General features: G+C 26.5%; 3 protein-coding genes across 9 annotated transcripts; 2 read left to right on the top strand and 1 right to left on the bottom strand.

The window, feature by feature from the left end:
• Positions 1-21,135: 21,135 nt before the first annotated feature.
• LOC129975775 (oxysterol-binding protein-related protein 11-like) lies at positions 21,136-35,392 on the top strand. 2 transcript variants are annotated; one of them, XM_056088990.1, is made up of 11 exons: positions 21,136-21,458; positions 21,665-21,696; positions 21,877-21,982; positions 23,660-23,707; positions 26,465-26,546; positions 27,219-27,298; positions 28,315-28,572; positions 29,748-29,789; positions 30,962-31,045; positions 32,218-32,294; positions 35,266-35,392. In XM_056088990.1, exons 1-11 carry the CDS (start codon positions 21,324-21,326, stop codon positions 35,288-35,290), a joined length of 969 nt encoding a protein of 322 aa, XP_055944965.1. In that variant the 5' UTR covers positions 21,136-21,323; the 3' UTR covers positions 35,291-35,392. The 2 variants fall into 2 exon arrangements, with proteins under 2 accessions (XP_055944965.1, XP_055944964.1); XM_056088989.1 differs by having other exon boundaries at positions 21,137-21,458; positions 33,857-35,392.
• Positions 35,393-38,409: 3,017 nt separating this feature from the next.
• Positions 38,410-52,395, bottom strand: LOC129975141 (DNA-directed RNA polymerases I, II, and III subunit RPABC1-like). Of its 6 annotated transcripts, none has more exons than XM_056088097.1 (9): positions 52,260-52,307; positions 50,262-50,319; positions 47,784-47,916; positions 47,176-47,264; positions 45,044-45,105; positions 42,656-42,792; positions 42,493-42,573; positions 41,229-41,287; positions 38,411-39,124 (listed from the first exon to the last, which is right to left on the bottom strand). In XM_056088097.1, the coding sequence occupies exons 4-9, from the start codon at positions 47,262-47,264 to the stop codon at positions 38,908-38,910; spliced, it is 645 nt and encodes a 214-aa protein (XP_055944072.1). In that variant the 5' UTR covers positions 47,784-47,916; positions 50,262-50,319; positions 52,260-52,307; the 3' UTR covers positions 38,411-38,907. The 6 variants fall into 6 exon arrangements, with proteins under 6 accessions (XP_055944074.1, XP_055944072.1, XP_055944069.1 ...); XM_056088098.1 differs by lacking the exons at positions 47,784-47,916; positions 52,260-52,307 and adding an exon at positions 51,985-52,113 and having other exon boundaries at positions 38,413-38,973; positions 39,046-39,124; XM_056088094.1 differs by lacking the exons at positions 47,784-47,916; positions 52,260-52,307 and adding an exon at positions 51,985-52,113 and having other exon boundaries at positions 38,412-39,124.
• Positions 52,396-52,529: 134 nt separating this feature from the next.
• On the top strand, positions 52,530-68,544 carry LOC129975143 (MOB kinase activator-like 3). Its single transcript, XM_056088100.1, has 7 exons — positions 52,530-52,668; positions 57,844-57,994; positions 62,013-62,106; positions 62,192-62,325; positions 64,118-64,233; positions 65,984-66,070; positions 66,173-68,544. Exons 1-7 carry the CDS (start codon positions 52,633-52,635, stop codon positions 66,221-66,223), a joined length of 669 nt encoding a protein of 222 aa, XP_055944075.1. The 5' UTR covers positions 52,530-52,632; the 3' UTR covers positions 66,224-68,544.
• The last annotated feature ends 3,545 nt before the right edge of the window (positions 68,545-72,089 follow it).

The following is a 72,089-nucleotide window of genomic DNA, read 5'->3' as shown; positions in this document are numbered from 1 at the left end:
GAAAATTAGCATAAATAGCATAACTTACCGTTATTACTTCTGCACCAAATTGAAAAAATTATTTTCTGGCCATCCTGATAACTGCTATCTTTACTATTTGTCAACAACTGAAAGGCAGTCACTCTACTGATGGGGAACGACATTGTACCGTTGTTTCAGAAAACAAATGTCAACTTTGAACTGCTCTAATAACTGCAATGGAGTTTGCTTTGATGATTTCTGTGACCTTGCATTTCATTTAAATGAGTGAAAAAGCTAATAAATTCAAGAAGAACTCTTCTGTTAGTGAAACAATTTAAAATTTCGACCTGTAATAATACTGTTATTTTTACACAAAGATTTGCCAAATTCATATTCCTTCTTTTCAGGTGTAGAAAATAGCACAGGAAAACAATCGCCATGACTCCTTACTCTGTCGTATTAGACTGTACCACGTACAATCCATATAGTTGTGGCACTCTCGTCGTTTAGATGTCACATGCATGGAATATTCAGAGATTATTAATGTTTCTTCCGCATTCACGCTAGGCATCAAATGCGTAGATTTTATTTCATCTTAGAAACTTTCAAGTGGGTTAAAAATACTTCAAAGAACAACTAATTTTTAGGGATAACCGTTTTTTAGATGGATGTGGTATTATTCTGGCGCACGATCCTTTTCTAAGATAAACTGCTCCGATATGTGGGGTTCAGAACATAATTGTTATTCTATTCAGAAAGTAAAGAATTCCATTTTTAAAATTTTCGAAGGTAAAGAACGACATACATAAGACAATATCGTGCTTTTTCTGTTGAAATAAGCAAATAGAACGAGAATCTTTGTCTTGAAGCAGCATTTCATACTTTTTTTTGAAGCTTTATGAAAAGAGCAATTTACTTATATTTCTATGTATAGGGAAGTGCTATGAGATTTGTCTAAATAAATTCATAATAGCTTCAATTTGAGACGTCGCTCCCCCCCCCTTTTTTTTTTAACTCTAATGCCTTATAAATCAATGCAATTACCTAAGCTTTTCCTGTCCCTTTTCTAGCCAATTACTGCCTTTCATTGGATTAAAAGGTAATTAAAATCCCTCCTTATTCGATATATGAAGTTATTCAAACTTCCTTTTAAATGTGATATGGAACAAACTAAGTTATTTCTAAATTCTGGAAGTAGAGAGTTTGAAATAGGCTTAGCTACATTATTCAGTTGAAATTGATTGCCTTCCACCTTGAAAATATATCATTACTTCAGAACTGACCGATATGCAAGATAGAATCAAGCACAGGTTCTTTCCGAGGGATTCCGATCTGTTACATCAACTAGAGGAGTAGTTAATATATAGAATATTGAAAAGACCGAGGCACACAAGATTTTCATATCATAAGATAGGGATTTTAATTCTTAGATCGAGAAAGAAAGGCGGTTCGAAAACCGAAATACTTCATAATTGAATATTATGGAAATGGAACCATCCCAGTTCAAAATGACGAGATCTGCACATCGAAATTTTAACCGATTGTTGAAAAGCAACTTTTAACTGAAGTTGTAGAAATTTTAAAATTAATCTAGGATTAATTCCAGCTAAGCGGTCATTGGCTTCAATGTCCTCCTAAGTGAGAATAAGTGAATATTATTCATATAAATTACTGACATTCTAAAAAAGGGTTCATTAAAAATATTTTAATTAAATTTAATAACGAATATTAGCACTTTTATCATACACCGTTACGGATAAGCTTTCGATTTCAAGGACACCTGTCAGCCAATTCTTGATTTAAATAAAATATGAATTGAATCGATTCTGCTCTTCAGAAAATGTACATAAAATGCTATGTACCGTCGTTTCACACAATTAATAGCTTACTTCAGTTATTGCTTACAGTCATAATGAATTAAAATTTTTGATTTGAGCTGAGAGTTCTCCTTACGAGAGCGATTCTGAAATAATGCAACGAAACAAATTATATTAATTCAGTAGATTTATCTATTAAGTTATTGTTCAGTCCTTTTACTGATTTGAGAATCTTACGCAGTCTGACAACTCGGTACAACTATTCAGTCACGAGTCCACCAGGAGAAAAAAAATATAGTTGTTGGTTCAATGGAATTCAAATACATTTTTTTAAAAAAATAATCAAAACCCATCATAAATGCTTAATTCAATTCATTTCTGAATTGCCTAAGCACTTGGTAGGGATTTTTTCTATTATTTCTCTACTTTCCTTTCAAACTCTTCGGTTATTAAAACCCTACTTTCATTCGAAACATAGTCCACGATGTGAAGCTGAACTACGCTGAATGGCAAGAGGTACCTTATTCTTGGATAGTATGCAATTGTAGCACCATTTCTTCATTTAACATTTTCTAAATCCTAATACACATGCACAATAATACATTTTATAAATGCCATTCTTCAAACACACATTACCCACGCCATCTGCACCACCCTCGTAATCACAATCCACACACACATTACCCGCGCCATCTACACCACCCTCGTAATCACAATCCACACACACATTACCCGCGCCATCTACACCACCCTCGTAATCACAATCCACACACACATTACCCGCGCCATCTACACCACCCTCGTAATCACAATCCACACACACACATTACCCGCGCCATCTACACCACCCTCGTAATCAAAATTCATACATATATTACCCTCGCCACAACATTCGAAATCATAATTGCCCACTTCACCACCGTCATCACTAATATGAAGCCGTAATTCGTTCATTACCCACGCCCCCCGAGATCTCAATTCATTACACACACCGACGCCGCAGTCAACATTCATCCTCACGAAAACAATTCATTCATTACCCACACCGCCGCCCTCAACATCTAGCCCCACGGGACCACAATTCATTCATTACCCACACCACCACTAATCCGAACCCACCATTCCTACATACATTCATTACCCACACCACCACAAATCCGAAACCACCATTCATACATTCATTACCCACACCACCACAAATCCGAAACCACCATTCATTCATTACCCACACCACCACAAATCCGAAACCGCCATTCATACATTCATTACCCACACCACCACAAATCCGAAACCGCCATTCATACATTCACTACCCACACCACCACAAATCCGAAACCGCCATTCATACATTCACTACCCACACCACCACAAATCCGAAACCGCCATTCATACATTCACTACCCACACCACCACAAATCCGAAACCGCCATTCATACATTCACTACCCACACCACCACAAATCCGAAACCACCATTCATACATTCACTACCCACACCACCACAAATCCGAAACCACCATTCATACATTCACTACCCACACCACCACAAATCCGAAACCACCATTCATAAATTCACTACCCACACCACCACAAATCCGAAACCACCATTCATACATTCACTACCCACACCACCACAAATCCGAAACCACCATTCATACATTCACTACCCACACCACCACAAATCCGAAACCACCATTCATACATTCACTACCCACACCACCACAAATCCGAAACCACCATTCATACATTCATTACCCACACCACCACAAATCCGAAACCACCATTCATACATTCATTACCCACACCACCACTAATCCAAAACCACCGTTCATACACGCATTACCCACGCCGCCACTACCACTAATCCAAAACCATCATTCATACACGCATTACCCACGCCGCCACTACCACTAATCCAAAACCATCATTCATACACGCATTACCCACGCCGCCACTACCACTAATCCGAAACCACCATTCATACATGCATTATTCACGTCACCACCAACACCACCCTCAAAAATCACAATTCACACAAACATGACCCCTGCCGCTGCCAAAACCCTACTCGAAACAATCCACTCGTACAACTACGCCGTCGCTATCACTACTACTCAGACGCTAGAATTCACACATTATCCAAGTCAACACCTATACCTCCAGTCCATGATTCTCCCAAACTATCACGCGCACTTCTAACACCAAACCCAGCCCGTAATTCTCATACTCGTCCGTACATTATTACTCATTCCGTTAATTCCATAAACTCACAATTCCCCACTTTATATAAATATCTGATAATTAGACGAGTTGATCATTACTATTCCATAACCCATGCAAAATAACTTAGCACACTTACATATCACCCATTGACCATTTCTACTATGCTTTCACCACATAATGCGCCTTTGTACAGATTAGGCTTCGCACAATACCCAAATAAAGTACATTAATTTTCTTCCGTACATTATATCTATACGTAACATGACAAGTGAAAAATTTACATCATTGGACAATTTTCTCATTCGCATTATGCATTTCAAACCGAGAATAAAATGCATTTCAGTACACCCATTGGGTTAAGAATACCAAATATTTTGCACTAAATGAAACAAAAAACCGGAATTAAAAAAATATTGAAGCCGATGATTTTTATGCTGGTTTTGATGAACGATACACTGAGTTAATGCAGGGAAATAGTACGTAAAACCAGATATGCGATTTGTTTGAAGGCATTAACTTTCGAAGTTCTACAAGAATATTCCCTATATTCTTTAACTGCTTTCTTTGATAATTCATGGATTTTAATATTAGATTTCTTTCAAAGTACAATACAAGATTGTCCAAATATGATTTGTAGCAATTCCCGAATGCTGGACAATTTCATTAATTGCAATGAAAATACATTATGAATAAATCAAATTTCAGCTGAGGCGCTGTTTGTATAGTAGAAATATTTTCTTTGGCGTTTCTAAAAGTTACTGTTTCAAAAAAAGTGATCTCAAAACGTTTCAAATATTGTAGCACACATGGATACAAGACTAGATGCATTTCTTAAAATTTCAGCTAATAACATTTTGAATTTTAGCATTAATTTAAAAAAGTTAGTTTCAAAAGGAAAACGATTAAAATACACCTCCGCTGAAATATTATACGAACAAATTTTATGTAATAACATGTACGAGAATACAGGATTTGAGTGAATAAAGAGAAATGCTAAGAAATGAAAATGGATAGTAGTAATTAAATAGAACTAAGTAAAGTGTTCAAAAATTCAAAACTAAATTGTGAATTCGATTTTTTTCCATTAATATAGGCCTAGACGAATGATTTCAAAATAAGGAAACCTCTACTACTGATAACAAGGAAATTATTTTTTTTTTTAATTTGAAACAGGAGTGTGCCATTAATGAAAATTTAAAAAGAAACAAAGAACTAGTTTAGACAGGAAGAAAATGTTTAAAGTAACGACCGTCAATTTCAAGATGCACTATGAATTCCACATACAAATTAGAGAGGCATTTCAATCTTGGCTCTAGTTACAAAATAATTCCATTTAATACCCTGAGAAATGCAAATGAAATTAGTTAGAACTTCAATAATTCTTAAATTCTGCTTCCCCTATTTGTAATAGAAATTGAAAATCGACTTTTCACTCATAAGAAGTTAATCATTTCTAAAAAAATCGGCAACACGTTTCCCAAAGTTTAAAAAAAAATCTTTTCAAACTTTCTTTTACAATTTGTTTTCATCCTGCATGTTTTAACCTCGATCTCATTAAACGTTCTTAAGCACTTAATACTAAATCATTTCTCTAAATATAAAAAATTGAAATTGTTCAGTTCTATGGTGCAGGAAATTAATAGCCTTAATGCCTGTATTTTTAAAATCTGAACTGACATTTTATTCCTCTTATTACAAAATAGTTCTTGCATTTGCTAAAAATTCTTCATTGATCCTAACAAAGTATCGACTATAAAATTAATTTTTTTAGACGTAACAACACTCAAATTCACATTTTGATTAAGGATTCAAACTTATTTTGACAATTAACTTCTCCAGTGGAAAAATTTAATTTCTACTACTCAATCCGCGATTTTCCATACCACAATTCATAAGCAAAAGTTTGGATAACAGCATATAATCAGCATAACTAGATTACATTATAATATGTTGCCTGAAATAAGTAAAAGCGGTATTAAGAAGAAACTCCAGAAATTGCATACATGTCCGATAAAATTTTCGGTATTCATTAGAAACCTACCGACGTGAAACTATACCAGGATTAAAATGAAAGCCCTTTATGAAGAATCCATATTTAGTGGATACTTGATCCCCAAATAAATAAATAGTGAAAATTATTGCAATAAATCTGAAAAGCATTTTGTATGATTCTGGAAAATTCTCTTCAATTTTAACAATTATTGTATCAGAAAAATATTCAATTTTTGTTTTTAACTCCAAAATATTGTAATTCCTGCCAAGTGACTTTAAGCTTTGGAGTTCATTCCTTTACAAAAGTGAATTCGATTGCTTCGTATTAAAATTTGTCTTTCGTGTTCCTATAAAATAATTTCGCATGGTATTAAATATGTTCGATTTGTAAATTTTCGGAAATCATCAATCTCCAATATTTTCAAAAAATGGGGGAAAACATTTAAAATTTCTGAACATTCGATGCATGTAATATCTAAGCGGCTAAGAGGCCACAATTATATCGAAATACCTGGTTAGTCTAATGTGACAGAGTAGTAAATCCAAAAGAAAATATCTTCCTCTTTCATTCCGGCATGGTCCGGTGTGATACGATTCAGTTGACGATTCTTCTTAAAATCAACCTTGAATCTGTACTGCTTCAATATATGTAATAGATCACATACGGAGTGTCGAGTATAATGATGAAGGTATCGCTTCCGCATCATAGTTTCAATTACTTTTTAGTGGAATGATCAGCTGGAAGAGAAATTGATATTAATATATATGGGCAAATTATAAATAAATAACATTAAGAATTATATATTTTTTCATTCACTTTTTTAGAATTTTAATTTATTTCCATCTTTTGTATACATTTATTTGGAAAAAAAATTGTATTGCGAATTATACTCGTCAAAACGAGAATGGATTGTATATCATTGATCTATGAAACAAAACTGCTGTAAATGGAGGGTTACAACAATAAAAATACTAACCTTGAGTCACTTTATTTAGCTTTACAATAGCATAGAAAACGTAAAAGAATGAATAATTTATGACCGAAGGGCTGGAGCTGATTAATTTGCACCAAATGATATAGTATCTACGTTAAAAACATACCATAATATTATAATATATGAACTCATGGTCTTGTCCTAACCGTCACGATGTATAATAGCTCTATACTTTTATAACAATTCCCTTAAGATGAAGAAAGTGTAATTAAATTAGCTTTTGTTGACATTCCAAGAGAAAATATTCGTACAAATAACATTTCAAATTTTTCCTTCTAAGAAGGCTGAAAGCAGTGATGGTTTTACAAAGTTTTCCCGAGGTACCGCAATGAGGTTTTTTTTTTTTTTGCGATAAATGTGCTGATTTGTTGAAATATTATCTACAACACATAAGTATAGAATCGTGTTTGGCTTTGGACGTGTTTACAAAATGTTTTGGTAATGAAATTGAGATTTCCATTTTTTCAAATCTAAACTTTTTTAAAAAGCTACTACAAGAAACTGGAACTGTACAACTGTTTTGCAAAATGTACTACAAAAAAACTCAAAGCAAAAGGAAAGTCCAAATGCAAAAAATTGTGAGCCTATATTTTAAGTATAAATAAAACTTCTTTTATATGCTTTCTACATTAATTTTTTGCACACCCTAGTAATAACGATAGTAATAAATTAATAAATATTGAAGTTTGTTCAAATTATGCATTTCTAGAAATTTTGGCTCCCCAGTGGCGTAATAACCAAGTCGAGCATCTATCAGCTGTATCCTTCACGGCATTCAACGTGGTTATTAGTTCCGAGATATTACAATCATGGACTGCCGGAAATTACATCTACGTTGTTCTAGTAAGAAATTTTCCAATTTAGCTAGAAAAATTTCCGTAATTTGCGAGGTTTAAAAACGCTTATCACGAACAGAATATTACGCTCTTCTGGCAGACATTTTGACCAAAAGATATCAAATTTTCGAATAATGATTTCTTGAGAAATGGCATTCACAGAGAAAGATTAATTTACCCCGAAAATGTTTAATTAAGAATTAAATTCATTCTAAAATTTATTTCTAGTAAGAAAATTTTTTTCATCTATTCTGGAATATAACATATGGCAAAAAACCATTTTTTATACGAATTCAAAGATCTTTTCTGCGATACTAAATTTTTTTCCTTGTATTTATTTTTTTAATTTAATTTTTAAAAAATAGTAACAATGATTAGATTCCATAATTAATTTCATGGTTTTTTTTTAATTTAGTTATGTATTTCAATCACGTGTTTAAGTCAATGGTAAAGCTTTAATGAAAGCAAATTTATGAATTCTGAAGTGCAACTTTCATTTCTAACAATAAAGATTTAGACATTTTAGACAATTATTTTTTCATGTAAATCAGATTATTGTAAAACTGCTTCGTATCGAACACATTAAACAAAGTAAATAAAATAAATGAAGTTGATTTAAACATAAAATACCATGCAGCTAAGAAATAGAAATTCGAAATTAAACGAGGATATTTTTTTCTAAATTTAATGATGGTAGTGGTAAATAAAAAGGTTTAGTCGCTTTTAAACTATTGAATTTCGAAAATTATAACCTATATTGTAAATTTCAGTTAAAAGACAAGAACATTTCCAATGCAAATAGAAAAAGCATTAAAATAATGCTGTAAATATTTGAAAACAATATACATTCGAATATAACATTAAATTGTGAAATCTAAATAGAATTTTTAAACAATAAAAGACTAATATAATGAAAATAAATTTCGCGATGCAAATATGGGTTCCACATTTAGAATTTCCATGAATTATTACATTTTACTTTCTAACAATAATGAATCGATAGTATGAGATGCCCAAGTGGGAAAATTTGTGAAGTTATTTATATAGCAATTACTTTGAGTATGATAAATAAAGCACTCAAGAAATGTGTTTATGCTCATTCACTGCACATTGCATATTGTTTTGAATATTAGATGCGTTCAAATCTGATGACTAATTTTATTTGAACAAATTTTAGTTTGGTCTGTAAATGTAATACCAAAGAACATTTCTGAAGTTTCTTAAATTATAATTTTAAAGCATTTGGTACGATTTTTTTTGTTTCCGTGTGAACGAGAGTATTTGAAAAACAAATCCAATTTAGAAGTACAGAAATCTTACACAAACACCTAAAAGACGAAAAAGTGCGATTAAAAATCATTTTATAATTACTGAAAACATTCAGTGTAACCGTTTCCCATCTTCCAACAGCTTCAAAAATTTGTAGTTTAAATTAAGAAGCAACCTTAACCATTGCAGTAAATGATAAATTATACAAAAACTAAATCTTTAACTGTTCAATATAAAGGCTTAAATATTTCTCAACAATATATACTTATATCCATATTAATTTTAATAACAATACTGATTAATTATTTCAGACCTTTTATTTCAGTTTGCCTTCCGATACATGCCCCAATTAAATTTTTTCCACAAAACATTCAACACGATTTTCATAATTGGGTATACTGTTATAGTTAAGCCCAGTTTCTTTAAATAATAGCCGCCTTTGGTGATCAGTTAATTCACCGGTAATATTGGTTTTATTTACTTCAAATTTGTTACAAATAACTTAATGTGCTCGAATCCTACAAGAAAATATTTCTAGCCATCAAATTGTGACAGATATTACAGCCGTGTTATTTTAATAATCTGAAATCTATTTGGTCATTATAATCTATATAGCATCTTAATAGGTTCGAAATGCCCGGATAATCTCCTGACTTTTGATGTAACTGTAACTTCAAATTTATTCGTTGTAATTAACTATCTATATATTAAACGAGAATCCTTTAGTTCTCAACAATGGAAGAAATTAACATGATTAAGTATTTTATAAAGCAATGAGAGCGGTTCGAAATCCTTCGCTGCAATGTAATATACTGTTGGATAGTAAAGCAAATATTTAAAAATTAGAAAAACTTCGGGGAAATCCTGTTGATTAATAAAGTAGTATCCGAAGAATTTTTTTTTTTTTAAATTTTGGAACGGTATAATAAGTTTTTATGCAATAGTAATTTGAAAAGTCCCCGAATTCTGCTTAATAAAGTTTCTAATTAAAATTCCGAAAAATCATTCTGAGATGCGCATTCCTACCCTGTAAAGTATATATGTGTCGAATTAGATAGCTGTAGATCAAATGAACCATTCTGTGGAGTGCCAATACACACAGAAATTATCAGTAGAAATGCAGATAACCGTCTCCTAAAATATATTCAAACAAGGGAAACGTTACCTTGCTAATTTCTTATTTTGATTCTAGGCTGCCACAAGCAAATTCATTTGGATGTTGGTGGTTATCAAATCCCTCATACAAGAACCCATCATTAGTGCTGGTTTTATTATGCGGAAGACATAATTCGTTTTTATTTTGCTCAAAAAACGGATGTATTCGAAGCTCGAAAGACTTAAAATGCGCTTTACCGAAATTCCAGAGGATTTGACAATGATCTGTTTTACACTTAAATTGAAAGAGGAATAGGTGCATGCATACAAATGATTAGGTAAAGCAAATAAATTTATAAGAGAAATCAAATTATCGCTATATATGACACTACAGTTTTTTTCCCCTTTTAATTTTTAAATGAATTAGAAATATTCACAAATTAAGTAAGTAGTGCAGTTACCAGGACCTTATTGAAATGAACAGAACTAAGCACATTTCCGATCTAGATAGTTTTCGAAGTCATGAAAATGAATCATTTTTTAAAAGAAAACAGGCATTTGGAAAAAATTAGAGATAATAATTTTAATAGAAATTATATACATGACTCGAATATATTTTTATATTTTATTTACTTTCCACAAGAATTCTTCATTTTTATGAAAACTAAGAATTCAGATTTTTTTATAGAAAGAAAGTTCTAAATATTTCTATTCTATTTAGCTTAATTAAGTTCATTCATAAAATGTATCGAAAACATTCATTTTTGGAGTCATTTTGAATGAAATATTGCTTAGAAGAATTAAAACAACAGACTGATTTTACCATAGCAGAATAGTAGTGTCGAATTTTCAGTTGACATTCCCGCTTCCAGAAATTAATTTTACAAAATTTAAATTATATAATATTAATAGTATGTTTTATAACAAGCGATTTCAAAAGTCTGGTGAAAAACTTTCACATTTCAAATTCGTTAATTCATTCGTCTAGTAAAAGACAGTGACATTTATATAATAATGGCTTGCTCAATAACTGAATAAGTTGTGCTGTACATTCGACTTTTTAAGAGAATCTCGATTAAAAACATTAACATTTATAAACTTTCCTGAACATAAAAATTTATTGTAACGGATATATTAGTGATAAAAGTCTCCTAATCTTCGGTAGATAATGAAAAATAACTACTCATAATTCATTACTATATTTATTTGAACTCGGAAAAGCAAAGTAACTTACCCAATATTACTCAGTTCATTATCAATGGTGAGCAGTTTTTGAAAACGCGATATGGTTCCTCTACTTGAATATAAACAGTGTGGGATATAGACCACGAAGACTGTTATCCCCTGGCTGATGAGAGGTTACAGTTAGATCATATTTGAGGACTTGAACAACAATGATTTAATGATGTTTGTTTGCGAAAGCTTCAGACAAAAGAAAGGCAAATGAGATGTCCGATTCTCCAATTTTAAGTTTTTTTGCAAAGCTCAAGCGATATGGCACTAAGGCTTTATAGAAAACTAAAATATTCAGACTTTTCTGCAGTTTATTAAAGAAATCTTCCACGTTATACAAAGAGCAACAAAATGAAAATCAATAAATCCTCTGAGTGTTATCAATTTATAAGAATCTAGAAATTTCTTTTAAATCTTTCCATTCCAAAGATTAATACAGGGTGGCTATTCAGCAAGTCGATATTAGAGAAGGTTTATAAAAATATTTATCCAAATTCAGACCCGAAAGAAGCATAGGCAATAAATATAAATGTTTTTAAATACACAACAATAATTGCAATAAATTTAAAAAAGAAATTTGTCAGTTTTCGCAGAAAATCAGGACAAGGTGAAGCAAAGATGATCTGCCAAATTATCAGCAATCATAGGTCATTATTTTATATGCCATAAGTGGGATTTTCACACAAAGAACATCGAAAAGTGACGGTCCAATAGCATATGAGTCAATGAAAGTACACCAAGATATTTTTAGCTCCAAATCTCAACAATTCCTTTCCGAAATGTACTGGTATAATTTCTTTAGATACTTCAAACAGCCAGTTATGTAGTCTTCGAAAAAGCTTAATATTTCCTCTTCTTTTTCACGTTTTCTAAACGGATATCCAGGTATGAAATCTGATTTTCAAAATCAAAAGATTGTAAATTGAATATTTTTTCCAAAAAAAGATGTAAAGACTTAGTAGAAGTGTGCGAATCACACATGTTTTGAGTGCATTCACTCTTTTTAAAAATGCATTGCTTGAAATAGGATTGGTTTCTCATCTAAAACCACAATGCTATGAATTGGAGCGATTTCAGCGCAAGCGCAAGATTTGGAATTTAAAAATTGTATTAATTCTATTGATATTTTGAGGTAAAAAAATTTATTTTCGGAAAAATAAGCATTTTAATAATATATAATTATCTTAGAATTAGTCTGGAGTGTAATGTACAAAATAAATTAAAAATGAAGATAAAATATATAAAAATATTCGTCGTCTCAAAGGTTCAAACCTCCGATCAGCAGAATGCTCTGAACTGGTCAATCCATTAAGTCACACATTGTTTGAGAGCCATCTACATTTAACCTTCGAAGTTAGTTTAAGAAATCGTAGTTGAAATAGGATGGGACATAGTTGAAATAGGATGGGAATAACGCGATTTCCGCGTATGCGCAAGATCTGGAATTTTAAAATTGTATTACAACTATATATATTTTGAGATAAAAATTTATTTTTGGAAGTACAACCATTTTAACAATTTGTAGTAAACTTAGAATTTTCCTGAAGTTTAATGTACAAAATAAATTAAAAATGAAGATAAAATATATAAAACTACTTGTCATCTCCCAGAAACGAACCTGTGATCAATAGAAAGCTCTGAACTAATCAATCCACCAAGCCTCACATTTTTCGAGCGCCATCTACATTTAACCTTCGAAGTTAGTTTAAAAAATCATAGCTTGAAACAGAATAGGATTCTGGTCAAAAAGCATAATACAATGAGTTGGAGTGATTTCAGCGCATGTGACAGATATGGTAGTGAAAAATTTTATTAATTCTTTTGATATTTTGAGTTAAAATTTTATTTTTGAAAATATGAGTATTTTAATAATTTGTAGTAGCCTTAGAATTAGTTTGGAGTGCATTTGGAAAATAAATTAAAAATAGAGATAAAATATACAAAACTACTCATCATCTCCCAAATTCGAACCTGCGATATGTAGAATGCTCTGAACTGGACAATGCATCAAGCCACACTGTTTTGAGCGCCATCTACATTTAACCTTCGAAAGTAGCTTCAAAAATCTTAGCTTTAAGTAGGATGGGATTCTCGTCAAAAGCCATAATGCTATGAAATAAAGCGATTTCGGCACATGCGCAAGATGTGGAATTCTAAAATTGCAATAAAACTAGTTATATTTTGAGATAAAAATTTATTTTTTGAAGTAGAATTATTTTAACAATTCTTAGTATACTTAGAATTTGTCTGGAGTGTAATGTACAAAACGAATTAAAAATGAAATTAAAATATGTAAAACAACTCATCGCCACCACGAATCTAAACTGTGACTCGCGAAATGCTCTGAACTGGTCAACCATCAAGTCAAGCATTTTTCGAGTACCATCTACGTTTAACCTTTGAAGTTAGTTAAAAATATCGTAGCTTGAAATAGAATCAGTTTCTGGTCTAAAAGCTCAATCCTGTAAATTGGAACGATTGCAGCGCATGCGCATGATGTGGAAATTAAAAATTGTTTTAATGCCTTTGATATTTTGAGATAAACATTTATTTTAGAAAGCATAACCATTTTAACAATTTGTAGTAATATCTGAATTATACTTGAGTGTAATAAAACAAATAAATTAAAAATGAAGGGAAAATATATAAAACTCTTCATTTTGTCTCAGACTCGAACTTGCAAACTAAAGAAAGCTCTGAAATGCAGTGTTACTCAATGTATCATTCTTCGAGCACCATCTACTTTTAAGATCTTTAGTTCGATTTAAAAAATCATAGTATGAAATAGGACGGGATTCTGGTCAAAAAGCACAATGCTATTAATTTTAGCGATTTCAGCACATACAAAATATGTCGAATTAAAAACTTTTATTGAAATTTTGAGAATAAAAATTTATTTTTGGAAGTATGAGCATTCCAACATTTTGTAGTGACCTTAGAATTAATTTGGAATGTATTTACAAAATAAATTTAAAATGATGATAAAGTATATAAAACTATTATTCGTTTCAAATATTCGAATCTGTAATTAGCAGAAAGCTCTGAATTTGTCAATCCACGAGTCACACATTTTTCCAGCGCCATCTACATTTAACCTTCCAAGTTAGTTTTAAAAATCGTAGCTTGAAATAGAAGCGGTTAAACGTCTGAAAGCACAATGGTTTTTACTGGAGCGATTTCAACACATGTGAAATATGTGGAATTAAACATTTTTATTAATTCTACTGATATTTTCAGATAAAAATTTATTTTTGGAAGCATGAGCATTCTAATATTTTGTAGTAACCTTAGAATTAGTCTGAAGTGCATTTAGAAAATAAATTAAAAATGAAATTAAAATATATAAAACTATAAATAGTCTTTCAGATTAACATTTTTTGGAAGTATAACCATTTGAACAGTTAGTAGTATTAGAATTAATTTATATAAACTTATTTGTATTAATTCCTTGTAATAATTTACATTTGAAGCTCAAACCATCTATAGGGTCATACATTTTTTAATTGTCCATCTTGCGCATACGCGTGAATCGATCCAAATCATAGAATTAAGTTTTTAACTCAGAAACGCATTGTATTTCAGTTTATGATATTTTTATCGAATTTAGAAACTTAAATGTAGATGGTGTCAGTAGAGCTTTTGACGTCATAGGTAACGGAGCATTCCATTTCAGAGTATTTTAGAGTCTGGTATGCTCGAATCAGGTAGACGATGAATAATTTTACATATTATTTTTATTTTATTTTATTTGGTGAATTATATTCCAGTTTAATTTTTAAATCACTACGAATTATTAAAATTGTTACACTTCCAAAAATAAAATTCAAATTGGAGACAACTATAAAGTAATACAATTTTTAATTGCGCATCTTTCTCCTGCGCATCAATCGCTCCAATTCACAGCATTAAGTTTTTAGACTAAAAACGTATCCTATTTCAAGCTATGATATTTTAATCGAACTTCGCTAGAAAAACATGTGACACAAGCATTATTTGCATAATTTAATTTTTAATTGCACATCTTCGTTTTTAAACCAGGAACACATCCTGTTTCAAGCAATGAAATTTTCTTCAAATATATAATCTTAAATGTAGATGGCGCCTGGAAAACTTTTGACCTGATAAATTGAGAAGCAATGTAATTTAAAGTATTTTGCAGATTGCATGATTCGAATATCCGAGACGATGAATAGTTTTTCATATTTTTTCCTTCTTTTTTAATTTCCTTTGGTAAATTATATCCCAGTCTAATTTTTAGATCATTACGAATTATTAAAATTGTTACCATTCCAAAAATAAATTTTAAACTCAAATCAACAATAGGCTATTTCAATTTTTAATTGAACTTCTTTCTCATGCGCATAAATCGTTTCCAATTCATAGCATTATGTTTTTAGACCAGAAACGCAACCTATATCAAACTATGATATTTTAATCGAATTTCGAATATTATCTTAAATGAAGATGGCGCCACAGAAGCTTTTGACCTGATGGATGGAGTAACATCATTGTTTCGAGAAGCTTGCGGATTGCAGGTTCGAATATGCGAGACGATGAATAGTTTAACGTATTTTTTCTTCCTTTTTTAATTTATTTCGTAAATTATATTCCAGTTTTATTTTTAGATCACTATGAATTAAAATTGTTATACTCATCAAATAAATTTTTAACTCAAAACATCAATAGGGTAATTTCATTTTTAATTACACATCTTGCGCATGCGTATCAATCACTCCACTTCAAAGTATTATGTTTTTAGCACAAAAACGCATCATATTTCAAACTACGGTTGTTGTTGTTTTCAATCAAACTTAGGAACTTAAATGTAGATGGCGCTAGAAAAACTTGCAACCTATTGGAATGAGAGGCATTGTAGTTCAGAGCATTCTGCAGATTGCCTTTTCGAATCTTATAGTCGACGAATATTTTTATATATTTTTTCTTCTTTTTTAATTGCTTTTGTAAATTATATTCCGGATTAATTCTTAGGTTACTCCGCATTTTTAAAATTGCTAGCCTTCCAAAAAATTTTTAACTCAAATCATCAGCAGAAAGTTTGAGGTCTATTTTCTCGAAATTGATTGGCTATTGCGCTTTAATATGTTCGTGAGTGAGATTCAAAATGTATACTACTATTATACTAAATCCCATCCCGAACTGATTTTACAACCTCGTTCCCCTCCCTTGTAAGTCTTTTAAAACTAGTGTCCAGAAAAATAGTAACTCATCTTCCCATGCTACTTCGATAGTTAAGATACACTTGCTAAAAATTCGGGGTGAACTTTTTCATTAAAGCAGGGCAATAAGATGCTTTGTATAATTTCAAGAAATATTGAAAAATCTTCAGAAGATAGAATCGGTGACATATTTTTTTTCTGATATTAAAAACATTAAATAAACATGTCTAATTCTGGTGGTCTAACTTATGTCTGATAAAATAGCACATCCCCCCCCCCTTTATCTTCCCTTGCTACTAGTGAGATACACTTGCGTATCACCTTCCGTTAGCTCAGGAATGAATGAGAGAAGAGAGGATTGTCTGTCGGTCTGTGTTTTCCTAGGTATGTAAATGGAGTAGAAAAGCGTAACAATTTGGATAAATGGAACTGAATATACAATGTTAGCATCCAAAGTGCAGATTTAAATTAGATTTTGAATTAAATTCATCTAAGATCTGACCGTCTATCGATCTGTGTATCACATGTATACAAACGCTATGATTCAAAAATGCTATGACTTGAGTAAACAAAATTTTATATGAGATCCTAATGCTATAATTGTATTTCTCTGTCAAATTCTGGTTTCAATCGATCGAAAAAAATGAAAGGGACCCAAAATTGCATATTTGGTTTCCTTAATTATATTACTAAGCACGAGACGATTTCATGTATCTGAAAATAAATATCTGAGCACTCATGGTTTGCCCAAGGTCCATAATTGTACGGGTTTGTAAGGAAAGAGAATAATACTATATGAAAAAGATTTTTCGAAGGTTTTTCATGGAGGAAAATACTGGTTTAATTTTTTTCTTTATAAAGAAACAAGAATGGTCTAATCGAAATTATCTCGCATTTTGACAAAGATGTCGTTCCTCCTTTCTATCCGGCATAAAACAATAGATCTCGGGTACACTGTGAACACCACGAAGGATTACCATTTTCACAATCCTGCACATCAGCGTTTTCGTTTGAAGCATATATTTCTGCATAGTAAAGAAAATCAATTATGCATTAGCAAAATTTCTCATGGAACTATAATTTATTCATAAGAGAACACACTTCGTTTTATTTATTTAATTTAAATCTTTGTATTTTTCGTCTATTTTGCTTGCATACATGTTAATAATCAGATCGACAGACTGTTATCCTTTAATCGGGTTAAGTTTAAAATTTCATTCAAATTTACACTTTAGATATTAAAACTGCATATCAAATTTTAGTGATGTACGTTTATGCATTTTTGGATTTTTGTGTTTAAATGCATGGAAAGTACAAATCGACAGGCAGGCAACCTTTTGATGAATTTGGTTCAAAATTTGAAGCATATCTACATTTTAGATGCTAAAATTGTGTGTCGAAATTTTATCATTCAGCTTTCTACGTTTTGTAATTATTGTATACGCTTGTACTGAAACAGCCGGCTGGCGTCCTGGCATAGGGGTAGCGCGTCTTCCCCGTGATCTGGCCGTCCTGGGTTCGCGTCCCGGTTTGGACATGGCTGCTCTTCCGTTGTTCTGAGTGTGAATGGGCCCTCCAATAAAAATGGGTTGTGCAAGCGAATGTGTGATGCGTGAGTAGCAAAGTCGTACTGTTGGCCCTACTATAAAAACAAGAGACGCTCGTTCCCCCACCGGCTTAAATCGCTGTCTTCGTAACAGCGGGCTTGTTTATGGCAAGTGCCATAAGAAACAACAACTCAAACAGCCAAATACATTTCATGAGAATGGATTTCATGCAATATTTGACAAAAATCTATGAATTTGTTATAAAAACCACATACCAAATTTCACCCCTCTAGCTCAAAGCCTTTTTGAGTTACCTTGTCCTCAAACAGATAAAAAGAAAGACATAATTTGAAAGATACGCTTTTCGGAATCAGGGAGGTCTAAAGCATGGAGATTCCTCAAAGTTCAAATTTTCTGAAGATTACAATATTTTTTCCTTTATAAAATTGGTATACAAGAAAGTAAAAACACCGTTGGAATGCTGAGTAAAAAGTAGGTTTGTTTTTCCTATTATGTTCGAATTTCTTTTAAATTTGAACAAAATTCTTGGGTAAAAAGTCTAGAGGATTATCATAATTTATTATCAGAATAAGGATTTCAGAATTTAAATATACTTTTATTCAATTAAAAATTAATTAAGATGTTAATATTTGATATTATTAATTTTGGAATATATTATTGCATAAAATTAATATTTTTTTTTTTATCTTACATTCTCTAAATTATCTTTTTGAGGATACTAATATTTTTCAGCTATAAAAAAAAATTTCAATTTTTTAAAAATATTTTTATGAAGTTTTCATAATTTATTTTAATTGCAATTTGTGGCAATATTTTTTATTCTTGCAATGATATTCAAGCTAATATCATTATTTTTTAAACCCTGCTTTTCTCAGTATTTAAATTATTATGAAAAAAAAAACTGCTTGCATTAGCAATAATTCCAAATCAGAATTTTCACTTCACTTTTTATTACTGTGATAATGTTTTTAAATTTGATCATTTTTTTTTTGTCAATTACGTGATATAAAATTCTCTGGGTGCAAAATACAATAGTTGTTGCAGTCAAGCCCAATATAAATGAATCAAGCCTAAAATATAATTATGCTTCTATATATCGGAATCAAAGCCCGAATTTTCTCCTCCCTTTAAATAAGTGTAAATAGATGGAATTGCTGCTAAATTGCTGGTAAATATTAAAGAGTAATCTCAGGAACAATATTATCCATTAAATGAAACAATTTACTGTCAGCTTAATTTAAAAAATGATGTTGCATATGATCTTAACCTAAGAAATTTATTTGATATAATCAAAGTAATGGTGTTATTTTCATTAAAAAAATATTTTAATTCAGGTACGAAAATTATCTTTAAATAGCTTTATTAACATATTTTTTTAAAAAATTAATTCAAAAATTTGAATTTTTAAAAAACACTAACCTTTGTTAGAAAATTTTTCCTTTGTTATTATTGTAATACTTTTCACTAAATATATCAATGGCACTGTCTCATTATTATTTTTTTTAACAAATAAGGGATAGGATAAAAATTTAAAAATCGTTTTATAAAAATGCTTATTCTTCTTTAATTAAAATTTTTCAGTAATAAATCACGATTGAGAAAATATTTTTTTAAAGCTTTTTTCAAAGCATGGAAAAAACATAGAAAAAACATATGAACATAGAAAAAAAAAATCCAAAAATTGAATGAGGTATATTATATTAAATCCTCAAAAATTATTAATTTCTTCAAATTAAAATTAAAAGAAGGAAAGCATAACAAAATTAAAAATAACACTATCACAAATACATTTATGAATTAGTTGCTTCCATTTTTTAAATAATAGTAGGTAATTTGAATTGACCAATTGGTAGTAAACTTTCTTCTTAAAATTATGCATATGTAGAATGCTTTTTAATCTTACCGACGTTCAACAGCCCGACAGGTGGCAACCATGCCTACAAATTTCCTTTCAATAACAAAAAAAAAAGCTCTTTGTTGATATAACGGTGTCTATTCATAAAGTAATCGATGGATATTAACAAATAAAGAAATTTCGACGCAAATGAGCGTTGAACCCATGATCTGCCAATCGTAATACCGAGTTCTGGAACCAAGCTGTGACGGCTTGTTTCTGGGATAATATTTCACTTTTCATGACAGTGTGTTTGGTATTGAAAGTTCCAATAAAAGAAAGCAGAAAATTGATAAATCAAAGAGAATATCATAAAAGTAAATAAATCAAAGAAAACGTCATGAGAGAATCAGGAAACATTAATTTTTTATAACCGATTTCTTTGAGAATTGGTTCATAGGTTAGTTACTAGCAATCACTCATTTGTTACAGTAAAGAAAAAAATATTTTAAGCTAATTAATTTCCCCGAGAATCTTATAATCATTAACATAATTTATTAGGAAGCATTTATTATGTTTAAAGAATAAATCGAATCTTTAAAATGAAATAATATTTATTATGAATCATGAAATTATTTCCATATTTATAGTAATTATGAACAATATTTGCAGATTTATTTTAAGTTTGAATAATTATTATTCCCAGCAAAATGTCTGGTTTAATTAGAGACGAGGCAAATGCAACATTCGCTCTGGATGTCAAATAGAACAAATTCGAGTTTTGACAAATAGAATAATCATCGGAAGTGCCATAAAGTTTACTTCAATCTCTTTTGAGCACTAATTATGAGTACGGTTCTGTGCAACGTGTTCTTAAAAATTTGTTCCTTACTATATTTGAGCAGAAATAATAAGAACTAAAGCTGCTCTATTATTACTTCTTACTTATTTTGTCAAGCTTCAAAATAATTACAAATATGGGATTTCATTTATCTTAAAACTTCCTTCTACTTTCTTTTAAAAAAAACGCGTGGGATAGATTAAATAATATTTAACAACGCAATTGCGAAACCGAAACTAATCTGTGAGGAACCGCATTCATTTTATTATTATTGTTTTACTCAACGGCTCGACAGCCGATAGCTGGGAAACCGAAACACTTCAAAACTGGATTTGTAACTGTAACCAGGTCAAGCGATCATATGGCATTATTTTTTTAACGTGAAATAAACATTATTATAATTAAAAATCTTTAAAAAATGTGCCGACTTTTCGGAAGTTTCTGTGATTAAGTAATTTATCTTATCTAATGTATAAGTTTTCAAATGGTGATGGCTGAAGCTGGTTCTTCTCAGTTATCAGGGGCGTCGCGAAGTATTTATTATTCGCTGACGGATGAAGTGCCTGGTTTGACAGAAGATGAAAAGAATAAACTTGAAACCGTTATGAAAAAAGCTTTGGTAATCATAAATATTTATTCCACATCACTAAATTGTTCATATTCTTAAAAGCTCGATTCTTCTTAACATTGAGAAAGTAATGAACTAACCGATCACTTGTTTCCATGTTTTTAAATCCAGTTGTGAAATTTGTGTTTTATCTGTCAGTATTTTCCTTTTAAAAATGTGTATATTTTTGTGTATAAAACTTTAAATTTTTCTTTCAGGAATTCGAAGCAGAAGAGGCTAATAAAATGAGGTATTAATAATTTTTTGTGATCGTTCTAATTCGTTAAGTTTTTTATAATCATTGATAAATTAATTTTTTTATGCATGTTTTTTTGTTAAGATTTAAATGTTAATATCCTTTATTTATTTGATCGACACCTGTGTGTCTCTGTCTCCATGCATATGTATATATACCTTTATTTAATTGTAGATTACCTCTAGAAGGGCAGTTATACAAATACACAAATGTGATGAAAGGATGGCAGTATCGTTGGTTTATAATAACACCTGATACTGGAATGCTGGAGTATTATATGGTAAGTTTATCTGTTTGCTTTTTTATTTTCTGACTTTAATGTACAGCAAAGTATGTGGTATGTAATCCATAGATCACATAATATATTGTAATTTTTGTATTTTGATCTATTGAAAATCATTAAATGGCAAATATCAGTATAATGATTTTATAAGAGGTATGTGCAGCATTTTGTGTTATGATTGGAAAGTAGTATGAGAATGAAATTTAAGTTCTTTTGTATAAAAAATGAATATATTGCTTTATTCTTATTTATTTATCTTTAAAATTCCATTCCAATAGTCTTCATTTCTTTTAATTGATAGTTGCTATTGTTCTTTTCTGTGAGAATCAGTTTAATTTATTAATATGATAATAATTAATTTAATTTATTATTATAATAATGATTAGTTTAATTTATTATTATAAAAAAAAAGATTTTATGGCTAGAGTTTATTTTTACTAGTTTATAAAAAAAGTTTTAATTAAATGCTCTTAAAACATTTTTTAAAAATCTAAGCCTGTTTTCTTTAGTACTTTTTTAAATGAATTTGGCAATCAGTAAATGAAATAAACTTTTTTGTGTGTATGTGTAATTTAAAGTATCAAATAAGTTCCTGAAATCATTAAAATTTAGATTATTAGAGGGAAAAAAATTCTATGGTTCCTCTTAGAGAGGAGGAATATTTAGTTTAAATTCTGGAAATGGTTTTCTTCTATTTCAAATCTTTGGAGATGCATGCTCTCATTCTTGCTAATTTGTAGAGTTACTTATTCTTGTCTTTCACTTTTATCCTACTACATGCAATAAGATAGCGAAACAAAGATACACATATTATACAATGCAATTACAATATCTTACTAATAAGTTCTGCAAGGGAAAAAAAATCCTTGTTATTGCCATAACTGTTGTTCCAATCTCATATGAAAAAGGAGAAAAAAATCAGCATTACAACTATCTGTACTAATAATTAAAAAATATGATTTCTTTGCCTAATAACAAATGAAGCTGGAAGCCAAAGATTGTGTTTATATCTAGAGAGAGATTAAAATACAATTTTACCTTACTCTTGTCATTTTAGTTGTTCTTATTAGGTGGTGGTTCATTTAGGTGTTCTTATTATTCTTTGATGCATTTTGTAGTACAAGATACCAGCTATTCAAAGCAAAATTGCTTAAGTAGATCAACTATAGAGTTTCATATATAAAGCGTAAAATTATAGCTTATACCAGGTACAAGCTATCCAAAGGAAAGCTTAAATATGATTCATATGTAGAAAAATTGCAGATGTTAACAAGTTAAATTGCCTATGTTCTAAAGTTTTTTTATAAAAATATTTAGTAATATTTATGTTTAGAACTTCATTATGTATAAAAATTTTAATGTGGGTACTAATTTTTTACCTCTCTTTTTAAAAAGACAAAAAGTTGTAACTTTAAAAATGTGTATTCAGTTTTAAATAAGAGAAAGAGACTCAAAATTTCAATCCTGGAAACTTAATGTTATTATGTTTATGTATATGATTAAAATATTTATTTCAGCATTAAAACATTCCGATGACATCTATTTATTGTAAAACATTCCGATGACATCTATTTATTGTAAAACATTCCGATGACATCTATTTATTGTAAAACATTCCGATGATATCTATTTATTCATACTCAAATATTTATTTTGTTTCTTTTTTCTACATAGTTAGATGAGAGGAAAAAAAGCCGACCAAGAGGAGCCTTATACCTTGCTGTGAGTTAATTTTTGCAATTTTCGAGACTGGTTTTAAGAAATGTATTAAAACTGCTAGAAATATTACAGAAACAGTTGTTTTCTAACATAAATATTGTATCAAAATACTTTCTTTCTTATGATGCTGTATTTATCAAACCCTATGCAAGTTGTCAAGCATAATGATTTTATCTTGAAGTTATAAAAAATTATTAAAAAAAAGTAATAAATAATATTTCCTCGTATAAGTTTGTTGCATTTTCCACATTTAATTTGCACTTTGGTAGTTTTCCAGATTATAGAAAATATGAAACTGGTGTAATGCATACTAAAAACTAATAGAAATTGTGTGTAAAATTATGTTTTCCATTTTAAAAGTTTTGATATTTTGGGTCTTTCTCTGAAAGATCTCCTTACAAGAAATTGCTCTTATATCACTAGATTCTGTTTACTAACCTTCTAAACTAGAGTTAGAACCAATTGTGTAAATGATTGGGTCCTATTTTAATCTCGCCATTAATTACAGCTATTATATGTCTCAGGTAAAATAATCTCTCATACCTCATTTACTTTTATTTATCAATAAGGTTTTATATTTAAATATCTATAGTTATAATTAAATATCTACCCCCAATCTAAAAAGCATAGCTTTTCATGATATAAAAATGACTTAATTTGCTCTATTTACTTTTTTTTTTTTTTTTTTTTACAAAATATACTGTTTAATCAGAGGAAAGATTTATAAAACCTTAATTTAAATCTAAAGAAATATTCTTGAAATAATTGTTAAAATCATGTAGAGCTCTTGTATGTTTAAAATATCTTTTATCCAAGATCGTCTTGATTTTGTGTGTTAGTTTTATTTTGGTATGTATTATTCCTACAGTGTTTCAAAGGCATCCATCAGTTTTCTTGAAAATCATTCTCATTGCATATATTATACTTTCAAAAAGTTATAGTGAAGGCAAAAAAAGTGCTGATATTAGTTTTGTCAATTTCACACAATTATTCAGACTTTTTAAAGGAAATTCACTTATAAGATTAATCATTTTTTATTTAATAATTACGATAGCATAAAATTTAAAATAAATATTTTACTTTTGACAATGGGTGATTGAAACTGTTAGCTGCCTCTTTTTAAAGATCTGTAAAAATGAGTAAAAGGGTGGGAAAACATTACCATTTGACTTAAAAATGGATCACAAAATATATTTGAGCAATCTAAAAAATTGTCCTGTATTGGTAACCAAAGATTAATGGAGATTAAACAGAGACTTGGTAGAAAATGTCCTTTGTAGTTTGGAATTTTAATTTTCTCTTTAGAATACCAAACATGTGCTATTTGCAAGTGAATGAACTTAAATTCATGATCTAATAAAAATTTTGAAATGTGTCGTAAATGTATTAAGGTTCTCCTCAAAAAATATTTTTATTTAAATTGATAGTAAATTTCATTTTTCTTTTTCATGTTGTTCTGTTGATTTGGATATTTTTAGAACCAGCGGTAGTGGATTCCTTGAAACTTTCTTGTGTACTCTTTAATAAAGTTCTTACTCCACTTTCCAGCCCATATAAAATTGTGGTCTGATAAAAATCACAAATGCCGTCCATGGCATTTCCAAATAATAATTACAAGATATTGATCTTTAATGTGAATCTGGCATTTTTACCTAATTTATCGTACAAATATGTATATTTTGGATGGTGTTTTGCTAACTGATTGAAAAAAGTTTAGCATGGAACTACATTCGTATTCACAAGATAACATACCAAATTTCATTGATTTCATGAATGTAAAAGTGCAGATCAACATACAATGAACTCTGACAGATTTGATTAAAAATTTAATAAGAATCTAAATTTTAAAAGCTAGATCTTGTATGAAATTTTATTTACCTAGGTCTTGACATCTTGTTGTAATGGAATTAATTCGCTTCTACTTGAATAGTCAGAATTCCTGTGAATGGATTTCATTCAAAATTTGATAGAAATCCAAAAATATCCACAGGATGGAAGTCCAAATACCAAATTTCATCTTTTCACTCCCAAATTAATCATATTCACAGATAGGTAGACATAATGCCAAAAATGTATTTTTCGAACATGGGGAAATCTAAAATGAAGAGATTCATCAAAATCTCAATTTCAAATTTTTTAAATGATTATAATACTTCCTCTATACTTCAATAACGAGAAAGGTGAGGGGAAAAAATGAAATGAATCAGTAGAAAAATACTTTTAATCTGGGAATGCAGAGCTGTACTTAATTAATAATTATAAGTAAAAAAAAGGTTTATTTTGATTATACTGTATATTCTTTTTCTAATGACATTTATTGAAATTTATGACTTTCATTTATGATGCTAAGTTTTTAATGCTAGTTAGATACATTTCATTCAGAATATTAAAGTTCCATACTTATTATAAAGTTTTATTTTTAATAATATTCTTATCCTGTTACTAACCACCTTTGATTGCCAATTAGTTTGGCAGGAATATTGTGATTAATTGTTTTTAAATTTATTAATCATTAATTAGTATCATTAAAAAGACAATTTTAGACAAAACAAAACCAAAATTTTTAATTAAGATTGCAAAAAGTTTCAATTCAGGGTGAACATGCCCATCCTCCGAAGTATATTAAAGCCACATTTCATAACATAAATCTGTCCTGTGAAGCATCAGCTGATATCGATTTTCCTTTAATCTTTGTAGATATATGTTAAATAAATTTTAAGTAAAATTTAATTAAATTATATTAACAAAAATTTGTCTTAGGGTGCTGTTGTCATTCCAAGTGAAGATGATAATCAATCTTTTTCTGTCAGTGGTGAAACTGGAGAAGTGTATAGATTGAAAGGTATCTCTCTATTTTCATTGGAAAAATATGCAATCATAATTAACATTCTGTCACTGATAAACAGCATTTAAGGGTTTGAGAAAAAAGCTATATATTTATTATTATTATTATTATTTCATGATTTGTTTATTTTAACTACTATGACTCTCCTTTTTTCCTCTGTTTAATTTGAATCGGAGTATATAAGATTATATTTAATATGATATTATTTTTAAAATTTTATTTTTATTTAGCTTTCAAAATTTAAGTACAAAATCTTAATTGTTGAGAATGGAGTGAAAGTAAAAGATGTGTTTAGATTTCAAAACAGTTGATGACATATTTGTTTTGCCTCGTAATGTATTGCATCATATAAATAAGGAATCATATAATTTCTTACATCTAATTTTTTATAATTTTTTCAAAAAACTCTGAGAAATGAGTTTTAATTGGTTGAAAAGAAATGCAAAGTATATCATAGATAAAAAATATTAAAATGAATCTGCTACAAAGTATTTTACCTCCTCATATAATCTGGATACATGAAACCTTTTCATATCAGTCAGTAAAAATTATCAAAGAATTTATACAAATATGCATCTAATTTTTTTTTCTTTCAATATATAATTATATCTACATGCTAAAAGTTCAAGCTTTTTACAAAATCCAATAGTATTATTATTATTTTTAAAGCTAGTGATGCAAAAGAGAGACAAATTTGGGTTGATAAAATTAGGTCTGTGATTGAAAAGCATCGTAAAGATTCTTCAGAGGTAAGATAAATTTTATTTCCTCTTAATTTAATAATGATTTTAAATATTTTGTTATTCTCATAGATTTTTTATCAGAAATATTTTTTTTTAATTTGCTATATTGGATTTTTAATGGAAAAACTGAAAGTTGAATATTGTTAAATTGATAAAACTGAGCAAATTAACAAAAAAAAATCTATAAATTTATATCATGTTCAAATGAAAATAATGCAGTCTATCTTTTCAAGAATTTTTGTGTATTTGTGCACTTGTAAATGGAGGAATATCTATTAAAATATCTTACCTGATAAATAATATGTATGATATAAAATGAAGCTTTAATTATATTGGTTAGTGATGTATAATCTTTAAAAGTTACAATATTCTTTTGGGTACTTGTGTGTTAACCATATGTCATTGGCAAACCTCAGGCCAACCACATGATTGAGAAATATAATCAATAGACTAAAATGATATCTTTAGCTATTTTCTAGTGATTAAATTGTGGATTGCAATAAACATGATATCTTTGGAATTATTTAAAAATATCAGTGCTTAATTAATGGCATGTTATTACACTCAAATACCTTCTTTTGTTACCATCCTGTATTTTATGAACTATTTTGTATCTTTTCTGAAACTTGTTAAATAAGGTCAAATGTATTATTAATATGCTATAAAAAACAAATTTGTTTATATAATTATATCAATAAGAAAATAAGAATAAAAAATATATATACTGAGTTTTTAAAAAAGAAAATCTATTATTATTATTCCAAAATTTCGTATGCCTAATTTAGTAAAAGAAAAATTGCTTGACTTGTGATGTCACTATAGTTTTATTACTCTAAATGTATGCTTCAGCAGTGAAAGGTTTTGAGTTGATTTGAATATGAAAATCAATCACTTCCAAGTTTCATGTTGTACATGAAAATTGGTTTTAAATGTTTGTCCCATTTTTCTTTAATTGTTTGCATGCAAAATAAAATAAATGTATAATAATGCAATAATAAAATGTATTGTTGCTTTAAAATCAGGAATCTAGAGGTGACCATCCAGGTGGCTCGCAAAGTTCTTTTGCATTTTGCAAAAGTGCCTCCTCTAATATAGCAGAAGATTTGAAACAAGCTGAATCAATGAGCTCAGAGAAACTAAATGAACTAGGGTCCGAAAATAAATCAAAAGCTAATTTAAATGAAAAGCCCAACGAAGTCCAAAAAGATCCTATAGATGAAATTAAAGAATCTGTTTACAAAGCACTAGAGTGCCAAAAAGCTTTAGCTAAGTCAATAGAAGTAAGTATGTCTTTTTTATATATATCATTTAAACTGATTGAAAAATTGTTGGCTTGTTTTATTAAATGTTCTGAATAAATGTAGCTAATATATCAACCTGGTTTTAGCTTTATATAATAAAACTTCTTTCATTCGATCACAGAATATTGATTGAAATTTCATTGAACAATTTTGGGCTTAGAAACTTTTACCTCAGTTCCTGTTTTATTGTTTTCTATTTTTAGAATGAAAAATTGCATGGAAAATTTTCTTGATTTAAAATGTTTCATTAATAAAATTTTTGAAATAATTGAAATATAAAAGTTTTTACTCTTGTTAGTATTTTAATTATTTTTTACCTGCATCTGGTGGCCTAATAGTTGAGTCATTGTCCTAGGATTCTAGATTTCAGATTCAGTCCTTTTAAAAGCTATTGAATGTATAGATCTATTGTTTTGACTTAAATGAATTCAAGCTGGAATGTTATGAAAGTTTCAATTTGCAATATTGCCTCCAAGTATTGTTCTTATTCTTATTATCTGGTCTTTATTCAAACTTACAAATATCCCCTACAAAACTCATTTCAAAACATTCCTTAAATAGTATAGAGCATTAATATAACTAAATTGAACTGATACTATATTTATGGTATTCAGGCAAAAATGTTCAGATGATATTTAGTAGCAAAATTTTATTCCACCTGAAAAAGGTTCATGAAAAGGAAAGAGCTCTTGAACTTTTGCAGTAGAACAATTTACAATATGATATAAGGAATGGATATTTTGAGAAATTTGAGTGTCTAAAGAAAGAAACATTTTCAATTTCCAGTTAGAATAGTTAATAAAATGCTGATTGTAATACTGTTATTCTATTGTTTCACAAGTCATGGTGCTTTGTATCAATCTCACTTTGCTTACTTCCATGATATAAGAATCTAATGCATGTTTATTCTATTGAAAATCAAATGTTTTCTCTTTAGAGTTATGCAGAAGTTTAAAGAAAGGCTGTCACTCTTATTATTTATCTATGGTACAAAATTGTAACATCCACTCCAAAATAACCTATGTTTAGTTTCAAAAAGCGATATTAATCTTAACTAAACCATTGTAACAGAACAAACTTGTGTTAATTATCTTTTATGCATTTATTTTAAATTGATGTTAGCAATGAATGTAACAGGTGATTTGTTTTTACAGGAATTGCCATGTACTGGACCTCATATAAAATGTTCTGATACTGTAAGTTTTTTTATATAAAAATAATAATTAACATATTTTAAATTTTCCAAAAAAACAAATGTGCTGTATGAAATGTTTCAAGACATATTGAAAAGAAATTGATGCAGAATTTCAGTCTGTTCAATAATGTCTTAATAATTTTAAGGTTTATTATCTGGTTTGCTAGGAATATTGGTTATATTTAATAACCAGTAAATCATGTTGATGTAATCTCATTTCTATGATTCTGTCAAATATAATTTTACTAATCTTGCGTATGTTTTGTTCATTGTGTGCATGAACTTTCCTATTGGACATTGTCCATGCCATCATAGGCCTATTAAAAAATGCAATTGTCTGGTTCACCTCACTTTCATAATATTTCAAATTCACTTTTTATTCATTTTGTAAACTACACAGATATTCAACACAATCCTTCTTCCTTAGCTTTCAACAATGAAAGAAAATCCTGGGGTTAAATGCTAGATGAAACAATGAAATTTTTTTAAATTCCAGGTTAACAAAATAATTTATTGTTAGAAATTAGGCATATACGTATATAAATTAAATAATCATAAATCGGAAAAAAATTGTGCAACTATTAACTTCATATAATCAATTTTGAAATAGTGTAAAGTTTTATGTGATAATGTTTTAAGAAATTCATCCCCCCATCCCACCCCTTCCAAAAATGATCCTAAGTATACATTCCTGTTAGCCATGGTATATATGTGCCAAATTTGGTACTGTATATCAAATGGTTTGGTCTGTAGTGTACCAGTATACATACACATATAGAAACAAGACACATATATGCATTCATCATTATTAGTAGTAGGCATATTATTTTATTTTTTAATTGAAACAAAATTATTGATTGTCTATAAAAATAGTTTTCACCTTTGCAAATGAACCTAAAAAATGGTATTTTGAGAAATTTCTTAAGAATTCTTATAGTAACATACTGTAAATCTTATAATTTATAATATCATTGAAACAGTATAACTTTTATTACATAATACTGCTGCATTATATATTTGAATTTGCATTGATATATTTATTTTGAGAAGATTCTATTGAAATATTTACCATGCTGTAGGTTTTACAATTTCTGTGTTACTTACACTTGCTATAATTATATTTATCTAAAATTATTTTAGAATGCTTACAGTTCACTTTTTTTTTATTTACAGAATTTATTATTGATAAAAGCAATATCTCAGGCTTCAATCCAAGGACTTGAGCAGTGCTATTTAATACTGCGACGATGCCGCCAAGTATGTTTTATTCCTTTTATTTCCTAGCCATTGAAGCATACAAAAAAAATGTATTTTAATTATCAAATATTGAATTGAGATTTTGATGAATTTTAGTATTTCATAAATTCTGGAATCCAAAAGTACTTTTTAAATTAAATCTATCTTTGAAAATATGTAAATTAATATAATTACTTAAGAAACTGTGGCCTTAAATCATGAAAATTGGTATAAATATTTTTCACCGGGCATATATATTGCTTTCTACATTCTTTTATGTAAAATTATTGTGATTATAATTGGAAATAATTTTTGATAACAATGAGTAATGTTGGATGTATAATGCATAGACCTAAGCATTTTTGCTTATCATTATAAGTGCCATTCTTTTGTTTAATTGTATAATAAAGTCAGAAAAAGAAACTGCTGATTCCCCTCCCCCCCCCCAAATTCAAGATGGAAATGCATCAGCATACAATATTAAAATCTCTCTCCTTTAAAACAACAGATTTTAATGACATTTATCTCTTTTATATGATTATGTTAAGTAATTATGTCTTATAATTGTTGTGAGAAAAGTATATTTATTTCTTGTATTAAAGCAATACCTATATGTATATATAGATATTGCTTTATCTTCATATATAAAATATTATGAAGATAATGAATAAAATGTATTCTAGTCATTTCTGAAATGTTTCATGAATTCCAAATTTAATAATAATTATAAGAACTTCCAATTGTGTTGTTGAAATTATTTTATAAAAATTCTTTGAAGTTGTTTATCAGTCCCCATATTTAAAATGATGTCAATAGTGACCATGCACTTAGATTTCTTAGTTTATGAAATATGTAATAAAAGATGCATCTGAATATTCTAAGAGTAGTTAGTATTTTTGGGTTGTAAAAAAAAAAAAAAAAAAAAAAAAAAAAAAAATTAGAATTAATGGTCAAAAAATTTCTGTGGTCTTAACTTCAAGCATTTATATTTAATTTTTGCTTATTAAGCATTTGTAAAAATTTTGAAAAAAATAGGTAGGCTTTTAAAACTTTTTTTTGTCTCTGGATGCTTTTTTTAAATTCATTTATTTAATTAATTAAAACTTCTAATATTTTATAGTCTTAAGCTGAAATAAGAATTTCTAACCCTGGATATATTAAACAACAATGAATGTTCTTGAATATATTTGCAGAGAGAAGCCTTAAAATCTTCTCCATTGCCCACAGGACCATCCATTGGTTCACTTGATAAATTTGTAGGATCTGATGTGTAGGTATTTTTTGATACTGTTATTTAAAACCCATTTTTTATTAATTATTTATTGAAATGAAAAATACATAATTCTTAATAATATTGTGATGCTCATGATCTTTCCTAATTTTCTCCTTTTCTATATAATCAGAATTTGGCCATATTTTTATTTATTGTTTGTCAATAATATATACAGATTTCTGTAATAATAAAAAATATGATATTACAAAATAAGATACATTATTGTTTTTAATTCTAAAGTTAAAATCTTTGTCATCAATATTATCAACAGCTAATATTATTTAATAAATATCTGTTGATATTAAAATAAAGTGTGTAAACTAGAAAAATTTGCTAAATAAAAATACATAACTAAAATTGAAATTATTTGAAACGTAAGGATTCCAGTAATGACCGTTTATTATAACTTGTAATTAATCAGAATGTGAAAAATTTAGTTTATCCTAGAAATAAGAATATTTATGAAAGATAAATATAGTTATTTTTAGCATTTTTTTACAGTATTGGGTTTTATTTAATATTTAGTACTAGTATCATAATTTGGCATAGTTCTTTATTAAAATATTTTGCTAATGTTTTATAGTTTAAAAATTCAATCTGCGAAGATTAAGAAATTTGCTGATTATCAAGGAATTTTTTTTTTGATCCTGTTTTATACAAATGAATTTTATTGATTAGTCTCCAATTCCTTCCGTCCTTTTTTGGGCTTCAGCTTCAAGGACTGGAATGTTCTGGTGGTAAGGTCTTAGAACGGAAAGTTCAATGTTTCCTGATCTAATGCCACCGAAGAACTGCCACATAAGTTGTTCTGGTGCTCATTAAATATATTGGGACCAAGTGCCCTCTCACTAATGTGATGCACAAGTTAAGTGCATGTGAGCAGGTGCTAGCCAGCTACAGTGTATCTGACTGTAATTCAAAATTACAAGATCTGTCCTAAAATAGCCTTCATATTGCTTTAAAACAAGGCAATGCAACTAAACTAGCTTTAGCTTCCTTGTAATTGTTAATTTCATACTATAAAGAATTTATTTTCTACTATTTAAAATTTTGTTGTGCATAAATAAAATGTATATATCATCATAAAATGGCTTTCTGTTTTAAAAATCAGTGCCTCCAAATTGAATTATTTGTAATCAAGGAATAAAAATGTTAAATTTATTTTATTAGATTTCAATTGTAAAAAAAAAAAAAAAAAAAAAAACTTTTACATCATAAAATATAAATATAGTATGTATTGCTGTAAATGATGAATAATAATGCATGATAAAGTATTAAAATTATTATTGATAAAGGTATATATATATATATATATATATATATATATATAATCATTCCTTATTAATAATTTGCTTTCAGAATTACAAAAAAAAATCAGTTATGAATACACAAATTATTAAATAATTTTTTCGAAATAATTTATTGTGCTTTGTTGTTATTTCATTCTCTGTATTTTCTAGAATCAGAAATTATTCGTTATTATTAGCGATGCATTATATAATCAAAAATATTTTTATTATTATTGACCAAGTATTAATTTTATTTCCCCCTTTAAATAGGAGGAGAGATTATAAGAAAACAGAGAATTTGAAAAATGTTTGACAAGTGCATGGGTTCAATAATATTAAATGTTCTTGTAAGCCATCCGTGTTATCACTTTTAAATGTTTCAGCCAAACAACATAAAAATATGGTTATATTTTGAGAATTCATTTCTGTTTTTATCATGTTTGAATACACGATTTTTGTACTTTGGGCTGCATAATACTTTTCCGGGTATTTCTATTTTTTGAAATGTGCTATATGAATGGATGCTTTTTCTTTCATTTTATCTCACTGTTAATAATAGTCATATAATGTAAATTTATTGATAGAATATGAATTTATGTTGAAAGATTTGTGGCATAAAATAATTATGTGAAATGTTTTTTAAAAAAATAATTTATGCTGAATCTACTTCTTATATAATTTTTTTTTTTTCTTTCCATCAAAGAGCTTTAGTGAGTGATGCAGGTTTTGTGTAAGATAACATGTAAGAATGGGATGTATAATTCTCTTTTTTTATTTTGAATGGCTATAAATTTCTATTTAGTTTCTGTTGGTACCATATAGCAACAAATTAGTCATATTTTCCATGTGTAAATACCATTATGTTTAGCAGCTTTAATAACCTTGAAATTATTTTAAATTGTACATTTTATGTAATTAGAGTTTAAATTATAAGTGAAAATGTGAAACATATTTTGAATTATTTTATTTCTAATATAAATTATATAAAAATTTATCTATATTTTTGTTGCCAATTCTAAACAGTTGTGCCAAAGTTAAAGTGAGTATAATTCAAAGATACAATAAGACAGATTTTATGAACTGTGCATAAAGTATGTCATCTGTTATTTGTCAAGTTAGAAAATTTAAAATTATATGATGTTTTATGTAGTGAGAGAAGTTATATATTTTGGTACATTCTATGGACACTTAAACCTTTATGGTAGTTATTTATTTTTATTAGACTTTCAATTTTAATTTTTATACATAGTATTCTTAGCAATTCATAATATTTTGATATTATTTTTGAGATTTGATCATGTTTTTAAATACTTTAAATTAAAAGTCATCTTAAGAAGGGTGCTTTTTTGAAATTCCTTTCCTTATATTTTCTTAGCTTGGAACGTAAAGTAAGGAAAACATATAATCAATTTTCATTCCTCACACAAAGATTATAATTTACTCATTTTTAATTGTACAAATGATAAGCTCTCAATGGTAATTTTTTAATGTTTGTCAGAGATAGTTTAGCATTTTTTATTTAATTTATGACTATATTTGTTAGATAAAGTGATATTTTAATTGTGTTTAATACACATCTTATACAATTTGACTATGTCAATCTTCCATGCATTGTTATCATACTATGATTTGATTATATCACAGATCATTTCCTTATGCCAGACCTTCTTAAACTGTAGGTATCAACTCCAAATGTTGTCTTGAAAACACTCATAGTACAAACTTCTACCAGATTCTTCAATAAAAAGCCACTTGTTGGTTTGTAAAATTTGAGTCAAATTTTATTAATAAATATATTTAATTCAATTTCGTTTAGTATATTATTAATAAATATTGCATTTATCTACTTTTTTTTCTGGCTTTTTCACAAAACATTTGCAAATTTTGGATTTTTTGTTACTTTTACCGAGCTAAATCATAAAAATTACAAAATATTTTTGTAGTAGAAAAAGAGCTGCAAAAAGAAGAGAAAAAAGATTGCAGTGAGATTTTTGTTTCTTGATTTGAGTAGTTTGTGTGATTGTAAAAGCTGTTTCTGGGACATTGGAGAAGTAGTTGGTTACTTCAGAAAAAAATTATATGTAATAATCTTAAATGTCTATCAAGTTGTAATGCTAAATAATAATAATAATCTGATTTGACAATTTTCTACAAGAAATGTTTAAATTCCTTTCCACCTTTTCCATTGTGCTGCTCAAGAATAACTTTATCTACCTTATTTCAAACGTGCAAAGTATTAGTTTCATTTTTTTCATATGTATTTGACAGTATGAAATACAAATTTATATTGTATTCTGCTGTAAAGTTTTTTAGATATAAATGTTAATTTACTTAGTAAAGCATTATCTATTTTTATTTTTATCGTAACAAAGCTTAACACTTTACACTGAGAGAAAAGAGAAGAAAAGGAAAAAAAAAAGGAATTGATTTCCCCTCTTTGGGGCCATGTTGCTGTACCTTCAAAGTAGAGTCTTACTTTAAAATACCAAACTGTGCCAATTAAGCTGTTATAAGATTACCAACTAAACTCAATTTTTGTCTCAAAGCACAATTCATTTTCAAAATTTTAATATTTACCATAAAGAATTAAATGTGAACGTTATCATTTGAAATAAATAGAATAAAAAGTTGTTCTTATTAAATTACAGATATTATTAAATCTAATATACATTTTCTCCAGCATTTAAACTTAAAATTGTTCATTTCTCTTAAAATTTTATGTGATAATTATTTATTATATGAAAAGGTTCAATATTGTACCTTTCCCGCAATAAGTTCTTTAAAATTAATTCTATAGTCATATCTATATATAAATATATTTCAGGGTTACTTCTGAACAAATTTCATATCTATATTTAAGTTCTCGTTTATACATATATATATTTACATTTATAAGTAATATTTTATTTTTGAAAATCCCATTTATAATGAAATTTGATGTTTGGAAAAATAATTCTATCAGTATTAAAGACACTTATTAGTCTTTATCAATACAAAACTGAAAATACATAGTTAGTGCTGTCTTAATTCTTGGAACTTTTTGATTTCAAATTGAATTGTAGTAGATGAAAATTTGTTTACACTTAGTGGATAGTTTCTGTACTTTTCTCATTAATGTATTCATTTTTCTGTGCCATTATTATAAAAATTATATAAACTCACAATCTTATTTAATTTTGGTGAGGAGTTAAAATTGTTGTATTTATATGTATTATATATAAGAACTGATGGTGTGGATTTGTTGCAATAATTAATATCAAGAAGTATTTCCCTCAATTTAAATTCATCAAAGTTTGTTGAAAAATCCTCATTCAAGGAAAACAAATTATTTTAAAATGGTTTATTCTTTTTCTTTATATAACATACAAAAAAAAACTGAATATTTTATCTGAATAAAACTTCATAAAATTCTTATTAATTAAATTATTATCTGCTAACTAAGTTAAATTGTACACATTTTTATTTTTGACAAATATTTTATTCTATTACTTCCAATCTACTACTATGCATTTTAGGTGTTTTAAATATAATTCCTAAAAAACAATAAATTTCTATTTTAATAAAATAAAAATGTATAGAATATAGATATTGAAGTTACGGTTCGACAATAAAAGAATTTACTACTTCTTTATGTAAATATTCTATAAAGTTATTGGTATATCAAAAGTCTTGAATCATTCCCCAACTAGTTTTTTGAATTTTTTTTCCCCTCCTCCATAAATTTTAAGGTGGCTAGTCAGTATATAAGTGTATAAAGATCTTTCCTCCAATGACTGATATTTTTTTGTTTCAAAGTCATTACATGATTCAAGAATTTTGAAATTCCTTATACATTTATTGACTCTTGAGATCTTTTATATAAAAAAAGTAGTTCATGTTTCTGTAGAAACGTTATATTTTTTTTTAATTATTCATATTTCCAATCATATCTTGTTTTTATTACATATATTTGCACTTCACATAATGAATAAAATGTATATATTTGAAATACATTACAAGTGATAGTTTTTATGACTTTGTTAGCAGAACTGAGCATAGTTTACTTTTTTAGAATGTCTATTTTTCTCTGAAGTTACTACTGTACTGTCGTATACATATTTCATTTTCTCTTACTTAACATTCCATTGAGATGCCTGGTATATAAATTGAATATTTTTCATCTGCTTCTTTATTCATATTCATTTTTATGCACTTCTTTTTTAGAAGGAATTATTTTTAGAAGCATTATAGCTGTTATAATAGCAATGATATATTCTTATTCAATATGTACTTAGAACAGGTGCAATATGAAAAATAAAATTTGTATTTTAGAAACAGCTGTGCATCTTATTATAAAAATTGTTATCGTCACATACTTATCTTTTAGACTGCTCATAAAAAATATTAAGACCATTGTAGTATGAGAATTAAAAAAGTAATTTTTACTGACGTTTTTGAGATAAGATTTATTATATATATAAAGTTTGAAATATCACAAGAGTAGCATAAATCAGCAGATATAATTTTTTAAACACAGTGACCAATATTTAAAAAAAATGCAATAACACTGAAGATAAAAACCTTACTGTTTTAATACAAAGTCAAGAGAATATATAATTTGGGCAACTTATAAAATATATAGATAATTTATTTTATTCAATAATATGATTGAAATAATGTATCAACTATTTTGTTTCAATAATTTAAAAAAAAAATGCAGAATGCACATTTTTTTCGAAAACAGAGTCACTTGTAACATATGATCATAAATAATTGTGTGTGCACCAACAGAAATGGAAAATTGTCTATGCTCATTTTAAACATGTTTTCTAACAAAAAAAAAAATTATATTTTAAAATTTATTTATTCTATGATGAAAATTTGATTGCTGACCTGCTTCTTATTCTTTTTTCACCATGAAAATTGATTTTATATATATACAAATGTTAAAATGTAATAAGTAAAAAAAAAAAAAAAAATGTTTGCTTAATATATGTGGCAATAATCATAACTGTATTTAAACTGCTTTCCCAATAACTTTTTTTTGAAATTCTGATTATGTATTTTATAAAAATAATTCTTTTCACAAATAATTCCAGTCCAAAATTTGGCACAGATCTACAATTTTAGTGAAAAACCTTACATGTTCTAATTATGTTCACATAGAAGTGGCTAGAATAATCTCTAAAACTGTTTTTCAATATTTAAAACAATTTTAATACCAGAAAAATTATAAAAATTTAATGTTTATATTTGATGATTACACTTTTTCATTCCTGAAAGAGTAAAGGCAAACTTTCAACTTTTTAGTAGTAATGTTAAATTTTATTTCAAAAACATTTTTAAACAACATGGCGATAGGTTATGTAACGGCCAGCTGTCTCACTTTTTCTGATAATCTTGACCACCTGAGAATAAGAAGAAAAATAGGCAACTGAAAAGTAAAATAATAAAAGTACATCAGAAGAAGCGTTACTTACTTGACCCTTTTTTAAACCATAATATCTAGCAACAGGATCATTTGCTAGAATTCTCATTAATTCATTTTCTTTCATTTTACTATTTTAATTCATAAGGAATAAATGCATGAAAAATAAAGATTTCATTGTAAATTTGCACTTTAATTTATATTAAATCATTATAATAAATAATTATTATAATTGATTTGCAAATGGAACTATAAATAAATAATGAAAAATATGCTAAGAAATCTTAATTCATAAATACCAAAAACACAACAGAGCACTAATAAAGAAGAGATGTCAAAGTTTTTCTAATATTATCTGGTGAATAAAAACTATCCATCATCATTTTGATTTAGAATTTTATTTAAAACTATTCAATACTAATACTGTAAGTAAAATCAAATGTCAGAGTGAACTTATACATTTTTTTTTCTTTTATATAAAATGAAGTTCTTATACAAACACTAGCTCTCAAAATCAAGTATATCCTAGTTTAGAAGGTGATGTGAAACCATTTTGAATGTTATTTTGCAGGAATGATAAAATATTCTTTTTAAAAAATAATAGGATAAAAACAAAAATGGGAATATTTAAATTAAAATAGTGTATTTAATAAAGTTACATGTTACAAAATTAAATATATATCTTAAATAATTTGTTGAAGGAAAAAAGATTAAGTGATTATTGACTAGCTGCATTTAGAATTGCTTCCACAATAAAGTGGCAAGTATTATATTTTTGAATCAGATTTCATAAATGAGATAGGGAAACTTCAATGATGTATAGATATGGAGATAAGAAGATGTGGGATAGGTAATTGCATTTTCCAATTAAACGGTATAAAAGAATTTTAGTAGTATACTTTGTTCTTTATATTTCAACAAGAAAAAAATTCATTCCTAAACCCAAAATCCTTAACATATTTTAAATATTCCATTTAATCCATGATTCTAAAAATTAAAATTAAATTTCTCAAATCTTTTGTAGATATACTGTCCAATACAAGAAAATAAACCACTTCCATGTCTAATAGTGAAAAATAATTCAGAAACAAGATTTTTCTATTTAGTAAAAAAATTATTTTTTATTACTTAGTCTCACTTCCACATCAGTCATGGAAATCCTAATCTTACTTTTTTAAATTCATTAACAATTTTATCAAACTTTTTCTGCCACTGGATAATATTGTAAAAGCATCTATGACTACAATGAATTTCCTTTATAAAATTGCATGCAAATTTATCTTTTACACAGATTTGTATACCCCCAACTCTTAATATCAATATTTGTTTAGTTCTAAAGCTTATTTTGTTGAACAAAAATACTATTTCATTTGAAAATCAACAATTCAAGGCAACGAATCTATTTTACGATTTTATTTTAAAAAATGCTATATGTTTAAATTTGCTCCTTAACAGTCTAATTGCAATGATAAGAAGCTATGTGGATATAAATTTTCTAAGTCAACTTTATAAGTATCAGTTATTTCCCAATGTCTTTGCAACACATAGAGTAATATTTGATTTCAAATTAATTATTTTATAATCATTAAAAATATTTGTTCTTAATATATTTGTTGCAACTCAAAAAATTTGGATTAAAGTGTTTATTCATAGAACATTCTTTTAATTCTAAATCTATTAATTTAAAGATATCCAAAATACATAAGCTGAAATAGCAAAATAAAAAATATATATATATAAAATTTCAGAAAAGAGCAATATAATAAAACAAATACTTGGTATTATAATTTTCCACAGTACTTCTTATATTAAATGAAAATAATTCAAAGTTAACCAAAGATAGCAGATAAATAATCATTTAAAATACAGCAGTAAAAAACTAAAAAGAATTTTTCATTTTCATTTATGATAGTAAAAACATATATAATTCTGGTCAGGCTATAAAAGGATTTCAATGAATAACATTAATGGAAACAAACTTTAAAATGCAGATAAAGTTGAATTTAAATAATATCCATGCTAAAAATATTGAAATATTATTTAATGAAATTCTGTAATATGTACAAAGAAATTACAGAATCAAATCTTTATATGTTTATTCTTAATCATTCATTAAGTTCAAAAACAATTTTCCAACTAAATCATTTATGATTTTTTTCGTTATCTGTCTGATGGTAAAAGAAAAATTAGCAGCTTGCATGTAGAAAAACATAATTTACTTCAAATAAAGGATACTATCTATTCAATAGCTCGGTTTGTTCTTCAGGTTTCATTAGAACATGCTCAGGAACCAGCTGGAAGTCACCATAAACAAGACTGTTATTACTAAATGTTTGTTTAACTATGGTTTTATATAATTTAAAAATATTTGTATAAATAAGCATACTAAAAACAAAAAAAATGAATTTAGATAAATAAGAATATAAAAAAGAACTTTTCAAACCAAATTACTTTTGCAAGCAAATGTGATCAAAAATAATCTTTATAAAATAAAAATTAATTTTTAATATATTCCATATTATTATTAATTTTTATTATAAAAGAAGGCAAAAAGCTTATGAAATTACCACACATAATATACAAACTAATAATATATAATTAAATATACATGCTGTCATACAGGTAAAAAAATTGCTTTGAGTTAAAAAAACAACAAACAAAAAAATTGATTTCTTTAACAGTATATTTTAAGAAAAAATAATATTTATAAACAAATTTCACATCATGCTTTCTTTTCTGATCTTTCATTCCTAAATTAAATAATAATTTTTAAAAAAATTAATCCTGTATATTTCAGGGTTTTTTTTGTTTGTTTGTTAATATTCTCTGTTTAGCTATTAGCACTGATATATAAACTTCCTATGAAAGGTTTCTGGTATAAAAGTAGTACAATCACTTTGTGTAATTAGATTAATATAGTGCCTTAAACCTACATGAGGACTATTAAGGACTGCACCATATAATATTTAATTATGATCAAGTTAAAAGGGCAATACCCAAGAAAGTACTCATTTTTCAAAATTTCTACATTTCAACAATGTGAGGATGTTTGATCCAGTCAGATTTAACATGCACCTAACATGAAGACATTGAGAATTGTTGATGACTTAAGGTCTTCAACTATTCACACTCCACACTTGAATATTTCAAAGTATTATAAATCACTGGCATTCGAAATGATTAAATATAGTATCTTAAATGAAATAAAAATGCTAATTTCAAAGAAAAACCGCCCTACTGCCACAAAATGCTAAACAAGATTTTTACAATTTCTTCACAATATTTTATCGCAATGAATAGTACCACAGAGATATTGTACAATATCTTGAACTAATAATAGGGAATATGTAACAGAAAATGGAATTTAAAAAAAATGGAAAGAAAAAAACAAATATTTCAGAGTTACTGATGCTTTATAAAAATTCATAATAAATAAATAATCAAACACTTGCCTCGTGGTCTATAAAAATTCATAATAAATAAATAATCAAACATTTGCCTCGTGGTCAGTTACATTTATGAGCAGTTCTAAGTCATGAAAATATTCAACAGTGTATTTTGGTGCCATCTCTGCCACAATCTGTAAAATTGTACATTAATTTCTGCAGCAATTTTTGTAAAATAAAAAGAAAAAAAGAAATATATCAAACATTACAGCATACACATTTAGCTTGTGGTGTTATGGTATTTTTTAACACTATGATTGCTTTAAACACATTTTTTTCTTGCATCTGACGGAAAATTGTCCTAATATCTTTTGTGCCAGCTTTGTCTTCATCGAGGAAAAAAACGAACAGATCTAGAAAATTAATAAAAATGATATACATACATACAAGAATGATATACAAAATCAAATACTTATTTGCAGTTCATTTACTTGAAAGCACAGACATTTTTATTCAAATATTTTTAATGTTTCCAAATCAAATACCTACACAATATATATTAAGCATGAACAGCACACAAGGATGGACAATGACAAAAAGGTGATAAGCAAATTCTACCAGCAAATATCTGAAGGTAAAGGGAAGATAATTGAAACATAACAGTTAAAATTTATTTAGAAAAACTGGAAATGTAATACATGAACACTTAAGGAATCAAAAGACAACAGTAAGGTAAAGGAAAATAAATTTTAATTAACACAACATAATTAATAGGATAAATTATTTTTGTAGATACAAAAATTGTTTACATACATTTCAATAACTTAAATGTTAAAAATTAAAGCAATAACTAAAGTTATGGAAGCTTTTTTGGTACCACTGTCCAAAACATTATTATTCACATGAATAGAAAAATTAAAAATAGAAATTCATTTTTATGAAATAAAAAATAATTTTTATCAACAGTTTAGGTTAATAAATGGAAAATCAAAATTTTATAATAAAATTTATACTCTGTAAAACGTCTTCCTTTTTATTTAATTATACATTTATACAGAAAATAAAATTAAAATAAATTTGTTATTTAAAATATTATGCAGGTTTCAAAATAATCTTTAAAAAATATGTTATCGCTTCAAAAGAGCAGTATTTTAACTTTAAAGATTTAAATTTTCAAATGGAGAAAGGGTCTCATCATCAGAGAAAAAAGAATTTAACATTCGATAATAAAAAAAAAAACTACAACTTTACATTTGAACTATATATTCATTTTTTTAATGAAAAGTATTGTTTAGGTATTCAACAGTAGTAAAGAAATTTATACATTCAAAATGGCAAATTTAGTTCAACTTTTAAATGCTAGCTAAAATACCCATTTTTCAGGAAATAAATTTATAAAAATTTGTAATGGTGCTTTACTTTCTTAATTAAGAAGAGCTTGACAATTGCTTTGTTGATTACATTATATGATTATCTTAAAATATAGTACATCTTGAAAAATATTCATTTGGCCATATTTGGATCTTTTATATGCTTACTTTTGCTGTTTTCATTCAAACTGAGATAGTTGCAATTTTGGGGGTTAAATAAAACAAAAAAAATGAATACAGAGTGAAGTTTCCAAACCATAGGAGAATTGTCAATTTTCGTCACTATTTAATTCTATTAGTTTGAAGTATAGCTGATCACTCAAAATGCTCTAATATTATTTTTCCAAGTATAATTTAAAATAATATATGATATAACTGAAATAATATAATATTTTTTGTGATAAACTATATTTAATCAAACATAACTAAATTAAATTAATACTTGCCATTTTTGGAGAATATTTCAACGCGATTAACATTATATCGGTTAATTTCATTAAATATATCTAATCAAAACAGTGGTAAAGAAGTAGGACCAACAGGAAAATCAGTTAATCATTTTAAATAATTCAATTCCGATTTTCAAATATTTTAGAATTATATATTTTTGCTTTCTAAAATTTATATTCCTTTCTCACTCTGCTACTAGAAGATTTTAATTTTAGAAACTGATGGTTTAGTTCTTTTTAGTAAAAGGTGAAATATTATTGCTATGAGTTTTTAAACAACTTGAAATTATTTAAATTTATTTTATTAATGAATGTATTTATAATTACTTATTACTAACAGAAATGCATAACTATACGATGAGCGAGCAAAGCATGCTGATACATGTAGTGACTCCATACGAAATCCCAACATGATTCTTGAGGATGGTAAGCAGAGTGAGTAAGGGGTATAACTCTTAATATACAGAACATTATATTTAATATAAAATTTCCCCTCCTACAGTTTCACATCAGGAATTTGTTATATGCGGATGTTATGATTTTAAACTTTCAACAAGGGCAACATTAAATATTGGGATGAATATAAAAAAGCATTGGCAAACAGTGGCACAAGAGAAAAAATAGATCCTTAAATAAAATTAATGGCATTCATATATCACAATATGTAAAAATATAATAAATCTGTTGAATTTACAAATCCATTTTTATAAATATATTACTATCCAAAAATCAAGGTAATCTTCATTAATTATGCAAAATTAAATAACACAATGCTTGTTATATATATTTGAAAAATAAATGTCTTTAACAAAGCAAAAGCATTACAAAATTTCATGATATCATACCAGTAGCATCATCTTTATGAGCAACAAGTACATTGAGGTCACTTCTAGCAGGTTGCTTCTCACTATATAAAGAGTAAAATTACAACATAATAACCTAAATATTTAAAGAATAAAAATAACTGAAAAACAGGAAACACTTTTTAATATTTTAAATTTTATATGTTTAACAATGTCATAATGAACTATTAAGATCAATCTGAATATTTATAATTAGATAAGTATTAGCAGAGTTTAAATCTTCTTAAGCATTAATAAATTAAGTAAATGCATTTCTTTACTAGTGTCATTAAATAAATCTGAAGCAATTCTTTTAGAAATGTTTTTTATTAGAATAGACTGCCTAGTTTTCATACATCTGCTTTTATTTTCAATTACACAAATCATGAATGTATGGTGAATGTATCATGAATTTCCATTCATTCTGTATATGAAACTAATGGAGATTAGTCCCATGAAATCATGGCATCATTAAAAATATAAATATGTGTTCATTTATTTTAAAAATTTTGCATTATAGTAACCATTTTTTTAAACATTTTTATGGAACCTTATTCTTTAACTTTCAATAATAGAAGAAAAGTACATGATCAGATAGTTGATGAATAGTGTGAATTGCAGGACAACAATGTAATCTTTTGTTAGATAATAAGACAAAAAAAATTTCCTTAGGCAATTCTTAAAACTGATAACATTCAGTAAAAATCTATACGACTATTAAATTGTAACATTATTCAAAACAGAGTAAAATTTATTTTTTGCAATAATATTTTCAGAAAATATATATGCAATAATATTTCAGGAAAATGCCAAAATTCAATTTGATTCATAATTTAAATTATAACTGAAATTTCAGAAAAAAACTGTTCTGAGGTACACATTTCCACTCTCCAAATATATATGTTTCAAATTTGGCAACTGTAGGTCAAATAGTCTGGTCTGTAGGACACCAAACTAGTAGAACTTTTATGAATTCCATTCTCAATTAGATATCTTTGTCTCTTAGCCATGGGTAATAAAATTAAACTGAATACTACACCATATCTCAAAACTTCAATAAAACACATCCAAAAATATTTAACCTTTACCCCTTCAATAATCAGCTGGGTGCATTTCTCTATATTCTCTTAACAAAGAAAGCAAAGCAATAAGCAGGTACATTAGTGAGCCTTTAATTCCTGAATGCACCTTTAAAAAGTTGTGATCCTCAAGTTGTTAACATCAATAGATCGATTAAATCCAGAAGTACTAAACAGAAACTGATATTTGTACATGAAGATTAAATACCATATGACACAATTGTGAAAGCCATTGCTATTTAATACCATCCAGTAGCATTTAAAATTGTTCCTTTTTCACATTATGTATATAAGATGCTGGGCTGAGAATAGTAATCAGAACACTTTACATGGAAGTGACACAGAGAAGACAAGAGAGGAATCATTGCACAATGCCTAAGGATATCAATGGTAATGGATTGATCATTATAAATAATATGCTTACTTATTTTCTGATCTTAAGAAGAAGATCTAGTTCTAACATATATCCTTTTGTAAGTCAATTGGCAGACAATTTTAGTAAATCAATTGTCTCCTCGTCATGAAACAAGTTTAACAAATAAAAAAAATTTCTTTATATAGAATAATAAATTTAACTATATGTTATTAATTGGTTATGATATTAGATTACTAGAATACTAATTATAAGAAGGTAAATGTGGTTAGGAATCAATTATTACAATTTTGATCATAAGTCTTTTTGCACTTTATTGATTTGAAAACTTTGACAAAGAAATATGCTTTTAGTTAATTGTACAAAGGAAAAATTCATTCAAAATTTTAAAAAATTGAACTTGCTACATTTGATAGTAAAATTTTAAAATTATATTGCCATTTAATCACCAAATCTATAATGAAAAGCCTTCATTGGAATCATTTATATAAATGAGAAATTTTATGTCTACTGACAAACAAATGTAGCAAGTTCAAAAACCTTTTTCTATTTTTAATGAATTTCCATTTGTACAATTATATTTATTATGCAGTCTTTCTCACTTATATGTATATCTATAGCTCTATTCCATCCAAATAGGACTACACATTTCAAGAAAATATGCTTCATCCAGAAAATCTCACCTTGGTTTATCACCAAATTTCTCTTTGAATTCCTCAAAAGTTTCTTCCAACTCTTTCTGAGTTACTATGTACCCTCGATCATGACACATCTGAAATATTAGAAAGAATGTCATCATAGATTTTACATTATCACATAAAATGAAAACTTTGTAAAAGATATACACACTAAGAAAAAGAAATGATTTAATTTACAGAAAAAAGATGAGAAAATGACAATAAATAGAACATATTTTAGAATAATTTTTTTTAACATACACATTTTTATCATCAAAAGTATTTTATGTAACAAGGTTGCCACAATTTGAAATAAAAATAGTTTGATGTTTTAATAAAAAAAAAAATCAAGCAATGACTTGCTACAAGAGTAAAAAGTACATAAATCAAGACTGATACAATTTTCATTCTTAAATAACATGATATCTATTTTCTTATTCTTCAAAAAAAAAAATCATGCAAAGTTAAATAGCATATAATTTTAATAATTTACACACCTAAGACTTACATTTTACAGATTTATTTTAATTTTATTTTATTTAGTTACTTTTATACTAAGCTACAGATTTTAGTTTAATTTTGACAAACGTTCCATTTTGGACTTGGATAATCACCTAGTCATGAAATTAAGAAATGCTGAAATGCTCTGGTCTGGGAAATATTGTTGGGGGTGTTGGGGTGAAGAATGGATTGAAGCATTAAGGAGAGCACAGCAAAGGATCACTCAAAAAGGAGTATTTATAAATACTGAAATCATAAAATAATAGTGTCAGTAATGAAACAATATATATATTTTGAAATTTTTAATTTATTTTAGATGAAACATAAACCATGCTTATTGTTATTCAATGCATGAATATAATGAAAACGTAAAATAATTTTTGTTGAACTAACTTTGATTCAAAGCATAATACTAAAACCATTTTAATGCTAAATCATAATTATGAGGAAATAATATAGAAAATCATGGATTTGCAGAATCAAAATATGAAATACATTTAAATATTTTTGTAAACTTAATGTTTTTAACTTATTCTCATTTATGTTTATTAGAAGCTAATCACTTTTATTAATTTGTAATATCAAGCATACTTATAAAGGTGAGTATTGAACAAACCTGAGGTTTTTAGTAAGGTTTTTCATTATTTTTTTCTACATAAAAAAATAATATATAAATATTGGAATGATGTCCAGCTCCACTACACTTCTGGACTCACCTTATTTAATTCTAAAAAAAATGACCAGATGATGAGAATGACATGAGAACACACCTTACCAACCTTTTAAATTTTACCAATGCACAGAAAATCACAAATAAAAAATCAGTTGGTTATTAAACTATAAACACAAAAATCTAATGGAACAACAGTTAATTACAAACTCAAATCATAATAATTTACATTATAACTATAATTATTAAATTCAATATAATCATTTCAAAATAAAATATAATATATATATTTAAAATAATTAGGAATATCAAGGAAACACTAGTACACTTCAAACCACAGTTCAATTGCAACAGTTTTTAATTTATATGAAAGTAATGACCCCTAGATAAGTCATCAATGGCTGCTGGTCCTACATCACCCTCCATTTTTGAGAGAGATTTAAACTCTCAGATCAGAGCGAAAAATCAAAAACACTATTTTCTCTGTACAGTCTGTATGGAAAAAAATTACAAAGACACCCAACCAATGCACAAATTTTAATTTCATTTGAAATCTCATGGCCTTTAAACACATTGTTAATGGTTGCTGTCGCCTTTATCTATTTTCCAGATATACAGTAAAATAATACAGTCTTTTCAACATCAACATCTTTTTTTTTCCTTATTTTACATGTAACTAATCTAAATTTGTTATGTAAGTATAATTTAAAAGTTCAGAAGTAAAAATATAATAGAATTTAAAATATAAAATTTAATTTAAAAGTTCAAAAGTAAGTTAAGTTTAAAAGTTGTGATAAGATGATGAAAAAAATTGGCTGACATCATAAAATAATGTTATTGACATGGTATACAAACAACTGGTCAAAGGAAGTTAGTTATTAATAAAAAATTACAGCAGTCATAACTATGAAAAAATCAAAATGAATACAATTTTAAAAAATAGATTAAATTTGGAAGAATTAATTTAAAATATTTGCTTCAAATTCCCATATCTGCCCCATCTGCCTTTTCTACTTCCAAACTTTTTAATTTAAATAAAACAGGCAATTAATAGCAATCAGAAAAATGAATGCACACCCAGAATATCAGTAGATTATGTTCATTTTTCTTGTTGCTTAAATTTTTTCTTAAAAATTTTCTAAGAATGAAAGAAAAAAATTTATATATATCTTATATAATATTTATATTAATTATATATATCTTATAATTACTGTTAAATGTATACTTTAACTATGTGCCATAATTACCGTAATTACATGCATTATTTTTTTTATTCATTCATTTCACTATTTGCAAGAAATTAGAGACATAAAAATTTATATACAATTACTTTAGAATTTAAAAAATCAATATGTTTTGTAAATAGAATAACTAATCTTTTACACAGCAAATTCATTATCTTGTAATAATTAATTTAAGTAGAAAGTTTAATAAATTTTCAATTTGAGTAGATATATGCATAAATCTAAATGGGTATAGAATCCTTTTTATCCAGAATTCAAATTATCTTCAATAATATATTACATAGGATAAGAGTATTTAATCAGCATAACAGTTTTCCATCAACATAGATTTTAATAATTAAAACATCAGCTCATGATAATTTTGACCAATTTTCTTCTAAATTAAACATATTTTATTTCCAAATCAGAATTACTTTATATTTATCATATGCATATAGTATAAATATTTTAATCTATTTTATAAAATTAATAGTGTTTAATAAATAAATTATCATTACAAATTTGTAAAAATTGCTGAATTGCTAACAATTTAAATTCAATTTCAAAAATATCAAAAATATTTCCCTAAAATTGTTATTACATGAACATACAAAATAAAATTACTGGGTTTAGATATAGAAATTTACTGAAGAATTTCTTAAAATTCAATAACTATCAAACCATTTAGTTAATATTACCTGCATAATTGTACATCTCACTCTCCACAGTTTCTTGCATTCAGCTTCATCATTCATCCTAGATAAAGAAAATCATCCCAATTCTATTTAAAAAAAATTAACTATATTGAAAACATAATGGAATGAAAATATAAAGAAAACAAAACAATAAAAAAATATAAACTAAGTAGAAAGTAATTTTCTAAAAGTTTTAATGTAACTCAAAAGTTAAATAAAATAAATCAATTTTCAATAAATTATTATCACTAAAAATATAAACTAAACAAGATTATCTTAAATTTTAAAGTTAATAAAACATAAAATATACAAAACAAATTTAATCTAAAATAGTTCAGTTAATGAGAAAGCGGAATTCCTTGTTCCCCCTAAAAATAAATTTAAGCTTTATATAAAATTTTTTAATCTATGCAAATAAGGCTATCAGATTTTCTGAATTTAAATCTAGGACTTATAACCTGGGCACATAGAATACAGGATTATGGCTAGGTAATAGTATCACATATTGGAAAAAGTCACAAAAATAAATTAATTAAAATAACAAAAATATCAAAACACCTGAAATATTAAGAAATTTCAAAAAAGGTTTAATTTTATAACTTTTGTTAAAAAATTTTGTATTTTATAAAAAATAAAAGAAGCAAAAAAAATTTTTAATCAGAAAAACAAATGTTTTTTATCACATTTATAATATTGTTTTATTTAATCAACTCTATTGTTAGTGGATCCACATATAAAGTACAATAAAAATTCAGTATAATTCTTTAGGAGATAACTTTTTAAAAAATTTTACAGCAGATCTTTCTTTAATTTGAACCTTTTACTGATAAGTAAAGATAAAATTAAATAAACCATTCAATTTAAATCTTGAATATATCCAAAACACAGACACAAGATTCAAAACAATATTAAAAAAATTCAAAAAATCTAGCAATTTTACAGTAAATAAATATGTCAATTATAATCAAATATACTTTGCAAACAAGAAAAAATATTTAGGAAAAAGAATTATTTTTCATATATAAGTTAATGGATAACTTGCAGAAATATATTTCAATTTGATATTTACTACCCAATTCAGAATTTTATTTAAATTATCCATTAGAAATGCTCAATAAATTCAATATAAATTGCATGTAATCTAATATTTATACAAGTACATGCTAATCTGAAAATCACTTCCTAGTTCGCATGTTAATCAATCCCCTATTTGCACATGCACAAATGTTGTAAAAAATTAAAAATTTACATTCAATGTAAATTAGACATATTCTCTAATTTTCATCCCAGGAAACTCCAAAACCTACGAGCTCAAATAAGGTTGTTAGGTCAAATTAGGACGTTAGTTGAGCATATATTTAAAAAAATAAATCCATAAATATTTTATTTTTCAATTTCACTGCTTTTCTTCATAGGTTTTTTTTTTTTTTCCTAGCACTGGTCATATTAAGATCACCATATAGTATTCGTCATTTTAAAAAATCAAACGCTAACTTTTAAAAAGTTTAAATTTAGTTAAACTTCTCCTCGTATCAATTTACCATTAATTATTTTTCGAATAGATAATATTCCAAATAATCGCAAATTTCAAATTTTGGATGCTTTTAAAATCAGGAACAAAGAGACGAATTGTAGAACAGTCAGGACGGCTGGCTGATCTCGGGAATTCACAGGAAAAGATAAGTAAACTTTTTCAAATTTCCATATCGATTACTGAATTACTTACATAAAAATGTCAGTCCTAATCAAAGATGAAGATTCAGTAAAAATATATAATATTATTTAAATATAACTAAAACAAACGATCAAGGGCGTCTAAAACGAAACCGAAATCGAAACAATATCATAATCCCCGGTTCTCTATTGCAGTTACAGTTACATGATTTTAGTTGCATTGTTTCAAAATATTTCTAACTCTGGAAAAGTTTGAAAATAAGTTTGTTTATTAATGCTTTTTACAAAAACACACAGAGCGACATTACATCTCCCTAGTTTACTTACAATTTAGGTAGAAATATTCGTTTGTGCTACAAATATTTTAAATATTCATGGCGAAATATTCTAATTAAGATTAAACTGTTCTTCACTTATCGGCTCCGGTTATTAGTTTGCGTTTGTAACGAGCACAACTTTGAACAGACGCCGCATTTATATTTTTGTTACCCGTTTCTCTGCGTTTGGTTACAGATCAAAAAGAAAAATTATCCTCAACAACTCATCTTTAACTCTTCAGGATCCGTCTGCTTTCGAAGTTGGAATGAAATTAGTTATGTTATGTCCTTGACGGAAGAGTAAATAACACAGGATGCGTGTGTTTTCCGCATGATAAAATTTAGAGGAAGTTCCTTGATTTAAAAAAGATATGCTCTAGAAGATGGCAAATTTCATGGAGTTTTTTCACAAGAGGAAGGTGTGTATTATCTCTCTCTTTAATTTTTTAATAAATGAAATATAATATTACACCTAATTTCCTATTTCATGATTTGCGAATGCAGTATGTAGGGATTTGATTCAAATATTGTCATATCAGTTTTCTCTTCTATTTCTGCATATTTAAAGAAAACTTGTTGAAAATATGTATTGAAATTTAATTATGATTTTTAATTTATATTCATATTTTTTTGTCAAAAGATACATACTCGTAATCATTGTATTTCGTACTTTATTTAAACATTTTTCCCAAATGTGGATTTTAATATAACATTATTAATATTAATAATCTATAAGTATATAAAATAAGGATATTTATTCTTTTAATTAGAATATGCGATTCCTTCTGTGCGCATCACTGTTTGATAAAAGGTAATAGCTTATAAGATGTCTGTTAAAAATTTATTGTGAAATATGATATTGAAAAAAATATTATAATGTGGAATTTTTTGAAAAATTTGAGTGCACCAAAGTTCTGAATTATTTTTGCATCTTATGATTTATTATGGATATTTTTAGGAGATACAATTTTATGCCATTTATTTTTCTCATTTTTAGATATTATTCATCCTTTGCAGTATTAGTCGTTATATTCTTTATCATTAATAATATTATATTTAAATTAGGTTATTTCTCAAATTTGATTTCTTGTAATGTTTCATATTTACTGTTTTCTTCGCTTAAGTTTTGACAAAAATGTATTCTTGACACTGCATTTTCTGATATTTTTTTTAACATGGGAAAAAAAAATATTTTAAAATTAAACAACCAAAAATATTTTGGTATGAAAATTAGTTTTAATTGTTGGCACATTTATATTTTCTCTTTATTTATATTTGTTTTTTTAGAAAATAGAAGAGGAAGGAATTTTTTAAAATCTAACTATACACAAAAAATACTAAAATATTAATTTTGGGGAAGTTTTACCTGTAAACTGATTATATAACATGTATAAAAAAAACTGATATACAAAACATGTCAGGGTCAAAATGTATATTTTGAAATTATATTTTTCCCATTCTGAATTGTATTTTGTTATTAAAGGCAGAGTTTGTTCTAAAACATTCATCTATAATGTACTTAATTTTTTTAAACATTTTTTAATATTTTTTATTCTATTATAATTTTTGCTGTTTGATGTCATCAAATTGTGACAGAAATTATCAATTTCTTTATACCCTTATCATTTATGTCTTGATATCTTTAATAAGTTCAGTTTCAAGAACTGGTGTAGGGTTCATTTTCTTAAATTTTTCTGTCTATTCTTGTAGTTATCAAGTTTTAAATATTTTGTTTATTAATTTTTAATATCAAAATTGGAATTGGAAATAATAGAATAAAAAAAATGAACACTACTTTCTCTTACTTTCAATCTTTATTTTCTTATCTTTGGTATGAATAATTCAGAAGTAAGCTTCCAATTTATATATTAGACTTTTGCGAAGAGGAAAGTTATTCACAGTATATGCACTATTAAAATTAGTAATTTTATTTTATTATTTTCTTACTTAAGAACATTTATTATTCTGTATTTAATTTTTTACCTCAATAGTATTGTAAATTTTACTTGTATATTATTTTTCATTTATTATATACTTTTGACATGGAAGCAAAATCTAATTTCACTTAAATTCCTTTTATATTATCTTTCATGTTTAATATAGCAATTTTTATATTTAGATCATTGCAATGCAGTTTTAATGAAATCTTTATTGTAACTACTTTTCTTCTTTCTTACTTACTTTTTTTTTGTATGACTATATATCAGTCATATACTTTTGGTGCTTGTATATGAAGGTAGACTATTGGTGAAATTTTGACTCGGCTGCATTGGCAAACATAATAATGAACTAGCATGATATCATTGGTAATTTTTTTACAAGTAATCATTGGTTTGTAATAAGTATGACATCTTTGGTAATTCTTTTTTATTATTATTATTATTTACTGGTGCTAATTGCACAAGTACTATTTTTTTTTTTTTTGAAAAGTGGTTCTTCCAAATGGTTATGAATGGTTAATAACTAAAAAACATGCCAAGGTTTAATTTTTTTAAATTTTTATGCAAGAACTAAAGAAAGGTAAAATATTTTGTAATCGTATTAACTATTTTTCAAATTCTTTTAAATTCAAAATGGCTTGCAAATGAAAATTTTTTTTAAAAAAGGCTTTTTCTTAAAAAAGCATATGCATATTGTTTTCCAAATACAGAAATTTATGTAAATTTTTCACTGTGTTCAGGAGCTGATTGTTAAAAGATCATATACTTCCTTGTTTTTGGTATTTTTTATAAATCTAAATTAGCTGGAGGTCAGCTGATATACAGATCCACTGAACTGTGAGGAACATAAGTATATTTTCATTGGCTATCTGCAGCCAATGTATCATTAAACATTGCTAAATGTGCACTTTGTATTTCTACAATTTATGTTTTAAGTTTTAGAAAAAAAAAATTTAATGAAAAGTTAGTTTTTTAATGAACATTAATTGCTTCATTTTCAAAATCGTTTATTATTGCTAGCTTGTTGTGTCGAGCAGAGTATTTATTGAGAAATGCTGCATAGCCATGCTGTTGTGAGAATTTTCTGCAGATATGATCACCTGTTATTGAAATTTATTATATAATAGCCTTAACACACTAGGGAAACTACAAAGGGCGTGCATCTCTAAATTGGCCTGTTGAAAACTTATTTCTGACCTCTGAATGGTCATTTTCAAGGTAAAAGATGCTCACACTCACAAAATATTCCTAGAAAATAGACCAATCATTTTCGATCAAATTGGTGTCAGCACTGACACGGAAAATCAGACGTCACTCTTCTTTTGTGTTCAGATTTACAATGCACGCCAAATTCTATATATGGTCATTAGAGAAGGAGTCAAATATCTATTTAGATTTAATTGCACTAAGTAAAAATTATTGAAATTCCATTTATTTTCCTTCAGCATTCATTGGTATTAATTTTTGACAACTATTAACTTATTAAATTTCATTGTATGTTTGTTTTTACATATTTTTTAGTTTAAATTTGGAAGAATCCATTTAAGTTTTTTAAGCATGATTGTTTATTTTCTGATCCTTTTATAGCTAAACATTTAATGGATAATAGTTTCATTTTTAAGCCATTTAATGAAGAATGGGCATTTTCAAAGCATGATTGTTTGTTCTGCGAGCCATATTATAGAATCATTTTGTATACTTCAAATATTTGCTAAAAGAACCATTTTTTAAATACCAGTAAGGGAAGATCCATTCGAAAAACATGCAGCATACACACTAAAAAAAAGGAGCATACTGAGTGGATCTGCTCAATTTACCAATTGCATTTATTCTAAACACAAACACACACAAAAAAAAAATCTTTAAAATAATTCATGCTAAAGAATGAGTGAGAATGATGTTTTGATAATTTGAAAAATAATCTTTAAATGAAAAAATCAAAATTATCTATTGTTGTAACTTATTTTCTAATAGTTTTATTTATTTAATCCTAATTGTTAAATTTGCTTAATTCTATTAAAAATTTGATATTAAATAAGGAAACTTTCATTAATTTGATATGATTAAAAACATTTTATATTGTTAGAAAAGTAGAAAACATTATGGTACTAAATAAGTACCATTTTTTTTAAAAATATAAGAAGTTTTGATCTAAATTTTGAATGTTATTTTAAAGTTTACTTTTCTGTGTATCAATCTCGTTTTCACTGAATGTAATGAATTTTAATTTCTGTGTAACAAGGTAATTACTCTTTCATAAATTATTATTCCTGAGAATGTTAAACAGAGAAAGAGATGTTTGAGTGACAATTCTAGAATAAATTCTTAAAAGCTTACTGATTTCAAACGCAAATAAAAAACAAATTTAATTATGAAAATTTTAAGTTATTCAATCAACAAAAAGAAACATATAATTATATGTAAAAAGTATTCCAACTCTTTTATATATTTTCAAATTACATCGATAATTATTAAATAAAAAAGTTTTAAAGACGAAAATCAGTAATATTCCAAAATAAAATCATAAAACTTCATAAGGAAAAATATTGACATAATATGAAATAGATTATTAAGATATAAAATAAAGGAAAATAATATAAAAGATATGTGTGAATGAGTTATAATGTTTATTGCGTCAATCAGCAATAAATTTTGCAATTGATTTTAGTAACTAACATCTATTATCATATTTAATGATATGTAAGCATATACTTTCTTATCATGGCACAGCACCAATACTATTGAAATAGATACAGAATGTCTATCTAACAACATCTTTTGCTAAGTTAATAGATAACCTGATTTAAAATGTGATAACATGCAGTATAAAACTGGAAATGAAAACGATTAAAAATACAGACATAAAAAAGGCAATGGAAAATTGTCCCAGAAGTAATAAAAAATTATTACAGTGAACCTTTCATTTTAGAGTTGTCTGATTGCATACTGGTATCCACACCTTTTGCACTGTCATATCACATGAAAAAATTGTTTGCCCTTCATAATTTACCCAACCTGCTAATCACTTAAGAATTTCTCTTCTCACTTATCCTTCAGAAAAAAAAATGGCACTGAAAATAAGACTGGCACATATACCACATATCATATATAAGATTACACATGACATCATATACAAGACATAGATGTAGTTACCAAAGTTAAAACGGTCATCATTGGCATCTAGCATTTTATTTTATAGCCATTTAATTGGAAAATATTCTACTCATTTTAGCAATATAGAGAGGGCTTGGTAATATTTTACCAACCTGGCAACAACTGTAAAACCTGCAGAATTTCTTTAAATATTTATTTCACATTATATAAAGATTTTGAATTTTTGATAAAATTTTGAACAGAAAACACATTCTCAGCTTATACATAGATTGACTTATATTCAGGTGTATCTCTTAGCAACATTTAGGCTTGCTTACAGCTACAATCAAACTTATCATAATTGGTATTGAAAAGAATATACTTTTGTTATCCTTTTATTATTTTACTTTTCAGTTTCTTTCCCAACAGAAATTTTATCTTTGTCTAGAATGTAATGTCATATAATATCTTACTCATTTTGTAAATTGAATAAATACTAGAAATAACAGTTTATTTTTAAATGCAATACATTTTTAATATACATATATATTTATATTTTAGACTTTTCGTCCTAAGAAGAAGTTTGAGCCTGGGACTCTTCGATATTCCCTCCACAAACAGGCTCAAGCTTCTCTTAATTCAGGGATTAATCTCAGAGAAGCTGTTAAAGTGCCTCCTGGTGAATCTTTAAATGACTGGATTGCTGTTCATGGTATAATTCTATTTTTACTATTTAAACTTGATATATTTACTTCTTGTGTTTGTGCATTGTAGGTTGTTTCTTAAACAGAAAATGCTTATAATGAATAAAAAATTTTATTAAGCATTCATATTGTAAGCACTTAGGAATTGAATTGATTTAACAAATCTTTATATTCTTTAAAATAAAAAGTTATTTAGTTTTGTAAGAGTATAAAAATAAATAACTTTTATGCTGTATTATTAGCTTTCTGTTATTTATAATTATTTTTTAATTAGTTAATTATGTGTAATTAATTAAACTGAAGTGCTAAACTCTCTCTTAAGTGCAATATGTCAAACATTACATATACATCTTAATTACAAGTTATATTGAAGGTTTTTACCCTTTATGAAATTTCAGGCATTAAAGAATTCAGTATACCTTTATTTAATTTTTCATTCTTATTACCTTGCTTACTTGGAGTATATATATTTTTAAGAAGTAGTGTGTAATGAGAATATTTCGTGGTTTTTAGCATCAATCTTTATGGTGGTTTTGTTATATGTCTTCATATTTTGTTAATCAATGTATCCATTAATGGATGTAGATAATCTAAAAAATGTTAGTTCTTAACATATTAAATAAACTTTTTAAAATGTGCTCTCATGTTAAACTTATTCTGTGAAAATTCTTTTCCAAAAAATAAAACCTTTATTTAATACAGCTTTAATCCATGCTCTAGAATTTAATCTTTGACTACATTCAGAGTTCTGAAAGGAAGAACTATAAAGTCACATGATAGGAAATATGATGAAAGAACTTTAGGAAATAAGGTGAAAGAACTGTCTTGCAAAATTATCATTTATTCTAATAATCAGTTGTGGAGACATAGATATAGTCAAAAATAAAAGCATATTTGTATTTTTTTAAACATTTTTATAACTTAGTTTTAATATTTATATTTTTTTTAATTAATTTTCTTATTCATAAAAAGTTATGAAAACTTTAAAAATGCTTGAGTCATAAATCTCTGTGAATGTAATTTATTCTTGTATAATTTCATTCATCTTATGAAAAAATTGTATGCCAAGATCTAATGCCAGTTTTGCATAAATATATTTTTGACTATTGATTTGGTTTTTATAATTTTGAAATTTTGAAAGCTTTCATTTTTATTTCACCAAATAATTCAGAACTACCCATATCTCTATAAAAATATTTTATAATGAATAATAAGCTGAAAAAGAATTTTATAAGATGATATTAATTATGTAATGATATTAGAATTCTCGGGTACTTGCCATTGCAATTTTGAAATATAATATGGTGGCCTTTTTTCATTTGCTAATATTTTTTTTATGGAAGTTAGGTATAATTCTGTAGAAGAAATATAAATATTGGTTTTGATCTTGGGACTTTTTTTTCTAAATCTTTTAAACAACATCTGTTAAATTTCAATTTCAACTTTTAATAATATGATTATTGGTTTGTCTCTCACTTGAGAACATGTATAAAGCATATGTTCCCATACATACATAGATAATAAAAGAATAAGCATATATGATTTCCTGTGAAAAATTTGTGTTTGATATGTATTTTTGAATACCTACATGCTGGAGAAGGGGATGGAAAGAATTCTGTTGCACATTCATCATACTGGATTGTTTCAAGTTTCTGGAATCATAAGCCTTTGTAGAAAATGCAAAAACTGAATTGGCTATTTTTACATTTTTTTTATGCTCTTGGAATGACAAAGTTGTTATATATATAATAATGAAGTACATTGTTTGTACTATATAATGAAAAATTATTCTTCTATATGTTTTTTAATCTTCTAGCCCAATTAAATATATAAGGAAATTCTCTCCATTGATACTGATGAATGAAAAATCTTCCTCTCTGGGAACAAGGGAAATTACAACATTTTAGCTTTAAACATCAGTGAATTATCAGTGAAAGCATTAATATTTTTTTAAATAAAAATACAGAATTATTTTTATTTCTTTAATTTTATGAATTTTACAAAACAAGTGTATATATAATTAGGAATATAATTTTGACTTGCAATAATTTGCATTTTTGAGGAACCAAATAAAAAAAATTTTTAATTATTAAATCAATATTTTTTTTTCATTTGTGAAAATGAACTCCATTTATGTATAAGAAAATATAATATAAAAATATACCATCATTTGTTGTTTTAATTGCATATCAGGAAACATATATTTCATTTATCAATAACTGTTAAACAAATGTCAAAAAGGAAATAATAAATTATTTAATGAAAACTTACACCCCTGAAAAGTTATATTAATGTAAAGAGGATAAAATAATTTTAGGTTAATATTTTAATATATTGTCCCTATATGAATTCTTTTTAATATTGTTAATATAATATTCTAAGTAAGTGATATATAATTTTCATTTATCTTTCTTCTTAATATTCCCTATATTTAGTTTTAAATTTTGCCTATTTTTTTATCGAGATTAATTTGTACTATAATAAAATGATGTACTTTATTGTATGTCAACATTTGTGTACTAGTATTTTTTACATTATCTTTTTCTTTAGAGTAGTATATCTAACTTTGTTATAAATATCAGACCATATTTTATTTGTAGAGAAAATTGGAAAGTTGTTGTTTTAGAAGTAATTTAATTAAATTTTGATAATTATTCTTTTCTTTTGAATTTTTACCTATTTAAATAGATATGAAAATAAGTGAAAACTGCAATCAAACAAACAAAAATGCTGACATATCCCACCTGAACTAAAATGTCAAGTTCTTTTGTTGTTACCAAATATAGATTTTCTATAATTTACTTCTTTATGCTTTGTACTATTTGCATATGGAATATAATTTCATTAGTTTGAGTTGCAGATGCTTCCGAACAGGAAAAATTATATTATAGCCAATTTTGTTTTATTTATTTGCTATTTTTTAAACTAATTTAGCCATATTGATCATATTAGGATGATCATATTCCTTAAAAAAAAAAGTTGAAAAACATAATTCTTCAGAGGCTAATGCTTAAAAAAAAAGAAAATGGAAATTAATTTTTCCATCCAAACAATATTATCCAAATTTTTTTTTAAAAATTAGTCAAAATCATATTTGTTTTGACTAATAGTCCAAGACATCTGATTGTTATATTTTCATATATTTAGAATCATTATAAAAGATAAAGGACAAACTCAAACTGTCTTAATCAATGTTCTGATTTTTATTTTTTATTATTATTATTTCATATAAAAGCTCGTGATTTATATGTACATTAGCAATATCCCACTTCCACCCCCCCTCCGAGAAATATCTCAAAATAAAATTTTGACAGAACTTTCAGACTCATCAGTGATTTTACCAGTTTAATTTGCTATTAATTTTTGTTTGTGAAAGTATAATTTAAAATAATTCTTTTCATATATAAGATTAGTTGGCATTTAAAATTAATATTATTAATACTGTATGGAAATGGATCACAAAGGCAGCTAATTTATGTATATAATATATAGTAAAAACTTGAAATTTAAAAATTAACATTTTATATCTAACATTCAGAAAGTTAAATTTGGTCATTTTTATTAGCTATTTACTTACAAATAAAATTCATAACAATGCAGGACTTTGATTAAAATTTGAGGAAAAACAGGGAAAATAAAGGATGTCTAATTACCTTATTTGTCTTTTATTACAGTCGTTTTGCAAAAGTAAATAAACAGCTGATGATTTATTATTAATGCCTTTCAAACTAAAAAGTATCAAATTTTTTAAATCTTCTGTAAAGAAAAATATGGCTAGGAATATCCTCCATGGGAACCAGAAATTCTTTCTATTTTTCAAGTTGTCTTGTCTAAATACCTCTCCTAACTTCTGCCAAAGGTGCTGCTTTTTTTTTTTTTTTTTTTTCAAAAAGTGCTTTAGGTCTATAAGTTAAAATATAATGGCTTTATTTTTTTCCATAAATTTACCAGTATATGGTATTAAAATGAAACAGTTTTTAAAAAAAATAATAAAATGTGTAACATATTTTATTTTCTTTATTTTAGTGGTTGATTTTTTTAATCGAATCAACCTTATATATGGGACTGTAACTGATTATTGTACTGAAGAAACATGTCCCACCATGTCTGGAGGACCTAAGTAAGGAAATATGTTTTTTATTCATTATTTTATTTTTTATGTAGTTTTCATGGGAGTCTAATATTAATTCTCTGTCATTTTTCAGATATGAATATAGGTGGGCAGATAATAATGAATACAAAAAGCCAACAGCTTTGCCAGCTCCTAAATATGTATCATTATTAATGGACTGGATTGAGTCTCAAATAAATAATGAAGATATATTTCCTGTGAAAGTTGGTTAGTGAGACTGTTTTAACAACCTTTTATAACATTCAATAAATTTCATAACAAACTTATTATAACATGAATGTGCATTAATCTGTAATCATTTTGATAAAATGATCAAAATTATAAAGGTGACCATCTAAAATTTTAAAAAAGACCTCAATCAAAGTTCAAATGTTTTCATATTGGATAATAATTTCTAAATTCACTATTGAGTTAAATAGCCAAAGTTTAGAACTATGGATTTATTAAAAATATGTATTAGAGAACACTAGATGATTTCATGCATTTGTAGAGATAATTGTTATCTAAGCTTTATATTGATTATAAAAATGTGATGCATCAGTATTATTTCTTTATAATCTTATGTAATACATAACTCTTTAATTTTGGTTAAAAGATGGCTTTTAATATAATTTTTGTTAATCAATATCGACATTTTGATATAAGATTAGCTATTAAAATTTAGAAAAAAGCATTCATTTCTTTTCAAATTTGCAAATTGCCTTTGCACTCTGTTTTTCTCTTGTGACCTATCAATAAAATGTATTTTTATATGATTTTAAAATATGTATTGATTAATTTGATAAATTAGTATATAAATTGAAGGGTCAGTTAGTTAATTTATTGGTGAAAGTGCTCTGCCATCATAGATTGAAAGCTTTTCTGTTTTATAATTTTTGTAATGATAATTAAAGGGAATGTAGTATGAGGCAAAAGGCTTAGTGACAGGGAATATACACTTTAAAGCAGTGTTTTTTTTTCTTTTCAAATTTTAATTAATTAAAAACTAAATGAAATATTGATGTTTTTATGTGGTAACTCTCAAGTATTGTATTGCACAAAATTAAATTTTTTCTTTTTTAGAAATAAAAAATTATTTTTTTATTAATATCGATTTATTAGCCATATATATTTTTCCTAAATTTTAGCTTTTTGAAAATATTTTAACAATACATTTTGTTTCATTAGAATTTTGTAAAATTTCTTTCATTATTGAAACTAAGGGAGATAGATTCTGTTTATTTTCTGTGTAATCTATATGAAGTACCAGAAAGTGAAATTACATTGCAAATGACTATTTGTAAATTTAAATAGATTATCCAACATTTAAGTTTTTAAGTGCAGTGTAACTTGACTCCTTTTGGAATGTCCATAACAACATACATAACAAATTTTACATTTTTAAAAAAACATAGCTTTAATGTCTATCACAATTTAATGCTTAAAAATACTTTGTTGAAAGAAATCGTGATTAATTTATATAAGAGAGATTAAATTGAAATTAAATACAGCCAACATTTTCTGCAAATAAGCTGGTTGCCAAATGTAGCTAATATTGTTATGATCAATAAATTGTTGATGTAAACAGTTTAGGTATACTTTACATAAGTATAAACATTTGCTTTGTAAATTAACTGCATTAAAAAGATCTTTTACAGTTTAACTTTAAGATTTGCATTTACATTTTCATTAATTCAGTTCTTAGGGATATGATCTTTATTAACTTATCTTTGATCCTCTTTGAAGCCTTATCTATGCAATAATGTCTACTTATACCTTATCTATACTTAAGGTATTTATAGCAAATCGATTTGCATGCTGTTAAAATTGAAACATAAGGACATTGATCAACTGTTTTGAGAACTGAATGCCCATTTTGATATTTGATAATTAAAAAATAAATCAGGTAACATCTGGAAAAAATATGTTTTATATGAAAAATTGAATTTAAAATATAAATTTTCTTTTTCTATTTTATATATTAAACGATAAAAAATTAATTTATGTATATTGTTTACAGATGTTCCATTTCCTAAAGTCTTCCTTCCAACTTGTAAAAAAATTTTGACAAGGTTATTCAGAGTGTTTGTCCATGTTTATATTCATCATTTTGAACGATTAGTTCTTATAGGAGCTGTAAGTATAAATCAAAAAAATATTTTTAAATTTTAAATTATTTTAGAATTTCTTTGTAAAATTTTTGACAATAGCTTTCAAGTACAGTGCATAATTTCAAAGAATATACATGCCCAAGATTAGAGTTCAAATGGTATTCTGAAAAATTTAGATATAATATATGTTAGAAAAATAATTAATTTGTTAGAAAATTGTACTTAGAGAATACCAAATATATCAGAAACATAAAACATAAGAAAAAAGACAAATGTTTTAATATAGAATTGAATAATTTTATTGAAATATCTTGCGGCATGCTCTTTACTGAATAATGTTGTATTTCCAGTTCTCTTTTGATTATACTTGTTGGACTGATATTTGATTATTTCATAAAAAGAAAACATTTTGGCTCTCCAAGAATAATATGAATGACAAATCAGGGATGAATTGGATATTGAAAAGATTTTAAAGAAAAGCTCATTGATTAACTTTCCAAGTCTTTGCAGAATAGTTTGTAATGATATATTTTTTTCAAAGGTTGTTGTGATTTATGGAGGCAATTCTCTAGCAAATAATTTTTGAATTGATTTATTAATATCAAAATCCATCATTCCTAGTATATGATCATTTTTAAACATTTTGGCTAGATCCCTTGAATGTACCATTACTATCACTGATGATTGTCAAATTCATGAACAATAATAGTTTAGAAATATGAATGAACAAATTTTGCATTACACTTTTATACTTCCATAAATATCAGTTTCTGTTGATTCTGTATGTAATTTTTTTTCCTCTATCATCTTTTGTAAAAATATTAGTATGAATAATGTAATAGTTTTTTTTTCTCTGTAATTTTGGACACATATATATAGATATATAACCATAATTTTTGAAGCAGAATCATGGCCAAAGATAGGGAAGACACTTTGAATTTTTAACCATTTTATTTCGTCCTGGGAGGCATGATTTATGTACAAGAGGTGCAGACAAAATACGTACAGTATGGCACAAGAGCAGAAGAAACATAAGAGAGAGAAAATAATTTTTAGAGGAATTTGTTTAGGTCAGCAATTTTTTATCCCTTCACTCGGAGTGTGGGAGCTGCTGATGAAAGCCTTTTTATAGAGTTTCCTGTTGCATTAATTAAATAGAAAAAGTGGAATGGGATAAAAAAAAATATTTTATGTGTGTGTGTGTGTGTGTGTGTAAGCATATTTTAGCAGTTGCACGGCTAAATAGATGAAACTTTTAAAATTTTAAAACTTTAATTTATTTTACCATTAAAGGCACAATTTATGTACTAAAGATAAGTAGTAAGAAGTATGCTAGTCTACATTGCAACAGAAGAGTCAGAAATTTTTCCCTTTGATCATTTTACTATGAGATTTTGATAGGGATTTCTTTGATATGTGTAGTCTTAGGAAAAGGAAATTTAGGTATCTTTAAAAGAATGTTATAAGCATTAGAATTTTTTATTCCTGAACTCAGAGCAATGGAAAATGCTGAGACCATCAGTTTTCTAGAGTGCATGTAGGATAAATTAAATAAAAAGTGGGAATTGAATCAGGAAATAAGAGAATATTTTAGAATAAAGTTAATATAGGCTAAATTAAAAGACAAATTAGGAAATTAATTACGATTTAAACAGATTGAGATATCATTACATATATATATATATATTAATGAAACTTAAAGCTAGAATCAGCAAAATTAAGCTTATTCTGAAAACTGCATTGAGCAATATATTATATAATATGCACTTTTTCAGGAAGCGCATGTGAATATGTGTTACAAGCATTTTTACTATTTTGTGACAGAGTTTGATTTGGTTAGTCAAAAGGAACTAGAACCATTAGTAAGTAATTTTCTAAATATTAATGCTGGTTAATTTAAAGTTTATTTTTGTAATTTTATTTTTATTTTAATTATTAACTTTGAATTTGTGAATTCTTTTCAGGCTGAAATGACGAGTAAAATTTGCAAGGGGAGTGCACCTTCAAAGCGATAGAGCACTTATTTTATTACTAATTTATTGCTTGTTTTTGTATTTGAAATGCAAATAGCTTATAGATTATTCCATAGACTATATTCAAATCATTCCCGGTTAATTATTTTAATTATTTTCGTCAAAGTTTATTTATTTACATTATTGTTATGGCTCTATTTTATGATGATTATCATGTTCTAGATTTTACTATTAATATTTTTTTTCAAAAAAAAAATTCTTTTATTCTATTCTATTTTTAAGATGAACTGATAGCATTTTTATTTATTTCATGTTTTTCAAATTGGGCTTTTTACCTTCTTTCATTTTATATTAATAGAAATTATCACTTTCGGTCATTTTGGAAATGCGTTGTTATTCATCTGATATTTATAAATTGTGATTATAGAAATTATTTGCTTTTATTTAAATAGTATCATCAAAATTAAATAAATGCTCTCAAACTATAAACTGCTCATTTTGCTGTTAAACTTGAGTGATTAACATTAAAAGTTCATAATAATTTTTAGAATATTCAAATAGTTAAATATTCCATAAGTGTGTGTGCTCATTGTATCTTGACAATCATTGCTCAAAAACATACAATGGAAAAATGTCTATAATTTTGTTATCGTTGAAAGGGGAAAAAATATAAAAAAATTTCTATAAGAATTAATCTCTCTTCCTCTGTCTTTTTTTTTTTTTCCCATGTTTAGAAAATACGTAAAAAAGAAAATAAAAAAAAATCATCATTCCTTCACCTCTTTGCTTTTGAAAGTAGTGGGTGGGCATATCAAGGATAAATAGCACTTGCAATTAATATTTATTTACTAAGCAGCCTCCCTTCTCAGTTATTGACTAATAGTTTTTGAAACATAAAATGCAAAAATAATGTCTTCCTGGCACTCTTCATGACTGGTACCTATAACATTTAAACTGCCCTTATCCATGATTCACTATCTCATTATATTTGAGGAAGAAAATTAATAATGGTGCATCATAGCATAATTGTCATGATAAAACCATAACAAAAATAAATTACAATATTGAATATAAATTGAATTGTGAATTTTGTGATTGTGAGATTGTGAAATGTAGTGAGAATTCAATGCATTTTGTGATACTAATTTATGATAGACACTGCCATGGTAAAACTTTTTTTAAATTTTAAGATCTATAAAAATTTTATTCACTCGGTATATAACTAGATAAGGATTTTTATATTAGACACAAACATCACTGCATAATGTGCAACTAAATGTTGTGATTTGCTCTGTGAATTTAATTTGCATCTTTGAATTCATAAAATTAGGATAAAAGATTTTCCAATCTAGATATAAGTGAATGCTGAAATCGTGTAAAAAAATATTTAGAGAGAAAGATCTTTGTAGATTTTTCCATTGCTTTCATTATCCCACCTAAAAATCAAATATTGAAAAGTGATTTTTTTAGGACAATTTACATCCTAATTTCAGTCAAAACAAACTTATATGATTAAAAATTGTTCTGTCATTTGCCTGTATTCTTATTTATAATTTCTGTCCAATTTCATCTACAACATGTGCCTTTAGTATCTGTTGCCTGATATGAAATCTTCTGTATAATTTATTGCTGGAAGGAGCTTTTCTTATTGTATATGTATTTTACACTTTGCTTTAAGTACCAGTGATTTAAAAAAAAATGTATAATTCAATATGTATTTTTACTTTTCTTCATTATTTTACTTGTTCATCAAACAAAAAGAGAAAATGCAAAATTCTTGAAATATAGAAACCAAAAAAAATTGGCTGGTTATTGATAAAAATAATTGTTTGGGATTCTTGCATGTTGTTAGAAATAGCCAAATTTTATTTGCCAATGTACAGCATTTCTAAAATGAGTATATAAATCTAAATAAAAACTAATTATAATAAACAATTAGTACCACATATATTTTTAATGTATTTATGGTAAAATTGTGACTTTCTTATTAGCAAAAGGAGAGGGAGGGGAATACTATGCATGCAAACAAGTTATGAGGGCTTTTAGGTTATGTTTTCAAAATTTGTCAAATTCAACTTTAATATAACTTAAATATTAAGTTATTTCCATTAAGAGTTTGCAGTATAATGGTTAGCAATGTAACTTGCCTAAAAATAATTCGATAATAATCCAAAATATGTAAATTTAAGCAGTGTTATATGTGTTAATATTTATTCAGCAAATGAATGTAATGCTAGATGCACAGTTAAATGAATCTGTTATTTAATATAGTACATTTATAGCTTCTTCTACTACTGATCAAATTGTGTGGTACCTAGGAGTCAATAAACAAATCTTCCAGTTTCTTTTTTTTTTTTTTTTTTTTTTTGTGAAATGTAATTTATCAAAATGAAATATTTCTATTATCATAAAGCAACTAAGATTTTAGTTCTCCATTAAAAGAACCTTTTTAATACCAAAATTGTATTATGTGATTGTCTGTTTTATTATAATAATTTGTTCTGTTGCTTATTTAATATACATACTTATCAAAAACTTATTGTATCTTGAAATATTGGAAGTGTTGATTTACACTACTATATGTAAAATTGCTGCGTGAGGTATGCAATTTTTCTCAAACTTAATTATTTGCATTACTACTTAAATTGTCTATATTTTTTACATTTTTCAAATTTTTTTTATTGTAAAATTTTATATTTGTTAGATTTCATATTGTTAAAATATGGAATTTCTTTACAATAATTTAAATATATTCCAAAAATTGTAAGAATAATTTATTAATAAAACTGAACAGTTCTCCCTATCTTTGTTCAGTATTTAAAATTCAGGTTAAGATGTTTTCCATTATCATGATTAGGATATATATAATTGTGAATGAAAAAAAGTTTGAGAAAAACTGTAGTTTTTTGTTTTGCTTGGACCAAAGAAATATTCTCTTTTGCTTTTAAAAAGCAATTTCTGTAAAATATTATGTGAATTTCATATTTTAAAAGCATTTCTTTTGCATTTTTTGGAGATTTGTTTATGCATTTGTTGTTTAAAATATGATTTTTTTATAAATGGAATGTTAATAAAAGTTTTTTAAGACTTTAAATTTTTCTTTCTTTAAATTTTTTAACAATATGAAATTTTTGTGAGATTAATTTCGACTATATTAAAATCGGAAAACTATAAATTGAAAACAAAAAATATATATAAGATGTAGATTTTTTATAAGATTCTTTGAAAGTTCTGATGTAAGTGAACTCTAATATACATAATGGTAAGATGTGAATGTTCTGTGATAGGTTTAAGCTTACTAGAAAACTTCTCATTTATATCTTAGAAAATTTCTTCTAGTTATTTTATAAACTTATGATAAATTATCTTTTTAATTTTATTAAGGAACAATTGCAAAAAAATATTGTTCAACTGCTTATCTTGGAATATTTTTTAAATAAGTGTAAAATATAATTACTAGTAGTAATACATAATTCACCTCAAAACTGGAAGAACAATGTCAGCATTGTACAAGGTTTCATCATTTATTTTGAACTTTAATTATTATCTAGAATAATGATCATATCTACATCCAATTACTATAATGTCACCTAAATTGGTGTGTTGATGGTTGTATATGTACAATATATAATTACAAACCTTTTTAATATATTTTTTAAATCATTAATTATTTTGTACAAAAATGCTGCAAAGTTCATGTTTTCATTTTCTGTCCCAGTAATCTTTTACATTGAAGTAGTGATTCTCAGTCAATTTTCTTGCTGCAACTCGAGCAAAAAAAGTTTTCCCAAATGTAATGGGTTTCCTACTTTTGCTTTTCCTAATTTTTTTCAAAATATGAACCAAAATTGCACTGTCACTCTTCTCCAAACAATAAAATTATACAATATCCTGTTGTATAGTTTCAGTGCCAAATCGATTCACATGCAATTATAATTTACAAAATTAGTAAATTATATTGATAATCAGCATTTTATTTTTTAGATATAAATATTTTGCTCAGTATAAAGTAGATTTTTAAATATCATGTTTTCTGCAATATAGAATTTTTCTACTTTTTCTTATTAAGTAACGTAACCAAAGAAATATTTAAACTAGATTTTAGGAATTTTTTTTTTTTGAAATTACAAAGTGAGGGGTGCTAAGTTATGCAATTATATAGACTGACTTCCATTCATTTTGATCTTGTGCATGTAAGTATTTGTAATTGCACAAATCATACAATAATAGCTTTACATATTGCATCTGTAGCAAGTTATTACACTATATTTAGGAAACGGCTGAAGGTACCATCCAAATTTAAAAGAACATGCATTGATACTTATTTGTATATTATGCCATTTGAACAGCAGTACAAATCAAGTCTACTGTTACCATGATTTAAAATCATAAAACTGGTACTTATACTGATAGAAAATAATTTTAATGGAAGTAGAGAACATAAATGTCTACTCAATATGTTTTTGGATTTGGATCCCATCCCAGTTATTTTGTTGTCATTGTTTTTACAAAATGCTAATGAGTTTCAAATAACGCATTTATTAATATCTCTACCCCTAAAATTCTGTTATGAAAATTTATATCTATTTAGCATTGAGATAATTTCGATTGAAAATACTTGATGAAGAGAAAATTTCATGATAAAAATTTTATAATCAGAGTAATTAATATATTGTTTAATTTTAAGTAATATTTTAAGCTCTTTTTTTTCCAAATTTTTTTTACATTATATTATCTTAACTGTGCAATATTAATGATTGCTGGATTATTTGAATAGCTAAAGAAAAAAAAAGTTAGGACTCATTTAAGATTACAAAAATTCACTGTTCTTCAATTTTTAATGGCTGCCTTTTTGATAAATATCAAAACATCGTTAGATTAAAAAAAAAAAAAAACTACAATATGTTTGAAATTTGTCATTGTTTATGATCGGATTGAATTTTTCGAATACATATATAGAAAACTTTTTTGTATAAAATAATGCATGAAATTATGCAGGGTATTATAAAATGCCTTTACTTGTGTTTGAGACTTATTAAGCGACAACTAATAAACAATGTGAAGCCAAACTTCAGAGATAAATTGGAAAAATAAATTGCGCGGGAGTGTGTTGGGAGGGCGACAAATGTCACGGACCGAGAAGAATCTGGCATTTTTGGAACTGAAAACACTTTAGTGATTGTCCGGTAAATGGATTGATACGAGCGAAAAGAAAATGTATATAAATGAAATGATTAACATACAGGATGAAACACATGCAAAGAAACGCCTAACCCATGTGCAGTATTTTTACTGTGACTGTGTATGCAAACACTCATACTTCAGCAGCGATTTTTGGTACAATTTATTTAGTTTTGAAACTGTACCAAATATCCTAGACCTTTCTAAGAATTCAGAAATAAAATTTGTCTTCATGTCATTCATTAATTTTAGTTGCAAATACCTTCAGACAGGAAACTGTATTTAATAAGCATACTGTGATTTTTTAGTCAAAAAATACGCTTAATTAAATAATGCTAAATTTAGTTGGTGAAAAGAAATCGTTAAATAGTTTTTTTTTTTTTTTTTTAACAAATCTTTATAAGCTTAAAGAAACTTGTAGTTGTTTCGTAAAATGGAGTGGAACTTTTTGCAATTTTGTTTCTTCAATGGAATTAATATCTAGAAAATTTTGATACAAAAATTGATAAGAATTATTGGTTGAAATTGATATTTTCTTCTGCAATTTAATCAAAAGATGTTATATAATCACAGATAATATTGCATTTCAATTAAAAGTTATTTAGTTTCATCAACTGATAACCTGCATTAAAAATTTGCTATTTTGCCTGTTTTATAGAGAGCAAAAAATATTGCTGCAGTTCAACGTCGTTATCTTAAGAAAAATCCGACTCATGGTATCGCTGCA

The sequence above is a fragment of the Argiope bruennichi genome, chromosome 7, assembly GCF_947563725.1.
Source record: "Argiope bruennichi chromosome 7, qqArgBrue1.1, whole genome shotgun sequence".
NCBI classification, from domain to species: Eukaryota; Metazoa; Arthropoda; class Arachnida; order Araneae; family Araneidae; genus Argiope; species Argiope bruennichi.
Note: the sequence above shows the minus strand (reverse complement) of the source record. Positions and strands in the feature narration are given on the sequence as shown.

Excerpts from the sequence above, each read along its gene's own strand:
- LOC129975775 (XM_056088989.1), top strand. The coding sequence starts at position 21,324 with ATGGTGATGGCTGAAGCTGGTTCTTCTCAGTTATCAGGGGCGTCGCGA. Across the intron at positions 21,459-21,664 it reads CCGTTATGAAAAAAGCTTTG|GAATTCGAAGCAGAAGAGGC; the intron begins GTAATCATAAAT and ends TTTTTCTTTCAG. Across the intron at positions 32,295-33,856 it reads AAATTTGTAGGATCTGATGT|GAGGAGAGATTATAAGAAAA; the intron begins GTAGGTATTTTT and ends CCCTTTAAATAG.
- LOC129975141 (XM_056088094.1), bottom strand. Across the intron at positions 47,265-50,261 it reads TGAGATGTACAATTATGCAG|ATGTGTCATGATCGAGGGTA; the intron begins GTAATATTAACT and ends CTAATATTTCAG. Across the intron at positions 39,125-41,228 it reads ACCGAGCTATTGAATAGATA|TAAAATGAAAGAAAATGAAT; the intron begins GTATCCTTTATT and ends GAATTAAAATAG.
- LOC129975143 (XM_056088100.1), top strand. The coding sequence starts at position 52,633 with ATGGCAAATTTCATGGAGTTTTTTCACAAGAGGAAG. Across the intron at positions 52,669-57,843 it reads AGTTTTTTCACAAGAGGAAG|ACTTTTCGTCCTAAGAAGAA; the intron begins GTGTGTATTATC and ends TTTATATTTTAG. Across the intron at positions 64,234-65,983 it reads GATTAGTTCTTATAGGAGCT|GAAGCGCATGTGAATATGTG; the intron begins GTAAGTATAAAT and ends GCACTTTTTCAG.